The 64,058-nt window shown below is 44.7% G+C and overlaps 1 protein-coding gene across 4 annotated transcripts; it reads right to left on the bottom strand.

The window, feature by feature from the left end:
• Window positions 1-9,049: 9,049 nt before the first annotated feature.
• LOC134336544 (parvalbumin-like EF-hand-containing protein) lies at window positions 9,050-36,822 on the bottom strand. Of its 4 annotated transcripts, none has more exons than XM_063030815.1 (5): window positions 36,747-36,822; window positions 20,696-20,819; window positions 14,944-15,079; window positions 12,926-13,041; window positions 9,050-11,302 (listed from the first exon to the last, which is right to left on the bottom strand). In XM_063030815.1, exons 1-5 carry the CDS (start codon window positions 36,795-36,797, stop codon window positions 11,256-11,258), a joined length of 474 nt encoding a protein of 157 aa, XP_062886885.1. In that variant the 5' UTR covers window positions 36,798-36,822; the 3' UTR covers window positions 9,050-11,255. The 4 variants fall into 4 exon arrangements, with proteins under 4 accessions (XP_062886885.1, XP_062886888.1, XP_062886887.1 ...); XM_063030818.1 differs by lacking the exon at window positions 36,747-36,822 and adding an exon at window positions 34,734-34,747 and having other exon boundaries at window positions 9,051-11,302; XM_063030817.1 differs by lacking the exon at window positions 36,747-36,822 and adding an exon at window positions 29,830-29,842 and having other exon boundaries at window positions 9,051-11,302.
• Window positions 36,823-64,058: the final 27,236 nt, after the last annotated feature.

The following is a 64,058-nucleotide window of genomic DNA, read 5'->3' as shown; positions in this document are numbered from 1 at the left end:
AACGAGGGGTCACAGTTTCAGGATAAAGGGGAAGCCTTTTAGGACCGAGATGAGGAAAAACTTCTTCACACAGAGAGTGGTGAATCTGTGGAATTCTCTGCCACAGGAAACAGTTGAGGCCAGTTCATTGGCTATATTTAAGAGGGAGTTAGATATTGCCCTTGTGGCTGAAGGGATCGGGGGGTATGGAGAGAAGGCAGGTACAGGGTTCTGAGTTGGATGATCAGCCATGATCATACTGAATGGCGGTGCAGGCTCGAAGGGCTGAATGGCCTACTCCTGCACCTATTTTCTATGTTTCTATGACCTTTTGGGCTTCCTCCCACATTCCAAAGACGAACGGGTTGGGATTAATAAATTGTGAGCGTGCTGTGTTGCCGTCAGAAGCACGAAGACACTTGTGGGCTGCCCCCAGCACATCCTCGGACTGTGTTGGTCATTGACGCAAACGATGTACTTCACTGTGGCAAATAAAGGTAATCTTATCTTTAAGTAAGCAGAAGTTGTGTTATCTGGAGCTCTTGAGCAAACAACAAACCACTGAGAGCCTAGCAGGTTAAGCAGCATTTGCGGAGGGTAAATGTTGTCAATCATTTTTTGAGTCAAGACAGAAGTGAGGGGAGATTAAAAGTGAGGGGGGGGGTTTAGATGAAGGCGGCAGGTGAAGGGCAGAACCAGATGATGGAGCGACGATTGGCAGATTCAACCGGGTGAGGGGAGAAATAGGAAGGGTGATCCGAGGAAGAAGTCCGTGTGAGTGATGGGCAGTTTGGGTGTACCTGATCTTGGGAAAGGGTGGAAGAGATGGAAAAGGTGAAGAAAGGGATAAGGGAGCCTGGGTTTCGGAAAGGAACAGTGAAGAGAGGGATTGGTGGAACTGTACCATCCGCTGACTACACCACTGAGGTCAAGGTGGAGATGCGTCTCTACCAAAGAAGGTGTAAGACGTTCCCTCCCTCTGCTAGCTTACAGGTCACCCTTCGGTGAGGTGTAGCACCTGCTTAGCACCCCCCCCCCAAGATCAGGGTCACATGAAGCCATGGGGGCAGGTGGTGGGTGGTCGTGTGAGCAGCCGGTGCTGATCACAAGTCCTGGTGACACGACCACTGATGCCAGGCAGACAATCTCTGTAGGGTATTGATAATGGCTGGAGTCGCCCATCTCCTAAAGACTCTGCCCCCAAAAAAAAAGGTGATGTCAAACCACTTCTGGAGAAACATTTGCCAAAAACAATCATGGTCAAAGACCGTGATCACCCTTGTCATATGACACGGCTGCTGCTGCTGATGATGATGATACCATTGGGCTGAAGATTATCCAGGTGGGAATACAAGATGGCATTCTTCTAGTTTGGATTCAGCCCTGCCCTGGCGGTAGAGAAGGCTGAGGAGATCATTGAAGGAATGGGTGGGGAAATTGAAATGGTATGCAACAGGATGCCGAAGATGGCTGTACTGGACAGGCCGCAGGTGCTCTGCAAAGTAATCTAGAAGGAGTGGCTGGGTTGGTGCCAGAACGTGAGGTGACACTTGTTATGATTACTGGGTGTAAATCGGCAAGTACTGTGCTGCAAAATAGCTTAGAGCGACTATAGGGCTATAGGTAGTCTGCCATGCTAACAAGTACCTTTGGAAAAGGACATCCAATTAAAGGACTGTACTCCTTTGATTAGACACCCCAAAGGTCTTCCAGCTATGACCTCTACTGTTTTTATATGGCGGATGGGTATTAAAGAGGTGAAAATTCGTTGGAAAACTCCCCTAAATGATTTCGTGGGAGGCAGCTGTTAACAGACTTCAGCTCCATTTGCCAATAAGCAAGGATCATCGGTAGAAAATACGCAATTGAAATTGTTTATTTATTATTTAGAGATACACTGTGGAACAGGTCCTTCTGGTCCACCAAGCTGCGCTGCCCCACCCCCCCATTTACCCCCAGCCTCATCAGAGGACAATTTACAATCACCAATTAACCTATAACCCGTACGTCTTTGGACTGTGGGAGGAGGCCCACGCGCTCGTGGGGAGAACGTACAGAGGATGCCGGAATTGAACTCCGAACTTCGATGGCCCGAGACGTAATGGCGTTGCGCTAACCGCTACGGCACCGTGGAGCCCCCGTGCTGAACGCCAGCCTGCTGCTCAACATGTACGGGTTTGCTGGAGAGGAAAGACGGGTTAGTGCCACTTCTGTAGAGTTGTAGATCACTACAGAACAGGAACAGGCTTTAGGCCCATCTAGTCCGTGCTGACCTGATCTGCTTAGTTCCATCTACCTGCACCTGGGTCAAAGTCAAAGTAAAATTCATTATCAGAGTATGTGTATGATAGATCACAAAACACCACAGTACAGGCCCTACAGCCCAACATGTTGTGCTGACCTACTCCAAGATCAATCTAACCCTTCCCTCCTACATAGCCCTCCATTTTTCATTTTCCATCCATGTCTAAGAGTCTCTTAAATGGCCCTCATGTATCTGCCATTGTATATGTTTCCTATAAGAAGAAGAAGAAAGCCCTTCTTAACTCCCAGTGGAGTCATCAGGACACCATCATGACGGCCTTTTTTTTTTAGCAGGCTTTCTTATTTTTACGAGGCCGAGTTGCTAGCTTGACACTCAACCCAGCATGGATGGAAAGCGAGCAAGGGAGCCGGCTGGATTCGAACTCAGGAGCCTTCGCTCTGAAGTCCGGCGCTGATGCCACTACGCCACCAGCTGGCTCATATGTTACCTATACTATCTTGTCTATGTCACACGTATTAGATTCATTTTCTTGCAGGACTTTACAGGAAAATAAAGAAACATAATAGAATTTATGGAAAAAAATATACATAAATACTAACAGCCAAAGTACAAAAGAAGACTAATTGTGCAAATAGAAAATAGATAGTACTAAGAACATGAGTTATGAAGTCCTTGAAAGTGAGTGTGTGGTATCCATCCAAAGCCCTTTCATCATGGACCTATCCTTTCTGATATAACTGCATTACCTGTACTTATAATGTTTCGACTGTATCTCTTCACCAGGACTCCTGTTGAAGAGTTTTGGCCCAAAACGTCGACTGTACTATTTTCCTAGATGCTGCCTGTTTTACTGAGTTCCTCCAGCATTTTGATACCATTGTACCTGCCTGTTCCACTTCCTCTGGCAGCTCATTCCATACACACATCACCCTCCAGGTCTGCATGGAAAAAGTTGCCCCTCAGGTCACTTGCAATCCTTCCCCCTTTCAGTCCAATGAGTCAATGTGTTATTTTTTTTCTTTTCCTCTCCGTGCCTTGTTGGGCACATCGGGCAGCAACCTCACCACTTTCTTAGCGTTTGTCTTTTTTTACGAGGCCGAGTTGGTAGTTTGACGCTCAACCCAGCACAGATGGAAAGCGTGCAGGGACCCTGCCAGATTCGAACCCATGACCACTTGCCCCAAAGTCTGGGGCGGAAGCCTCTACACCAACAGCTGGCTTGTGTTGTGGTTGCTGGGTGTAGTTGGACAGTGGAAGTGAATACCGAAATATATACAACCCTTCCACTTCCTAAATTTTTGCCTTGCGTCTGTGTGCTCTCTGCTCTCGCACCTGTAGCTGGTTGCGATGTCACGTTGTGCTGCAGGAGCTATTTTGGATTTTAATTGGGCACTAAACCCCAGACTTGGCATGAGTTAAAATGTCAAACTAGGGCTGGTCCCCAGCTCAGAGGGAGTATCAACGAATACAGGTCACATATTTCCATTGCCTCGTAATGGCCTCAAAATGAAAACACCCACAGCCATAGCATCTGGACAACATCCAGGCTTGGATTTGATGTGTAACAAGTAATGTTGGTAGGCATTTGTGTGGCCTGTGTGCCTATTCCCAGCGAACTGGAACCTAATGATTTTGCCAAGCGTCCAACAGCAACCCGTCATCAACATGTTGACCCCCTACTCCTCTAACCTCCCCTTAACCACTTACTGGAATTTTAGCTGCATCAGGCAGATGCAAGTCAAAGTCAAAGTAAATCAATTATCAAATATTCTCACCTGTGTCGTGAATTGAAGCCGAGAGGGAGCTGGCACATCGAAAACTACCCGAGCGGCTGTCGGAGGGCTCCAAGCTCGGTGATCGATCACTCTCGATGGTGAGAGAAAGTTTGCTGCCAGTGCTCGAGTTGGGAACTCGAAATACAAAACAACGCTTCAGACTGACTGTAACATCGAAATAGCGACTGTTGTCTCTGCTCTTGCTGTGGAAGGAATGACATCTGTCTCTCCCTTGTTAGTGAGAGAGAGAGAGAGAGCCTATGGGATGTCGAAGTGTTGGAGTGAACAGTTAGTTTTCGATGGACTGTGAACCATTGTCTCTTTATGGGGGTCTTGCTGTTGCTTGCAAGGAGGGTGGTGGGAATGCTGATGCTTTCTGCCTGGGGAAGGGGAGGGTTTGTGCTTCTTGTGTGTGGGAGGGGGCAGGGGGCTTTGGGGTTCTTATATTTTTTCTATCATTTGTTTTTTGGAATTTTTCTTCTGCTCGGTGGATGACTGGAGAGTAAGAGTTTCAAGTTGTATATTGTGTACATTCTATGATATTAAATGGAATTATTGAACCATTGAAATATGTATATACCAATCTTTTAACTACTTTAAGATCGATCTAATCTTTCCCTCCTACGTAGCCCTCCATTTTGCTATCATCCACGTGTCTATCTAAATGTTTTGTAAGTGCCCTATGTTATCAATGTATATATTCCAAATGCTACGTTGAGGTTCATTTTTTTGCAGTCGTTTGCAGGAAGAAAAAGGAATGCAATGAAATTTTTGAAAAACTATAGAGAAGCAAAGACGGACAAACAACCAATGTGCAGAAGATGACAAGTTGTACAAATAAAAAAAAATAAAATGGACAGCACGAGTTGTAGAGTGCTTGAAAATGAGTCTGTAGGTTGTGGAATCATAGCCATAGAGTACTACAGCACAGAAACCCCGCTCATCCATGTACCTATCCAAATCAAACCCCCATCCACCACATGCGTGGCAGTTCGTTCCACCCTCTCACCACCCTCCTACTGAAGAGTTGCCCCTCATGTTCACCTTTCACCCTTAACCCATGACCTTTAGTTCTAGTCTCATCTACCCTCAATGGAAAAAGGCAGTAGCGGGGAGCAGAGTGGTGGGAAGGAGAAGGTACTCCAGCCAACTCATTGGGACATAGGGTAGATGAGAGCAAGTAAACGAGCAAGCCTATCTGTACCTCTCACAATTTTGTATACCTCTATCAAATCTCTTCTCGTCCTCCTCCACTCCAGGGAATGAAGTCCTCACCTGTTCAGCCTTTCCCTATGTCTCAGTTCCTCAAGACCTGGCAACATCCTTGAAAATTTTCCCTTCACCCTTTCAGTATCATAGATATCCTTCCTTTAGCTAGGTGACCAGAATAGCACACAATACTCCTTTGAGGCCTCACCTACATCTTGTACTACTTCAACATCACGTCCCAGCTCCTGTGCTGATTTATGAAGGCAGATGTGCCAAAAGCTCTCGTTATGATTTGGCTGGTTGGGCACAACATTGTGGGCTGAAGGTCCTGTTCGTGCTCTGTACTGTTTTATGTTCACTATAGCCCACCCCCTGCAACCCCCCAGACCCCTTGGCTGTGAAAAAGCTTACTGAGGGAGCCTTTACACTTACAGTTAACTGGAGTATCTCCTCCTCCTCCCCAGCTCCAGATCGCACTGTAAACTTTGGTAGCCTTCCTCGCTGTTCACTTCTGCCCCCAGATCCCTTTGGTTCTGCAAATGCTCACTGAGGGAGCCCTTGCACAAATCTGTCACTGATAACTGAACCTAAAGAGTTGACTGGAGTACCTTCTCCTTCCCCCACACTCTGCCCCCCTCTACTGCCCACACACCTCTAAGCCAACGCCTGCCCTTAATGCCCACCCCACCGTCTGCTACCCATAAATACTCACCTGAGAGGTGGCCCCACGAAATTAAAGAGTCCCTTGGTGTGATCTTCCAGTAGGGGTTCGACAAGTGCTAGCACCTTCTTTCATTGCCAATCTGCCCTCACAACTCCAGCCCTAAATACCCGGCTCAACTAATTGATTGGAGCCAAGGATCTCCTGGGCTTTCCTGGTTGGCCTCCTGCCCTACAGCACTAGCACCTTTCAGCCCTGCCAAAGCATTGAGACTATTGGACTCAATCTAGGGCAGGGGTTCCCAACCTGGGGTCCATGCACCCTTGGCTTAATGGTATTGGTCCATAGCATTAAAAGGCTTGGGAACTCCTGATGTAGAGGAATTCAGTGGTTTGAGAAGCATTGGTGGGAGGGAAAGGAATTGTCTACGTCACTTGTGACTCTAGAAAGGATTCTGATGGGAGCTGGATGCTTCAAGAATGCATTAAGGACTAGTTGAGAGGTTACAGGGTGTGACAGAAGAATGAACTATATAGCCCCTGTTTATTTGCAGGATTGATTGAATCTGAAACGTACAGCAAAGGAAAAGCTGTTTGTTTCATGTCTGTGCTGACATTTCGAGACTAATTTCACCTCAGCTCAGCACATTCTGGGCACAAGGATGAATTCGTTATTTTCTTATGATCATCTACACCAGATTGAACCAGTGGGCATAACTTCACTCAACTTCACTCACCCTATCACAGGACTCTTCCCACAACTTATGGACTCACTTTGAATAACTCTTCATCTCATATTCTCAATATTTAGATAGATAGATAGATAGACGTACTTTATTGATCCTGAGGGAAATTGGGTTTCGTTACAGCTGCACCAACCAATCCTTATTGCTTGTTTATTTATTATTATTTTTTCTTTCTTTTTGTACTTGCGCAGTTTGGTGTCTTTTGCACATCGGCTGTTGTCCGTCTTACTGGGTGTGGTCTTTCATTAATTCTATTGTGTTTCTTGTATTTGCTGTGAATGCCCACAAGAAAATGAATCACAGGATTGTATATGGTGAGATATATGTACTTCGATAATTAATTTAAACTTTGAATGTAGCAATACATTTTCCAGCGACTATTATTGATCTCGTATCTGATCATTGATGTCACAAAAAGGTGTGAAAGATAATTTGTTTGCAAGCAACGTACTTTTCACTGGGAGCAAATTTAAGTAGGCAAAACCATCTCATTATTTAGGATAAATAGAGCAACTTACCTATTTTTAAAGCAACTTTCCTTTTAGATCTCAAGACCAGAATATATAGGAGTAGAATGAGGCCATTTGGCCCATCAAGGATGGGTTTTGATGACAGGACATCATTTAACAGGATGGGCTCCGGTCAGCACGGACTGATTGGGCCAAAGGACCTGTATTCATGCTGTATTGGTAGAAGTGAACACTGCATTGTCTTTGTGGAGACAAGATAATGTCTTCAAGTCTCCCATGGTGGGTGGCACTATCAGGGTGTTAAACAAGTCTTGGAGATCAGAACTGGGCATCTCTGGGTACTCCACGGGACCTGTAACCACGTTCACTCTGGTGGAGCATCATCCAGATACGGATTTACATTCCCATTTCTAATCATCAGTGGGTTTAAAACCTGGAACTCCCTACCAAGCAGCTCTGTCTGTATTCAACTATAGAGTACTTTCCATAAAAATATGTAGTTCAAAGTGATAAACAGTGTGATAAAAGTACAAACATGAATATAATATTAAAAAAAAATTAACCATGAAAATAAAAGACAAAAAGGTGTTAGTTAAAAGCAAGGTTAAATAAATATGTTTTGAGTTGGCGTTTCGAAGTGTCAACTGCATCTTATAGTTTTGGTATTGAGTTCCACAGTTTAGGAGCATTGTTCAAAAAAGCTGACCTGCCTTTTGAGGGAAATTGTTTAAATTTACGAGACCAGTGGTACAAACCCAAGCTACATTCAGGTTGGAGGAAGAACACTTCCATTTTCTGTCATGGCTACCTCCAACCTGATAGAATGAACAGCGATTTCTGTAACTTCTCTTAATTCCTCCCCCTCCCTTTTTCCATAAGCAGTTTGTACGTTCTCCCCACCACCATGTGGGTTTCCTCCGGGTGCTCTGGTTCCCTCCCACAGTCCAAAGATGTACGGGTCAGGGTTAGTGAGTTGTGGGCACACCACGCTGGCGTTGGAAGCATGGCGATACTTGTGGGCTGTCCCCAACACATATTCGGACGGTGTTGGCTGTTGACACAAATGGCACATTTCACTGTGTGTTTCGATGTACATGTGACCCATTGCCAAAAGGACTACATACTTCAAGAAGGTAGATCAACACCAGCAGCTCGAGCAACTAGTGACAGGCATCCAAGGCCAGCCTCGCCAGCGATGAAAATGATGACTGGAACAATAAGTAAAGTGGCGGAGGATTGAGAGGACAAGTGGGATCTGAATAGCCGACATTAATTAACATCTTTTGGAAGGCGTCCCTTCAGTAAAAGAAAACAGTAACTCCACAGTTGTGAATAGATTACATATAACACGGTTTCCTTTGCGTCCTAAATTGTTTTGTAACTACAGGTGGTTGCATTCCTAAGAAATCTCATGTTGTAGAAAGTCATGTTATATCAGAACAGGCTGTTAATGTTTTAAACCGTGGTGATCTGCAGTGCTCAGCGCTCCCGGTGCGGCCTCCTCTGTGTAGATGGCCACCCATTTCAATGCGGCTTCCCATTCCTACTCTGACCTGTCGGTCCTTGTCCTCCTCTACTGTCGCGATGAGTCCACTCTCAGGTTGGAGGAGCAGAACGTCATATCCTCCCATCTGATAGCATGAACAGTGATTTCGCTAACTTCTGGCAAATTCTCCCCCTCCCCATTCCATTTTTTCTATTCCCCATTTTGGCTCCCCTCTTGCCTCTTCGCCCCACCTGCCTATCACCTCCCTCTGGTGCCCCTCTTCCTTCCATTTCTCCCGTGGTCCGCTCTCCTTTCCTATCGGATTCATTCTTCTTCAGCCCTTTACCACTCCCAGTTATCACCTCCCGGTTTCTTTCCTCACCCCCCACCCCCTCACTGCTGCTCCCCCACTTTCCCCCTCACCAGGTATCACACCCATTACCTGCCAGCCTGCACTCTTTCCCCTCCCCGCCTTCTTTCTCCAGCTTCTTTCTCCCTTCCTTTCATGTCCCGATGGAACGTCCTGGCCAGAAACATCGACTGCTTGTTACTGTTCGATGCTGCCTGACCTGCTCAGTCCCTCCTGCGTCTCTGATGTGTTACTCTGGATTTCCAGCATCTACAGAATCTCTTCAACTTAGAGAGGTTTCCTGATCATGACTGCACTCTAACCAATGTAGCCAGTGGAATGCAGTGACCCCTAATCCATTAATTACATTATAATCCATTTGTGCTGTTAAATAAAGATAGTGCCAGAGTTTTTGAGGATCTGAGCAACTTCTTCCAGTTCATCATGAAACAATTGAATTCCTTCTTTTCTCATGTCTCTGTAATGCCCTGAGCATTACATCTCTTCTTTTTCTTTTCAAGGCAGGGGTCCTGTTGGAATCTATGATCTACAAACTATTGTTCTTCCTGGATGGTGTGTTCTTGTGCTCAGAACTCGCTGATTGGCCAGGCGTTTTGATATCTCCAGGAGCGGCCTGGAAGACGAGCGTCTTCAGGGTGTGGCCCTGTGGACAACCCTATTCCTCGCTGACGTCACCGACTGAAGCCTTGCGGGAGATTGAAACATCCAGACAGCAGGCAGTGTGCCTGGCTGCTGGAAGGCCCCTGCACTCGAGCCACCTCTCTCTCTCCCTCCCTCGATGATGAGTGAGTGTCTGCTAGCCCTCGAGTCAGAGGAACTCAAATAAGCAAAACTGCGGATTGAAACATTGGAACAGCGAGCTGCTCGTCTCCCTCTTGTCTGCTGCAGGAGTGATATGTCTCTCTCCCTCACTAGTGAGATGGAGAGAGCTTGTTTAAGACGTCGAGCTGTTGAGATGAGCATCTAGAGTTCTTGATGGACTCTAGATTATGGTTTCTGGGGGGCTGCTTGCTTGGTGAGTGGAGGGGGTCAATACTTTTGTTGGAGCAAGTGGGAAGTGGGATGGGTTGATTCTTTTGCTGCTCTTTTTGCATGGGAGGGGGTTTTAATGTTTTCCACCATTTAGTCTTTGGGAGTTTTCTTCTGTTTCGTGGATGTCTGTGAAGAGTAAGAATTTCAGGTTGTATACTATATACATTCTTTGATATTAAATTGAAACATTGCTATGGAGACATGCTACAGCTAAACTGCTTCTGAGTCATGGATTCCCAACCTTTTTTATGCCATGGACCCCTACCATTAACCAAGAGGTCTGTGGGCCCCAGGTTGGGAACTCCTGCTCCGAGCGTTTATGTCCCTCTCACCAAGACTTCACTTGACACCTGCACCAAACAACACTGCTTTATTCAAACACAAGATAAAGAGGTGTCTTCGAAAGTCGTCGCCACAAGTTGTCGATGCAAGAATTCGATGCGTGATGGGCTCTTTCAAAGGTGGCAGGACTATTGGAGGTTGTATTGAGGAGGTTGTCCTCCTCCTACCTCGGACACACAAGCCCACAGGTGTACCTTGGAGGAGATGGCAGAGCAGAAAACTAGTGGTAATGCAGTACTATGGTCTATGTATTCACAAAGCACATTCCAGTGGCTTCACTGCCACTCAATCATATTCCAACTGCCTGCATTGCTGTACAGTTTTAAATCCCCAGTTAACCAACTTCTGAACGAATAATCACTTCCCTGGGTTTTCCAACTTAAAGATTAACTGCAGACCATGGTATAGGGTGGCTGTATTGATGAGACCCAAATGTAGCTTTCGCCCTCTTTCAAACTGTGGAAGCTGTAGTTATTTATTTGTCAAGGCCAATGCAGTTCGAACTCCACCATGGACGGTCCCAAACCCTGTGGCGAAGGGAGGAGAGCTGACTAAGAGCTTAGCAACCCCATCCCATAAAAACCTAGAGCTACAGAAACACCAACAGAAACTCCGAAGTCCTCATTCCCAGGAGAGGAAGGGTCTTCGCCTGGAAAACATACGGAGTTGGTAGTGAAGGTGGAAGTCACAGGGTCAATCGACCTGCGGCCCGGGACAGAGTACTCTAGCAAGCTGTTGTCAGTGGCCTGCGGCCCGGTAGGGGTGACAGGTGTAAGGAGAAGAATGCAGTTTGCGATCAGCTGAATTAGTCTCATCTTTAGCTATTTCCGGGGTGAAAGGGGTTGTGAGTAGAATGCAGAAGCCCCTGGATTCGCAGCTTGGTTCAGCCTCACACGATCCTTGTGGGAATTCTGACTGCCTTACTTCTTCCTTTGTGTCTTTTCTTCTTTAATCATAGCTTGAAACTCTGCAAGAGGAAAAAAAGAGCAGAAATCTTTCCTTGTTCGGATAGTTCTTTGGCATTCAATTACAGCTGACGGCACTTAATAAGCTAACTAATTAAAAATTGAAACAGGACTGGTAACCAATGGACTCAGATTCAGGGACACTACAACTCTTGTTCTCAATATTATTTATTACTCATCTACCAGGCTCTTGAACCAACGGGGATAACCTCACTCAACTTTACTCAAATATTCCCACAACCTGTGGACTCACTTTCAAGGACTCTTCATCTCATGTTCTTGATATTTATTGCTTATTTATTATTATTATTATTATTTTTCTTTCTGTATTTGCACAGTTTGTTGTCTCTTGCAGGTGGGGTGGTCTTTCATTGATTCTGTTATGGTTATTATTCTATAGATTTATTGGGTATACCTGCAACAAAATGAATCTCAGGGTTGTAAATGGTGACGTTTATGTGCTTGGATAATAATTTTACTTCAAACTTTGTACCTGCTATTATTTTGTTTTTATTTTTGTATTGGCACAACTTGTTATCTTTTGCATACTGGTTTTGTTTGTTCATCTTTGTTGTGTACAGTTTTTCATTGATTCTATTGCGTTTCTTTGTATTTATTGCAAATGCCCGCAAGGAAATGAATCTCAGGGTTGTATATGGTGACTGCGATAAAATAAATTTACTTTGAACTTTGAACAAACAATGCCGGAAATGCTCAGCAGGCCAGGCATCATCTGTGAAGAATGGAACAGAGTTAGTGTTTTGTGTTGATAATTGAAACTGAGAAAACGAGAAATGAAACAGATTTTAATTTGCAGGGAAGGAGAGAACAAAGGGGATGTTTACGATAGGATGAAGACAGAATCTAAATGACATTAGCAGTTAAATGAACTGAGCAGTCTGAAGCCCGTAGTTTGTAGGTGAGGGGTCAAATCTGAGGGAAGTTAATGAGGAGAATTAGATACAAAGAGTACCTGGAGCAAGGAGAAAGTGGCTTCCTTCTATGCTGTAAGAAAGTATGGATTTCTGTGCAATTCTTTGGATTTGCCTGTCATGGTGCATGCTGGCAATGTCAGAACTCAAGTGCGGAGCAAAGACAGACTCCAATGTAGAGACGGCGATCAGAATTTATTCACTAGAGTATTCCAACTGAGCATCAGTAGCTCAGCTGAGCAATGCCGCGAGATGTAGTATTCTCAAAACTAGGACCCTGCGATTAGCGCTAATCGGGCATCCACTTAAATAATACAAGGAGCACGGTAACCCTGAGCCTATCAAAATAAAGTTAATGAGCTTAAACAGAAAGCACCAGGAGACTGCATTACAAAGAGCAAGTCACAGGAGAAAAAGACAAGGAACTCTAAGTGATTAACGACTTCGTTAAACAGCAACTAACCAGTTCTGGTGCTCTAATATCCTTGGTGCCCATTGCTCTCCAGCTCCCCTCACAGGCCCAAAGAGCTCATTACATCACCTTTGGAGATGAGGAGAGATATTCCAAGATCTTCATAAACTCTGCTCAGACTTATACCCTGAAGAAACACTTCACTTCCTGCACTTCTCCAAAGATCTCCACCCAAGCCAGTTCACATTGTAGGTACTGAACATGCAAGCTGTACGCCCTACCTTTGAAGTCAATTCTTCCATCTCCATCCACGTCTGCTGCCTGGAGCATGGCATCTGCCTCCTCATCGGACAGAGGGACAACGGGAACATTGGAGGGACTGATGGAGAGGATGTACCTGCAGAACAAGGTAGAGTGAGCTGTGACACTAACCATTCCTCACAACTGGGAGACAACAAGAGACAGTTGTTGACACAATACTATCTCAAGACATATCAAACTCCTTTTCAACCAATGAACATAGAAATACTAATGTGACTTTTTCCAGCGGCTAAGCTGTAAAATACCACATGTTGTAGTGAATGAAATACACAAACAAGTTAATGGAAAATAACTGGCAAATAACCAGGGATGGTCACAAAGTATTTTATAATCTAAGGAGAGCTTTGGGATTCACAAACAACATATTTCACTGTATGCACCAGGGCTAACCTAATATCCCTCATGCCCACTTTCCTGTCCTTCCCACAATCTTTGATGATCTCACCAATCAGAAAGCTATCTGAGCCATGAATATACCCAAGGTCTCCATGAAAACAGTTCCACAGACTTAGAACCTCCTGGAGAGAAGAAATAATTGCTCTTCTCAGTTTTAAATGAGTGTTCCTTTATTCTGACGGCATGAGCTTTGGTCTGGACCCTCCTGTAAGGATAAACGTCCTCTCACCACTTAGCTTGTCTAATCCCGGAAGAGTCTTATTTATTTCAATAAGATCACTTCTTCTTCTAAATTCCAACTCACCCGTTTAGTCTTTCCTCATAGAGCAAACTCTTCATATTTGGGATCATCCTAGTGAACGTTCTCTGAAATGCCTTCACTAAAATAATATCATCCCTAAGATTTCTTTCTGAAAATATAACCGTCATACACCTGCCACTTCCTCAAGATGACACTTTGATCTGTCTGCTACAACAGGCAGGACCTCCTGGTGGCCAACCGTTTTAATTCCACTTCCCGTTCTGACACCGGCATGCCTGTCCACAGCCTCCTCCACTGCCTATTTGAGGCTAGCCACAGATTAGAGAAACAGCACCTCATATTCCACCTTGGTAATTTCCATCCTGACGGAATGAACATCGATTTCTCTAACTTCCAGTAGCCAGCCCTCTTCTGTATTTTCCCCTTATCCTACCAGTTCCCAACAGCCATCCCACTCTCCTCCCCTGCCCTGACTTACCCTCTCAATCTGCCCATCATCCACACATTCCTCCCTCTGGTCCCCCTCTTCACCTCCTTCCTCTTTATTCCATGGTCCACCATCCTCTCCTATCAGATTCCTTCTTCTTCAGCCTTTGTCACTTCCACCTATCATTTCCCAGCTTTTTACATCACTTCCACTCTCCCCCCACCTGAATCCACCTATAACCTTTCACTTCTTTCTCCACCCCTTCCCTCTCACCTTCTTATGCTGGCTATCTCCCTTGTATCTTTCCAGTCCCGCTGAAGGGTCTTGATTCCCTCCATCGATACTGCCTGACCCACTAAGTATTTCATACTTGGCTCCAGCTTTCCAGTACCTACAGTCTCTTGTGTCTCCATTTTGGGTTGGTGAGCTTGTTTCTGTCTCTCTCCACAGATGCTGCCCTGCCTGCTGAGTATTTGCACCACGGACAGCGTCGCGGTTAGCACAATGCTACTACAGTCTGGGGCGTCGGAGTTCAGAGTACAATTCCGGCATCATCTGCAAGGGGTCTGTACGTCCTCCTCGTTGAATGTGTGGGTTTTACCTGGGTGCCCCGGTATCCTCCCAGAGTGCAAAGATGTACCAGTTAGTCGGTTAATTGGTCATTGAGATTGTCCCATGGTTAGGTTAGGGTTAAATTTGGGTTGTTGTGTGGATGCTGGGGCAGTGTGGCTCAAAGGGCTGGAAGGGCCTTTTTCCACACTGTATCGCTACAAAAAGTAAATAAAATCTATTTTTATTATTGCTTACAACATCTGCAATATCTTCCGTTTGGGTTCTGCTCTGCAGGTTTGAAGTTTTGTAGCATTAGGAAAAAAAACTTGCAAAGATCTTACTTTATTTCATTCCACTCAATGTAACCACTCTTATCCCTGTCCAGCTGTTCAAATGCTTTCCGGATGATCTCCTCCTGTTGCTCGGATTTCTTGAATGTTGCCATATACTCAAAGAATTTGTGGTAATTAAATGGACCTGGTGGAATAAGGAAGGTTGTGAGTTGAAGAACCAAATGATCTGTGGTCAACAACCTGGGGGGGGGGGGCAGCAGAGTAGCATAGTCGTTAGCGAAATGCTATTACAGTGCCAGGAGCCCGGGTTCAATTCCTGCCACTGTCTTAAAGAGTTTGGATGTTCTCCCCATAACTGCCTGGGTTTCCTCCAGGTTCTTGGGTTTCCTCCCATGTTCTAGAAAGACTTAGATTCAAAGATTCCGAAGTACATTTATTGTCAAAGTATGTATGCAGTATAAAACCCTGAGATTCATCTTCCCACACACAGTCACAAAACAAAGAAAATCGTGGAATCTGTCCAAGGAAAATATCAAACACCCAACACACACACAAAAAAGGAACAAATCGTGCAAACGGCAAAAAAAAAACGAGCGAAAAATCACACATAATATAAAACATGAAACCATGGAATCCTTGAAACAGTCTAGGAGTGTTCAGTTTAGTTCAGTTCAGCTCAATTTAGCATTGTGTTGTCGGTTGTCTGCAGGTGCTGAGAGTTAGGGCCAGTAAGTTGTGGGCATTCTATGTTGTCTCCAGAAACGTGGCAACACTTGCAGCTGCCCAGTACAATTCTTGCTTTTATTGGACGCAAACTATGCATTTCACTGTATGTTTTGGTCTACATGTGACAAATAAAGCTAATCTTTCTGTAAGGAACATTAGAACAACAGGAACTGACGTGGGAGTAGGTCATTTAGTCCCATAGGCCAGATCTGTGGGCGACCTTTTACCTCAACACCGCATACCCCAATTCCTTCAATGTCTTAGAAACCTAGCACTCATTGTCATGAATATACCCAGCATCAGAACCTCCACAGGCCAAAGATTCACTGCCTTCTAGGGGAACACATTTCTCTCATCCCTGACTTAATTACTGCCTGCTTATTTTGAGATGACGACCCATCGTCCTAGAAGCTCAAACCTCATCCCTCCATTTTCAAATAGATCATTACTAATTTTGTGTGTGTTTATGTGTGTGTGTGTGTGTGTGTGTGTGTGAGATTATACTTGTATATATGTGTAGGTACCTTGACAGAGCTTGTGAGATCTTAATACTTCTTTCCAATCTCCCTCTCCAGGCAGAGAGAGCTCCAACTGTTTTTATGCCAGATTTTCTAATTATGGCTCGGGCTGGACTTTCTCCCCCCCACCTCCTCCAACATCTGCTCTGCAAAATCGTCCGCCTCCTTCCTATTCACCCTGGCAACCGGCACTTCCTGATACCACTTATTCCTCTTATCAGGACCTGTATGTTTCCTTTAGTAAATCTGGAAGCTGCTTCCCCCGCTCTGCTGTTGCCTCTCTCTACGTCGTGTGCGTTATCTGGTTGGGTTGGCCTTGAAGTGGAGCAGCCACAGCTGCAGATGACCATGAACACACACTCAGCGGCAACTTTATAAAGTCCCGGAGGGACCTAATAAAGTGGCCACAGAGTGCACAGTATGTATTTTGATAATAAATTTACTTTGAATTTTGAACCAGTTGTTCTTACGAATTTAGTGCCAAATTTGAGTAGGGCTTGGTTAACCGCCAGAACTAAACTCATGATGCATTGAGGATAGGTAAAATCCAATGTCTTGGCCTAAGAGTGATATTATGACAGTGATCTACTCTGAATATGTTTGATTTTAGTTCAACGGCTTGGACTAATTACACTGGACAACAAAGATTTTGCTTCCTGAATACTTTTGAGTGTATCATATGGATTTTGGGCTGCTGATCATGAAAATCGCCATGAAATTTCCCTATCACGCACCATTTTGTAAAAATCACCTAGATTTGTAATTTCAATTCATAATTCAAGTCAATTAAAATGTTGCCCAAACTGTGAGCTGAAACCACGAAGTGAAACATGTCCTGACGAAGGGTCTCAGCCTGAAACGTCGACTGTACCTCTTCCTAGAGATGCTGCCTGGCCTGCTGCGTTCACCAGCAACTTTGATGTGTGTTGTTAAGTGAAACATGTCATTTTCTGCATTCCCATTGTCTAGGTGGAGAGGCTCAGTCACTTTAAATTCCTTAGCATTATGATAACAGAGGATCGTTCTTGGGACAAGAACTATCACAAAGAAGGCACAACATTGCCTCAACTTGCTTAGAAGTTTGTGCAGATTCTGCATGCAGTCTAAAACTTTGACAAACTCTATAGATGTGCAGTGGAGAGCACCCTGACTGGTTGCATCACAGCCTGGTATGGATACCAAATACCAAGAAATGAAGAAGCCTGCAGAAGGTGGTAGACGCAGCCCATTCTATCACAGGCAAACCACTGAGCACATCTACAAGAAGAGCTAACGCAAGAAAGCAGCATCCATCGTCAAGGACCCCCACCATTAAAGGCATGCTCTCTTCTCGATGCTGCCAGTTGGGGGAAGGTACAGGAGCTGTCCAACACCACCAGACTCAAGAACGGTTATTACCCCTCGGCATCAGGTTCCTGAACTGGCATGGATAGCTTCATTATCCTCAACTCTGATCTGATTTCGCAATCTACGGACTCACCTTCAAGGACTGTACAACTCACAAGACCTTAAAGACCTTCAGATGTAGGAGCAGGATTAGGCAATTCGGCCCATTGATTGTGCTCCACTATTTCATCATTTTTCCTCTCAGCCCCAATTTCCTGTCTTCTCCCATATCCCTTCATGTCCTGACCAATCAAGTGTAATGCTCAGATCTATCGGCTCTTGTTTGTCTGCCCGCCAGACCGTGTCTCACGTTTTGCGTAGTTGCTGTGTAATGCACCCTGGTTCAAACTCGCACATCAAATATCAGACAGCACACAATGTACGATTTACAGATTACAATTTATAGATCTTACTGGAACTATGTAATTAATTGAGATACAATATAAAAGGAAAGTAAAAGGTGCCAAACTTATCAGAGTTCAACCACTTCGTGCACAACCGTTGGAGCTCAGTTAACGGGGTCTTCGTTCCACCATTCGATCCCCTCCGTCCCCCTCGACCTGCCACCTGGGACCAACCACGGTGGTCGACCAGAGTGCGTCCAGCACGTCCTTCCTCTTTGGTTCTCCTCCCGAAAACCCGCCAAACCACACGGTTCCCAGCCGTATGAGACAGAGTATCACCCACAAAAAGAACAACATGGACACTCATTGGTTCGTTCTCTCCCTTATCAATAATATAACCCAAACAAGCAGGGAGAGAGAGAACTCCTTACTTCGCAGTTATTATTACAGAAAAGCCATTTTATATAATATACAAAGAAGCCATCTTAGACACCTCAGCAGCCAGTATAACCAAGACCCAGTTACACAAGAATCTAGAGCCTTAAATATACATAAAGACTTGGTCTCCACACCTGCCGATGGTAATGAATTCCACAGATTTATCACTCTCTGGCTAAAGAAATTTCTCCTCATCTCTGTTTTACAATGAAGCCCTTCTATTCTGAGGCCATATCCTCTGGTCTCAGACATGGCCACCATAGGAAACATCTTAACATCCTCCCCACATTCACTCTTTCACCATTCAATAGGTTTCAATGAGGTTACCCCTCATTTTTCTGAATTCCAGTGAATACAGGTCTAGAGCCATCAAACACTCTTCATATGACAAGCCATTCAATCCTGGAATCATTTGTGTGAACCTCCTTAGATCTCTCTCCCATTTCAGCGCAGCCTTTCTAAGATAAGGGGCCCAAAACTGCTCACAATACTCCAAGTGAGGCCTCACCAGTGCTTTGTAGAATCTCAACATTACATCCTTGCTTTTATATTCTAGTGTTCTTGAAATGAATGCTAACATTGCATTTGCCTTCCTCACCACAGACTCAACCTGCAAATTAACTTTCAGGGAATCCTGCACAAGGACTCCCAAGTCCTCTTGTGCTTTAGTTTTTTGTATTTTATCTCCATTTAGAAAATAGTCAACCCTTTCATTTCTTCTACCGAAGTGCATGACCATACACTTCCTGACACTGTATTCCAGCCGCCATTTCTTTACCGAATCTCCTAATCTGTCCAAGTCCTTCTGTAGCCCCTCTACGTCCTCAAAACTACCTGCCCCTCCACCTATCTTTGTATCGTGCTCTCAGTATTTTTTTTATTTGTCAGTCTTTGTGTATTAATGTAGTTTTTCATAAATCCCATTGCATTTCTTTATGTTGCTGTAAATGCCTGCAAGAAAACAAATCTCAGGGTAGTAGATGTACTTATAATAAGTTTATTTTGACTTTCATGAATTTATAATGTAAAATTCCAGATCTATACTCAGTGGCTACTTTATTAGTTACACCTGTACACCTCCTCATTAATGCAAATATCTAATCAGTCAATCATGTGGCAGCAACTCAATGCATTAAAGCATGCAGACATGGTCAAGAGGTTCAGTTGTTGTTCTGACAAAACACCAGAATGGGGAAGAAATGTGATCTAAGTGACTTTGACCGTGGAATGATTGTTGGTACCAGACGGGTGGTTAGAGTACTTCAGAAACTGATTGATCGCCTGGGATTTTCACGCACACCAGTCTTTAGAGTTTACAGAGAATGGTGTGTAAAACAGAAGTGAGTGGCAGTTCTGTGGGTGAAAATGCCTTGAGAGGTCGGAGGAGAATGACCAGCTGGGTCAAGGTGACAGGAAAGGGATAAATAACCAGGTGTTGCAACAGTGCTGTGCAGAAGAGCTTCTCTGAATACAAACCATGTTGAACTTGGTTGTGGTTGGAGCTGGCTGTGGACGACAGGAGGAATGGAGACAGGCTAACCGCTATTGACATCAATGGATCTGGGGTTGAGAGGGTGAACAGCTTCAAGTTCCTCGGCATCCACATCACAGAGGATCTCACGTGGTCTGTACGTACCGGCTGTGTGGTGAAAAAAGCACAACAGTGCCTCTTTCACCTCAGACGGTTGTAAGAAGTTTGGTGTGGGCCCCCAAATCCTTTCTACAGGGGCACAGTTGAGAGCATCCTGACTGGCTGCATCACTGCCTGGTATGGGAACTGTACCTCCCTTAATCGCAGGACTCTGCGGAGAGTGGTGCGGACAGCCCAGCGCATCTATAGATGTGAACTTCCCACTATTCAGGACATTTACAAAGACAGGTGTGTAAAAAGGGCCCAAAGGATCACTGGGGACCCAAGTCACCCCAACCACAAACTGTTCCAGCTGCTACCATCCAGGAAACGGTACCGCAGCATAAAAGCCAGGACCAACAGGCTCCGGGACAGCTTCTTCCACCAGGCCATCAGACTGATTAATTCATGCTGATACAATTCTATTTCTATGTTATATTGACTGTCCTGTTGTACATACTATTTATTATAAATTGCACATTGCACATTTAGACATAAAGATTTTTACTCCTCATCTATATGAAGGATGTAAGTAATAAAGTCAATTTAATTTAAATTCAGTTCAAACCCTGAAGTGGATGGACTACAGCAGCAGAAGATCTCATTCACTCAGTGGCCATTTTATTAAGTACAGGATGTCACCCTGAGAGTATGATATTTAAATGTCATTATTCCAGGTGATAAGAGGGATGGTAGCCTCTCATTTCCAACTATCAGCAGTTTACATATATTGCAAAGACTGTGGTTGTCAGTCCTACCTCCGAGTCTCAGTTCCTTGGGCATGCGAGCAATGTCATGGTCTGTCAGACTCGAGCTCATGGCTTGGGCAACTTGCTTCACTTGGGCACTGAACACCGCAGGATCCATCTGTTCTGATCTGACCTGTTGGAGGGAAAATGAGGGACAAATGTTCACCCAAAATGCTGGAGGAACTCAGCAGGTGAGTCAGCACCTGTGGAGGGTGTTCATTACCGTCGGCGATTGGCGGCAAGACCCTTCATCAGGACTGAAAAGGAAGGGGGATGAACCCAGAATAAGAAGACGGGGGGAAGGGAAGGAGTGCAAGCTGGAGGGTGATAGGTGAAGCTAAGTGAGGGGGAAGGTGGGTGGTTGGAGAAAGCGGGGACGAACTGAGAAGCTGGGAAGTGATAGGTGGAAAAGGTGAAGGACTGAAGATAGGGTGGACCATTGAAGATAGGAAAGGAGAACAGGCGCCAGAGGGAGGTGGTGGGCAGGTGAGGAGAGGAGAAGGGGTAAGAGGGGAGCCAGAATGGGGGATGGAAAAAGATAGAAGGGGGAGAGGGAGAGAAATTACCGGAAGGAGAAACCAATGTTCATGCCATCCATTTGGAGGCTACCCAGACAGAATATGTGGTGTTGCTCCTCCACCCTGAGAATGGCCTCACTGTGGCCGTAGAGGAGGCCGTGGACCGACAAGGGAGAGTAGCTCAGTCAAACTTTAAACACAAGAGAGCCAGCGCAGCCCATGTGAGCGGAGAACAGGTTTCTGGTAAGTTATTTAAAGATTAAAGATGAAAGATTAGCTTTATATGTCACAAGTGCATTGAGGCATACAGTGAAATGCATTGTTTGTGTCCGAGGTTTGTGCTGGAGGCAGCCCCGGTACCTTTGCACTTCCAGTGCTCGCATAGCATATCAGAATCAGAATCAGGTTTATTATCACTGATATATGTTGTCAAATTTATTTCAATACATAACAATACTATAAATTACAATAAGAAATATATACAATATATTAAATTAGTAGTGCAAAAAAGAGTGTTGATCCAGGTTTGGTTGCACTAACTTAGTTTTCGGTGACGTTTCAAGTTGTAGCCAGTGTAGCCAGTGTAGCCACCTCACAGTTTCAGCCACCCAGGCTCAATCCTGACCTCCGGTGCTGTCTACGTGGAGTCTGCACGTTTTCCCTGCGATAGACTGGTCAGTGCATTGCCTAATGTATTTCACCTCTAGTGTGTAGGTTGGTGGTAGCATCTGGGGGTAGCTGACGGGAATGTGGGGGAGGGAGAACAACAGCGACATCATAGAGACGTAGTACAGGGCGGGAGCAAGCCTTTCAGCCCATCTAGTTCGTGCCGAACTGTTATTCTGCTGAGTCCCGTGGATCCGCACCTGGGCCATAGCCCTCCAATTCTGCCCCTAACTCCACTCCTGCCAGTCCTTTCCAGGCACCGACTATTCTGTATTAAAGAAAATATACCTCTGACCTCCCTCCCAAGCTTCCCTCCACTCAGTTTACCAAATTTCCCTCGGGATTAATAAAGTATATCTATCTATCTATTAAACAGATGTCTGCTGGCATTGTCCGTTGCCAACAAAGGCAGAAATGGCTAATACAAGGGAGCATCATTTTAAGGTGATTGGAGGAAAGTATAGGAGAGGTGTCAAAGGTAGGTTTTTTTACACACAGAGGGGTGGGTGCTGCCAGATCATGTGCCTAATGAGGCAGATGCACTAGACCCCATATAAAAGACACTTAGATAAGCACATGAAGAAACAAATGGTAGGGAAGATTTAGATTGATGTTAGAGTATGTTAACCAGGCACACAACATCATGACTGAAGGGCCTGTACTGTGCTGTAGTGTTCTATGTTCTATGTACAAGGGGTCAGAAGTTAGGGGAGAACGAGGTTCTGGAGCCACATATACATGAGATGAAATGCACTTCTTCCCTAAGGGTCCTCAGAGAACTAGAAAGACTTTACAATGATGCTCACCATTACCGAGACCAGCTTTTCACCTGAGTAGATTGTATTTCATTTCAATTTCCCAAGTTGGAATTTGAACTCATTACTCCTGGCTTCTGGTTTTTAGTCCAGGAAACTAACCACTATTTGTCTAGTTGGGGCAGAGATCTGGGTATATTGTGCAGCACAGTCTCACTGGGCCAGAAGGGACTGTTACCGTTTTGTATCTAAAATTTCTAAATAAAATAAAAATTCGGAATCAGGATGACACGTGACTTCAAGAGGAACCTGCAGGTGGCGCTATCCCCATATTGTTGCTGCCCTTTGTCCTTGTTTGAAGAGGTCGGCGATTTGGGAGCTGCAGTCAAGCTAGCCAAGAGGAGTGGTCCAGTAGGTGGTGCAGTGTGTGCCAGTGGTGGAGGGAATAGGGCAGTGGTTGGGGCTGGGGAGTCTGGGAGGTCTGGTCATACTATACTTGGAACATTGTGAGCAGCTTTGGACCACTTATGTAAGAAAGAATGGGCTGGCTTCGGAAAGGGTCCAGAGGAGGTTCATGAAAATGATCCTGGGAATGAAAGGGTTAACATACAAGGATCGTTTGATGGCTCTGGGAATGTGCTTGCTGAAGTTCAGAAGACTGGGAGTGGGTGGGTGTGATCTTATTGAAATCTATCAAATATTGAAAGGCCTAGATAGAGTGGATGCTAGAAGGATATCTCCTTTGGTGGCGGAGTCTAGAACCAGATGGCACAGCCTCAGAATGGAAGGATATCCTGCTAGGACACAGATGAAGATGAAGTTCTTTAGCCAGTGGGTAGTGCATTTGTGGAACTTGTAACAGTCCACTGTGGAAGACAAGTCATTGGGTATATTTAAAGCAGAGGTTGATAGGTTCTTGATAGGGTGTCAAGGTTATGGGGAGAAGGCAGGAGAATGGGGTTGAGAGGAGTAATAAATCAGCCATGATGGAATGGCAGAGCAGACTCAATGGGCCAAATGGTTTAATTCTGCTTCTACGCCTCATGGTCAATCAAGTGGTCCGCTTGGCACTGAGCTTTATGAGACTTGTTGACTCCGCAGTCATTTGGAACTGGAATTACTTTTCAATCAGCATTTTGTAAAGGCTCATGTTAGCATGTGATCACATCTGGACTTCGAGTGAATCTTGATGGAACTGTCTTTGAGACAGATTCCCTCCCTAAAGGTGGTCACAGATCTCATTACTTCAGTTTTACAGAGGAAATCTTCCTCGCCTTTTTTTATTTAGTTTTGCTCCACTGCAATCACCATTCCTCGAAAGCAGGATTTCCCAACCATTTTTAAGCCATGGAATAAGACCATTACGTGAGGGGTCTGTAGACCCCAGCTTGGGAACCCTTGTTTGAAATGTTCTCCTGTTTGCTCCAAGCTTTGAGCAACCTCTCCTGTACATGCAATCCATCTCCTGTATCATGGTTTGACCACATTGTGATATGCCTCTATAACTGAGAAGCTCAGGGTTGGGCACTCTATCCTGTTCAATCCAAAGCTCGGTGCATCTTTATTGGTGGACCTTTTCCCCTTGGACCAGAGAGGATATTGGATTGACTTGTACAAAGTGATGAAGGGTTTAGATGGAAGGAAAAGTCTACAGAAAGTGGTGGATATACCTCAGTCCATCACAGGCAAAACTCTCCCCACCACACAGCACATTCACAAGGAGCACTGCCACAAGAAAGCAGCATCCATCAAGGACCCCCACCATCGAGGCCATGCTCTTTTCTGGCTACTACCATCAGGCAGGAGGTACAGGAGCCTTAGTTCCCACACCACCAGGATCGGGTGCAATTATTACCCTTCAACCATCAGGCTCCTGAACTGGTGTTAATAAGTAAACTCACCTCAAGATTTTTTGATGTAATTTTCAGTACACAAGTGTAAAGGAGAATGAAAAATTGTTACTCCAGATCTGATGCAGCACAAAAACCAGTAAGATAAAGAAAACAATAAATGTAAATATATAAGATAGTTTATATACAATGAGACAGGGAAGTTATGGTAGGGTACAGGGAAGTTATGGTAGGGTACAGGAACCATGGTGTATAAAGGCTGTAATAAATCTAGTCAAGAAGAAAAGAAAAGCTTACAAAAGGTTCAGAGAGCTAGGTAATGTTAGAGATCTAGAAGATTATAAAGCTAACAGGAAGGTGTCATGGTCCGGTCCGTGAAGTCTGCATTCCGGTTCACGGTCTGTCGATTCCTTATACCGGGTTTTCCCGTTTTCCCTTGTTCCATTGGGTGCCTTAATTGAGGCACCTGATTCTCATTGTGGGCTGGCACATAAATACCTCTCAAACCAAGGATTCCTGGGTTGGACTGTTCCCTTCCCCTTCCTTCTGAGATCTTGTCAGTATCCTCGCTAAGGTCAACTACTGGAGTGAGACTGGAGCCTTGCAATGCCAAGATAAGGAACTACCTATTGTTGAGTTTGGAACTTTCTCTTTGTGTCCATGTGTTTAGTGTCTGTGTCCTGTGTATGAGTCCTGGTCATATGTCCTGTTCCCAAGGATGTGTCCTGACTCTGTGTTCTGTGCTTCAGTCCAAGGCTCTGTGTTCCGAGACCAAGTCCAGGTGCCGTGTTCCAGCCCTGTCCAAGTCTGAGCTTTGTGTCCTTGCCCAGCCCAGGAGTTCCTTGCCCAGCCCAGTGCTGGAGATTCCTCGTCCTGTGCTAGATCGTCCCCATCCAAATCCTCGGCAGTCATCCCGGCCCTGCGCTCCTAGGAAGGGTCCTGGCCCTGCGCTCCTAGGAGGAGTCCTGACTCTGTACCCAAGAGCCAAGCCAAACTTAGTCCAAGAGCCTTGTCCTGCCCTGGAGTTCCTCGTCCTGCCCTGTAGCCATGTCCTGTCCTAGCCTAGATACTAGTCCCAAGTCCTTGCCTAGACCCGGGTTCCGGTTCCGAGTCGAGACCCAGGTTCCGATCCCAACCAAGACCCAGGTTCCGGGTCCTTGTCCAGATTCTGGTTCCGGAGTTCTGAGATCCTAGTCCAGGCTCCTTGTTCCTGGTTCCACGTCTGGGTCCTGTGCTTCTAGCCCAAGTCCTAGCCCAGGCCCTGAATCCTAGTCTCGTCCAGGGCCTGTGTCAATGTCCAGCATTGTTTCTTCCTGACTCACCTTGCTATCTCGATAATCCTAGTCCTGTTCCTTGTACTTCAGTGTCTGTGCCTTGCTTTTGGGTCTGCCTTCAGTGCCCCCTTGTAACAGAAGGAGCTTAAGAACGAAATTAGGAGAGCCAGAAGGGGCCATGAGATGGCCTTGGTGGGCAGGATTAAGGAAAACCCCAAGGCATTCTACATGTACGTGAAGAGCAAGAGGATAAGACGTGAAAGAATAGGATCTATCAAGTGTGGCAGTGGGAAAGTGTGTATGGAACCAGAGGAAGTAGCAGAGGTACTTAATGAATACTTCAGTATTCACTATGGAAAAGGATTTTGGTGATTGTAGTGATGACTTGCAGCAGACTGAAAAGCTTGTAGATATTAAGAAAGAGGACGTGCTGGAGCTTTTGGAAAGCATCAGGTTGGATAAGCCGCCGGGACCGGTTGAGATGTACCCCAGGCTACTGTGGGAGGTGAGGGAGGAGATTGCTGAGTCTCTGATGATGATCTTTGCATCATCAATGGGGACGGGAGAGGTTCCGGAGGATTGGAGGGTTGCGGATGTTGTTCCTTCTTTCAAGAAAGGGAGTAGAGATAGCCCAGGAAATTATAGACCAGTGAGTCTTACTTCAGTGGTTGGTAAGATGATGGAGAAGATCCTGAGAGGCAGGTTTATGAACATTTGTAGAGACATAATATGATTAGGAATAGTCAGCATGGCTTTGCCAAGGGCAGGTCGTGCCTTACAAGCCTGAATGAATTTTTTGAGGATGTGACTAAACACATTGATGAAGGAAGAGTAGTAGATGTAGTGTATATGGATTTCAGCAAGGCATTTAATAAGGTACCCCATGCAAGGCTTATTGAGAAAGTAAGGAGGCATGGGATCCAAGGGGACATTGCTTTGTGGATCCAGAAACGGCTTGCCTACAGATGGCAAAGAGTGGTTGTAGACAGGTCATATTCTGCATGGAGGTCGGTGACCAGTGGTGTGCCTCAGGGATCTGTTCTGGAACCCTTACTCTTCGTGATTTTTATAAATAACCTGGATGAGGAAGTGGAGGGATGTGTTAGTAAGTTTTCTGATGACACAAAGGTTGAGGTGTTGTGGATAGTATGGGGGGTTGTCAGAGGTTACAGTGGGACATTGATAGGATGCAAAACTGGGCTGAGAAGTGGCAGATGGAGTTCAACCCAGATAAGTGTGAGGTGGTTCATTTTGGTAGGTCAAATATGATGGCAGAATATAGTATTAATGGTAAGATTCTTGGCAATATGGAGGATCAGAGGAATCTTTGGGTCCGAGTCCATAGGACGCTCAAAGCAGCTGCGCAGGTTGACTCTGTGGTTAAGAAGGCATATGGTGTATTGGCCTTCATTAATTGTGGAATTGAATTCAGGAGCTGAGAGGTAATGTTGCAGCTATATAGGACCCTGGTCAGACCCTACTTGGAGTACTATGCTCAGTTCTGGTCACCTCATTACAGGAAGGATGTGGAAGCCATTGAAAGGGTACAGAGGATGTTGCCTGGATTGGGGAGCATGCCTTATAAGAATAGGTTGAGTGAACTCGGCCTTTTCTCCTTGGAGTGACGGAGGATGAGAGGTGACCTGATAGAGGTGTTTAAGATGATGAGAGGCATTGATTGTGTGGATAGTCAGAGGCTTTTTCCCAGGGCGGAAATGGTTGCCACAAAAGGACACAGGTTTAAGGTGCTGGGGGAGTAGGTACAGAGGAGATGTCAGGGGTAAATTTTTTTACGCAGAGGGTGGTGAGCGTGTGGAATGGGCTGCCAGCAACGGTGGTGGAGGTGGATACGATAGGGTCTTTTAAGAGACTTTTAGATAGGTACATGGAGCTTAGTAAAATAGAGGGCTATGGGTAAGCCTAGTAATTTCTAGGGTAGGGACATGTTTGGCGCAACTTTGTGGGCCAAAGGGCCTGTATTGTGCTGTAGGTTTTCTATGTTTCTACATAGATTGATTGTATCTTCATAAAGTGACGCTAGGCACAGGAGTGTCTGTAAATAAAGAGACCTTTATGATGGAAATAATAAGTAGTGGTTGTGGGGGTGTTGACCAGCCTCACTGCTTGGGGAAATTAACTATTTTTGAGTCTGGTGATCCTGGCCTTAATAGTACAAAGCCTCTTCCCTGTGGTACCTGAAATTTGAACTGATTCCACAGCCTGCAGTCTCACTTTGAAATTCATGTTCTCAGCTTTAATTATTTGTTTGTTTATTTATTCACTGATTGATTTGCATAACTTGTCTTTTATACATTTTTATTAGCTTTTCATAAATTCTATTTCTTTATTTCCATATGAATGTCTGCAAGAAAATGAATCTCAGGGTTGTACATGGTGACATATACATACTTTAATAATAAATTTACTTTGACTTTGAAGCCATTCTTATTAGCAGGTCTGGGGTTTGTATGTGAGGAAAGATACTCTTGGTGGACTCAGGGTTCGTTTGTGAGAAAAGATATTCTTGGTGGGCCCAGGGTTTGTCTGTGAGGAAAGATATTTTTATGTGGTCATTTATCATTAAGAACTCATACCTATGAAGCAGGTGTGAAAATAATCAAATGTGTAGTTTTTAAAGAGAATTTGAAAAGTAGTTATTTGCAGGGAATGTCGGTTGTGTAGAAAGATACTCATGGGACCACTCCATAATGATCAAATTTAGCCCCTATGGTAAACATAAAATATTCTGCAGATGCTGGAAACCCACAGCAGCACACACAAAATGCTGGAGGAATTCAGCAGGCCAGGCAGCATCCATGGAGAGGAATAAACAGTCGATGTTTCAGGCTGAGACCTTTCAACAGGACTGGAAAGGAAGGTGGGAAGACAGGAAGGAGTACAAGCTGGAAGGTGATAGATGAAGGCACGTGAAGGGGAAGGTAGGTCGGTAGGGAGAGGGGAATGAAGTGCGAAACTGGGAGGTGGTGGGTGGAAAAGGTGACTGAAGAAGATGGAATCTGGTAGGAGAGGAGAGTGGACTATGGGAGAAAGGGAAGGAGGAGAGGATCCAGAGGGAGGTGAGGAGAAGAGAAGAGGTCAGGGGGAAGCCAGAGTGGTTAATGGAAGAAGAGGAAACGGGAAGGGGGAAATATATAGAAATATTTTTCATGGGCTGAATGAACTCCTGTATACAACAAAACTGTGGCGCAGCAATTTCTTTTCAACTTGCACTGTGGGACATGGGACGAGAACCTCTCGGTCAGAAGAAGGGTGAAGAACAGAGCGGGAATACATGCCAGTGTCTTTGGTGCCTGGGTACAGTCCAGAATACTGCGACACCGGAACAAAACACCGAGAGTCCACACTCAACAAAGGAGACAAGGAAAAGGAACGGGGTTCCTGCAAATACGGACAAGTTGAGGGTTCCCGGCGACACCAGGGACTGGGAGCCTCGACCCGAGGGGGACCCATAACAAAGCGCCAAACAGCTGCAATAACAAAAACTTGTACTGGTGTAGCGCCTTTAACGTAGCAACCTGTCCCTAAGTGCTTCCCAACTGTGCTAACAAACAGAATGAGCGTAAATGGGATGAGCGTAGATAAGTACAAAGCTCGTCTTGGGTGTGGTATATCAAGTGGTCGGTTTCGGTACCATTGAAGCTGTCCTGACTGGTTGTATCATGGTCTGGTGCGGCAATTCAAATGCACAGAAACAAATGCAGAGAGCAGTTGGACTCTGCCCAACACATTGCTGGCACACCCCTTCCCACCATCGGTAGTATCTGCAGGAGGTGTTGCCTCAGGAAGGTAAAATCTGGCGTCAAAGATCCCCACCCTCCCAGTTGTGCCAACTTCCTGCTGCTACAGAAGCCTGAAGACCCACACCACCACCTTCAAGAACAGCTACTTCACTTCATCCTTTTGGTTTTTGAACCAACGGCAGAACACCAATCACTACAGTTTAGCAAAACTATGACCACTTCGAACTTAAACAGACTTTTATTTGGTTCTAATTGTGTTCTTTCTAGTAAAAATCATCTGTCGTTTATATTTTGTTTTTTTCCTGTGAATGCTGCTTACCTTGTATCTGTGATGCTGCTGCAAATATGTTTTTCATTGCAGCTGTGCAAACATAGACTTGCACAGATGACAATAAACTTGTCTTGCTGTAGACTTTTATAGCTCCATCTAAAATTTGACATTAGGTTACACAAGGCAATGTAAGATTCGCAAATTTGAAGTTCAAGTTTATTGTCATCTGACTATGCACGTATACAACCAAACGAAACAAAGTTTGTCTGGGCAACAGTGCACCCACAATACATATATCACCCACAGCACATAAAAGAAAATACTACCATTAATGAGTTAATAAAATATAACTCAAAATGCATGCAGCCCAGGCAAACAGAAATGGCTCACTGTTCTAGGGACGAGACCTCGGTGGTGGCAGGGTATTCATTAGTCTCACAGCCCGAGGGAAGAGGCTGTTACCCAGTCTGGCAGTCCTAGTCCTGATGCTCCTGTACCACCTCCTCGATGGTAGTGGGTCAGGAGATTGTGGGATGGGTGGTAGGGATCCTCAACAATGCTTCAGGCCCTTTGCCTGCAGTGCTCCCGGTAAATGTCACAAATAGTGGGGAGGGAGATCCTGGTGATCCCCTTGGTAGGGGAAGGGATCAGCATTGGGGTGTAGGAGAATAGGGGCGAGCTTATAGTTCAAAACCCCCAGGACACATGGATTTAGGGGAACGATTCGAAAGGGACCAAAGGGGAAACATTTACACCCAGATGAATGCTGTGCCAGACAAAGTGACTGAGGCAGGTAAATGTGTGCAATGTGTGTGACAAGTGTACTTTGTGTGTACATCGACAAGGGTTGATGCCCAGATCCTTCTGCAGTGGGCAGTCACCGTTCTGTGGCAATTGATCATCGTGCAGTTGAGTGGTGGTCACATTGTCTACTCAGGGATTTCACTCATCGCCGTGGTCTACCCCAACCCCTCCAAGCACAAACCCTACGGACGCACTGGGAGGGCTTTACAATATCATCAGCTCTCTACAAAACAATCACCTGGATGGTCTCCTCATAATCGCAGGAAACTTCAGTCACGTTATTTATTGTGTTTCTTTATGTTCTTTGCTATTGTGTTTTTTTTTTGCGGCTTCAGAGATGGAGTAACAATTACTAGTCCAGGGAGCTAGGGCTTTACTCTTTGGAGAGAAGGAGGATGAGAGGAGACATGATAGAGGTGTACAAGATAATAAGAGGAATAGATAGAGTGGATAGCCAGTGCCTCTTCCCCAGGGCACCACTGCTCGATACAAGAGGACATGGCTTTAAGGTAAGGGGTGGGAAGTTCAAGGGGGATATTAGAGGAAGGTGTTTTACTCAGAGAGTGGTTGGTGCGTGGAATGCACTGCCTGAGTCAGTGGTGGAGGCAGATACACTAGTGAAGTTTAAGAGACTACTAAACAGGTATATGGAGGAATTTAATGTGGGGGGTTATATGGGAGGCAGGGTTTGAGGGTCGGCACAACATTGTGGGCCGAAGGGCCTGTACTGTGCTGTACTATTCTATTCTATTCTATTTTGTTCTCCTTTACACTCACGTACTGAAGAATGACAATAAAAAATCCTGAATCCTGAAATAGTATCATTTAAGAGGCACTTGGGTAGCTACGTGAAAGAGTGAGTGAGGCTTGGAGGGATATAGGGCTAATGCAAGATTCTGGGACTGGCTGGGTCAGCAGGGACTGGTTGGGCCAAAGGGCCTGTACCTGTGCTGTATTGCTCTATGGCTCTACGATCTATGCCATGTCCTTGCACTAAAACCCAGGCCAAAAATAAAGATGTTGACATCATATTTCTGTCAGCACTGCCCCTTGTAACCAGGCAGAATGGAGCTGATTGGGTAGTTCCCCTGTCAATCAACATGGTGTGCTCCTCCCAACAGTCATTAAACTCAGGTCAGTGTGTTGGCAGAGCTCTGAACTAAAGCCAGAGAGGATGAATTATAGGTTGCCGGATTGGGTGATCTGTACTGTTGTGATGATTTTGGTCTGTACATCTGTAAGCTGAGCTATTGACAAAGTGACTAGTTAGTTGATAAAGTATTAGACTTCTATTGAGCTGGAGGGAGTATTACTGTTCACTGTACAGAGGCTGATTCTTGGCTTATTATATAATAATCAATCCACGGCTTTGTTCAAATTGCTTGTTCAGCCAGGAGCCACTTAATCACTTGGGAGTACTCAATATTAAAGATATACACTTTTGTTAAAAAGACATAGGCCGGGGTTAGATAAAACACTGGGAATAAATGGGAAGAAACAGTAAGCTGGTGCCCAAAACAGGCCTTACCAGTAGGAGCAGCGCTGTGGCATAGCGGTTACCATAACGCTTTACAGCGCCAGCGACTGTAAGATCGGGGTTCAAATCCCACTGCTATATGCAAGGTGTTTGTACATTTCCCTGCGTGACTGCGTAGGTTTCCTTCGGGTGTTACGGTTTCCTCCCACATTCCAAAGATACACAGGTTGGGTCTGGTAAGTGTGATGCAACACTTGTGGGCTACCCACCGTACATCCTCGATGGGTTGGTCGCATTTCGATGTTCATGACAAATAGAGCTAATTGGTATCTTTAAGTGGATGTTCTGGGTCAGTTTGTGCTGGACCCAGAACACTTACTGGGCCCGCACCCTGAGGTGCCCAACAGCACTACCCTTCTCCAGAAACGGAGGGACAAATGGCGTGAAGGTGCACACCTACAGGGGATCTGGTGAGGTTAGGCAGGCAACCAGGAGAGGGTAAGCCTCGGGCAGAGTATGGTGTTGGCTTAGCCCAGATTTCCCTCATGGCTAAAGTTTTCAAATTGATTGAAATAGTCACAAACTATGGAATTGATTGAAATACATTTTGTGAATAAAATGTTCAGTAACTCAAAATAAATGAATACAATTATTTATTAGTGCCAATAAATAAATAAAAACATTAAAATTAAGAAGTTTGAATCAAACTTTTACCTGCAATTATATTAACAACAAGGCTGGCTATGCTTTCAAATGAATATCTATCATTGTGAATTGAGGGGCCAGGTGTGAACTGCATTCAGAACCTCTCCACAGTGCAAGTTCAGTGGTGAGTCAAGTGGTGGAGTGGAAAGTTAAAACATGTCAGCCACCTGACATCATGCGGCTTTAGATGGGTGTAAACAGAACCTCTGCTTGTTCGTCAGACTGGTTTGACCCACTATTTCCTTTTGTTTTGCCCAACAGTTTACCGTTTGGTTCAACTCTAAAACAAAGATTCCAAACTCACCAAACATTGGACACACTAAAAATGAAAAATGAACAAGCACAAGACTTCTTTCAGATGCACAGTCGAGACCTTCACTGTGTGGTAAGGAAACTGCACAGCGGCGGGAATCGAACCACAGCCGTAGATGCTGTAAGGTGTTATGCTGACCATACCCTCACCGTTCCACGCGCATTTAAAACTGAAGTATGCAGAAGTTCCTTCTTCCTGAGGGTGACACATCTCTGGATTTTCTCTGCCCCAGACAGTTGGGAAACACTAAATCATTGGATATATTTAGAGTGGAGGTAAATACAACCTTGAAGGATTGACAGCTCTGGAGACCTGGCACATTAGAGAAAGCCTGGAGACCTGGGGTAGATCCAGGATCCTTTTAAGTATCGGAGCACGAATGGGGGTCCATGTGGTTCCCTTGCTGATTCTTGTGACAACCCTGTCACTCAGGTACAATGCTGGTTATACTGAACCCATTTAATTTTATCTCCTGAATTGAAGTCAACAAAAAACAGTATCACTGGGCTTCTTACCCACCTCCCCCTCAAAGGTAGGACCAAGAAGTCTCTTACCCCTTCCTGCGGTCCAGAGGAGAAATATGAATACAGTTGTAAGAAATGTTACCTGGGTTTCATCACCTAAATTACAGAGGAAGGTTGAACAAGTTGGGTCTTTATTCTTTGGAGTGTAGAAGGTTGAGGGGGGACTGGATAGAGATATTTAAAATTATGAGGGGGACAGATAGAGTTAACGTGAATAGGCTTTTTCCATTTAGAGTGGGGGAGATTCAAACAAGAGGACATGAGTTGAGAGTTAAAGGGCAAAAGTTTAGGGGTAACATGAGGGGGAACTTCTTTACTCAGAGAGTGGTAGCTGTGTGGAACGAGCTTCCAGCAGAAGTGGTTGAGGCAGGTTCGATGTTGTCATTTAAAGTTAAATTGGACAGCTATATGGACAGGAAAGGAATGGAAGGTTATGGGCTGAGTGCAGGTCGGTGGGATTGGGTGAGAGTAAGAGTCTGGCATGGACTAGAAGGGCCGAGATGGCCTGTTTCTGTGCTGTAATTGTTATATGGTTAAATGTGAGAGCTCTAGAATAAAATATTGCTGCTAGTGTAGTGCATTCTCAGTACTATTTATTAACTTATTTATTTATTAATTATTATTATTTAGCTGGCCAGGGCTGTAGTGGCATGCTCGCCGGACTTCAAGGCAAGTGTGCTGGGTTCAAATCCGGCTGGTTCCTTGCACGCTTTCCCTGTGTACTGGGTTGAGCATCGAGCCAGAAACTCAGTCTCGCAAAGAACAGACAAATGCTAAAAACAAGACCAGGTTGTTGACCGAAGCACAACGAGGTGCAGAAAGCATTGTTTGTTTCTTTGTGCATTTGCACATGTCACCTAAAACGTTGCCGGACTCCCGTAGATGCACATCATGACCAGATGTGGGAACACTAATGCCCAGGGACAGAAAAGCCCTCCCCATCTCTGAGGACATCCAAAAGGAGCACTGGGGGAAGAAAGCAGGATCCATCATTATGGACCATCAGCATCTAATCCATGCTCTCTTCTCACTGCAGCCATTGGGAAGAAGGTACTGGAGCCTTATGTCCCACACCACCAGGTTCAGGAACCGTTATTACCCTTCAACCAGCATGGATAACTTCACTCACCTCAGCTCTGAACTGATTCCACAACCTATGAACTCACTTTCAAGGACTTCTGATAACCCACGTTCTCAATATTATTTATTTATATTCACACAGCTTGTCTTCTTTTGCAGATTGGTTGTTTGTCAGCCTTTGTGTGTAGTTTTTCATTGATTCCATTGTATTTCTTTGTTCTACTGTGAATGCCCACAAGAAAATGAATCTCAGGGCTGTATATGGTGACATATCTGTACTCTGATAATAAATTTACTTTGAGCTTTGAATTTAGAGTTGTGGTTGCAAAGTAAATGCAATGTTGTGCAAGTTCTAGTAGATCTTGTAATATTATCTGCATCAGGTCCACCTATTTTAGGAGTAATTTGCCTTAATCTTGGATGCTGTAAAGTGCAGCTGCCCATGTTTCCTAACGTTGCACTCCTGGGAGAGTTCGTTTTACTGAGGGCCACTCTGCTGATTCAGAATACATGACAGCGAGCCAAGCCAAAAAAAACTTAAATGTTCCCAGTAGAATAAGTACTTAAACATAACGAACGAAGCTAACAGCCACATTTGTTTGAGAGTGGGTCATTCACTCTGGATTCAGTTTATGGTATTTTAAAATCAGAAAAGGAGTTTAATTGCCTTTGTAAATGTAAGCAAAAAGGAGTCTCAGTCATTCCTAAGTACCTTCCTTTCATCAACAGAATTCTACTTTGTGACTCTGTAAAACCCATAAGATATCAGAGCTGAATCAGGCCACTCGGCCCATCGTGTCTGCTTATCCATTCCGTCATGGCTAATTTATTATCCCTCTCAACCCTATTCTCCCGACTTCTCCCCATAACCTTTGACGCTCTTACTAATTAAGAAACTATCCACTTCAGCTTTAAATATACCCAATGATTTGGTTTCCGCAGCTGTCTGCAGCAATAGTCACCAAACTGTGGCTGAAGAAATTCCTCCTGATCTCTCTTTTAAAAGGAAGTACTTCTACTCTGGGGCTGTGTCCCCTGTTCTAGACCCCCCACCACTGCCTACTATTGGAAACAAACTCTTCACATCTCCACCCTTCTATTCCAGGGTATCCTAACCTTTTTTATACCTTGGACTAATACCATTTAGCAAGGACCTCAGGTTGGGAGGCGGTGCCCTCTAATCCCAGATTCCCTGAATATGGAAACATCCTCTCCACGTCCACCCCATCTAGGCCTTTCAATATTTGATATGTTTCAGTGAAATCGCCCTTCATTCTTCTGAACACCAGCGAGAACATGGCAAAAGCCATTAAATGCTCCTTGTACATTAACCCTTTCATTCCTGGTATCATTCTCGTGAACCCTCTCCAAAGCGCAGCACGTTCTTTCTAAGATAAGGGGCTCAAAACTGCTCTCAATACTCCGAGTGCAGTCTGACCAATACTTTATAAATGCTCAGGATTGCATCCTTCCCTTTATATTCAGTTGTTATTGTTATTATAACAACTATTGTTATTATTAGTATAAATGCGTAATTAGGAATGTACTGAATTCCACAAACGTCAAACATAACAAAACTAAATCAATGAATACCGAAGCAGGTTATTGTTAGCACAATGGCAAATATTTCTTTGTCTTACTTTAATATAGTTGTGAGCTAGTTAATAATCCTGGGTTATGATGGCATCAAATAATGCAAATAGAAATGACTAGAAACACCTTAAATAGTACACTAAAAACAGTCTGAGGAAATTAAACTTAGAAGCCATTTATAACCATGGATGTTTCAGTATACTTAAATCCTTATAGTTAACACATGACTTTGTATTTAGTTCAATATCTGAAGCTTTGCCATTAAAATAGATCAATTACAAATCTTAAGAGAGAACTCACCAGAAGCAAACGTTCCTAAACCCTTGTAGCCAGGCTATCTAATGGTCTGTCCCTGTGTTTGTTGTTCTTTGGGCTTATATATCATTTTCACTGGCTATTTAAAACAAACTATATGTCAGACACAGAATTACTTTATTCTTCTGAGAGCTGCCATGTGCGGCTAACTTACCTCGTCCCCACACTGAAATGTAAGTACCTTCTGGTTAATAGACACTTCCATTTCCAACTGTCTGCGTGCCAGAATTTGGGAGAGGAACCAGTCTTAAAAGTTCAGCTGTATGTGCTGATGGGAAGGATTAAGGAAAACAAGTATCTGTCAGAGCTTGTTCTGCATCCCTTCATCTCCAAGGACATCTGTTGGCTGTGACCTGTGGTCAGCAATAACTTTCTGTTTACGTTATATATTTAGAAGTATAGCATGGAGTAGATCCTTCTGGCTCCTTGAGCCACACTGCCACCAACCCACATATTGAACACTAGCCTAATCACAGGACAATTTACAATGACTAATTAACCTACTAAGCAGTATGTGCCCACTTCACTGACGCTGCTACTGTGTGGTAACCGGAATCTCCGGAGCAGAAGGCCCCGAGTCCTCGGCTTTGCTTGTTTCGGCAGCCGGGGCGAGGTCGAAGGCGCTCAGCAGAGGATGGCGCTCGTGAGGCTGTATCGGAGGGGCTGGTTGGAGGCTCGAAGTTTTTGGATAGATGGACTCAGTGTCAGCTGTGGTCGGCTGCTTCCAAGGCATCGGCAAGTTGATGGTGCCTGGAGGTTTATGGCAGGGAGTTTCTCCCTTTTGCCGCCTGCTATCGGGGACTCGGGAGTCAATCGGGACTTCAGACTTTTTTTTACCGTGCCTATAGTCTGCTCTTCATCAAATTATGGTATTGCTTTGCACTGCTGTAACTATATGTTATAATAATATGGTTCTGTTAGTGTTAGTCTTTGGTTTGTCCTGTTTTCTGTGCTATCAATCTGGAGGAACATTGTATCATTTCTTAATGCATGTATGCATTTCTAAATGACAATAAAAGAGGACTGAGTGTTTCATAATCTAATCTTTAGATTGTGGGAGGAAACTGGAGCACCCGGAAGGAAACCCACACATTCCACACGGAAGGTGCACAAACTTCTTACAGAGGATGCCGGAATTGAACTCTGAACTCCGACATCCCAAGCTGTAATAGCTAACCGTAGTGTTACTGTCACACCCAACTTGTTACAAAGCACACTCTGCCTGTCTCCAGGTACAGAGGAGCGAGTCTGTCACACTGTTATCACGATGATCAAACTGGACCAGCCTCCACGAAGGTAAACTTAAACACAAGAGGTTCTGCAGATGCTGGAACGCTGGAAAAATGCAGGAGAAACTGGTCTGATCAGGTCAGGTCACAGCTACGGAGAGGCATAAAGAGACATTTCAGATAGAGATCATCAGGACCAAAGAAGGTTACGGTAGCTTCCTTCATGTGAAACATCAGTCTTTAAGCTCAATTGCCTCTCTTGGGATGTATGTAATAGATCTTCTCGTGCTAATATAAATAAAATCAGGGCGTTCTCTCCGATGTCTCAGTTAATATTTACCCTTAATAAGCATGACTGTAATGCAATCCCTGAAAGCATACCATGTATAAATTGGTGCCACATTTCCTTCATTACAAATGTCTTAATGTGAGATGACTTCGTAGTATAAAGTAAACTTACAGAATGTTCTGCTTTAAGTGTTGAGTGGGTCAGGAGGGCACATTATTGTCAAGAATGCTGATTAAATTGCCAGATCCTTATGCCAGTTTATCCACTAAATAAAATCAAACCAGACTGATTTCTGTGTGACATGCTATGGAAATACTTCACATATTCAGTGCCTATAAAAAGTATTCACCCCCTCCCACCCCAGAAATTTTCATCTTTTATTGTTTTTACAACATTGAATCACAATTTGGCTTTTTTGATACTGATCACCAGAAAAGGCTCTTTTGTGTCAAAGTGAAAACAAATTTCTACAAATTGGTCTAAATTTATTACAATTATTAAACACAAAATAATTGATTGCATAAGTATTCACCCTCTTCAAGTTAGTATTTAGTAGATGCTCCTTTGGTAGCAATTACAGCCTTGAGTCTGTGTGGATAGCTCTCTATCAGCTTTGCACATCTGGACACTATAAGCTTTCCCCATTCTTCTGTACAAAACTGCTCAAGTTCTGTCAGATTGCATGGGGATCGTGAGTGAACAGCCACAAATTCTCGACTGGATTGAGGTCTGGACTCTGACTTGGCCACTCCAAGACATTAACTTTGTTGTTTTAAGCCGTTCCTGTGTAGCTTTGGCTTTATACTTGGGGTCATTATCTTTTTGGAAAACAAGTCTTCCCCCAAGGTACAGTGAAGCATCCCCACAGCATGATGCAGCCACCACCATGCTTCACAGTAGGGATGGTGTGTTTTTTTGATGATGTACAGCATTTGGCTTATACCAAACATAACATGAAAGCCCAATTTTGGTTTCATCAGACCGTAGAACCTTCTTCCAGCTGACTTCAGAGTCTCCCACATGCCTTCTGGCAAACTCTAGATGAGATTTTCTGTGAGCATTTTTTCAACAGTGTCTTTCTCTTTGCCACTCTCCCATAAGGCTGCAACTGGTGAAGCACCTGGAAAACGGTTGTTGCGTGTGCAGTCTCTCCCATCTCAGCCACTGAAGCTTGTAACTCCTCCAGAGCTGTCAAAGGTCTCTTGGTGGCCTCCCTCACTAGTCCCCTTCTTGCACAATCACTCAGTTTTTGAGGACAGCCTTCTCTAGGCAGATTAACAGCTCTGCCATTTTTTTTCCATTTTTTGATGATCGACTTAACTGTGCTCCGAGGGATATTCAGTGACTTGGGAATTTTCTTGTATCCATCTCTTGATTCGTGTTTTTAAATAACCTTTTCACAGAGTTGCTTGGAGTGTTTTTTTGTCTTCATGGTGTAGTTTTTGCCAGGATTCTGACTCACCAACAGTTGGACCTTCCAGCTACTAGTGTATTTTTACTACAATCAATTCAAACACCTTGACTGCACACAGGTGATCTCCATTTAACTAATTACGTGACTTCTAAAACCAATTGCTGCACCAGTGGTGATTTGGTGTGTCATATTAAAGGGGAGGGGAATACTCATGCAATCAATTATTTTTGTTTTATATTTGTAATTAATTTAGACCACTCTGTAGAAATCTGTTTTCACTTTGACATGAAAGAGTCTTCTTCTGTTGATCAGTGTCAAAAAAAGCCAAATTACATCCACTGTGATTCAATGTTGTAAAACAATAAAACATGAAAACTTCCCAGCGAGGGGTGAATATTTTTTCTTGGCACTGTATATAGGTGGCACTGTGGCATAGCGGTTATTGCAATCGCCTTGCGGTGCCGGGGATCACTGATTGGAGTTCAATTCCCACCGCTGTCTGTAAGGAGTCTGAAAGTTCTCCCTATGGTCACGTGGGTTTCCTCCAGGTGTTCCAGTTTCCTCCCACATCACAAAAACCTACAGGTTAGGGTTAGTAAATTGTAAGTGTGCTATGTTGCTGCTAGAAATATAGCAACACTTGCGGGCTGCCCCCAGCACAACCCTCGGACTGTGTTGGCTGTTGATGCACGATGATGTATTTCTCTGCACGTACTGATGTTTCGATGTACATGTGATAAATGAAGCTCATCCTTAATCTTTATCTTTACCCTTTTCTGATTCTTAGATAGTATGAGAATCAAGGAATGCAGGCAGATGGTGCTGAGGTAAAAGGTCATCCGTGATCTCTTTGAACAATGTCTACGTGTCCGTGTCTGCTGGAGGCTGGAGGCCAAAGGAGGTTGTCTGTCTTGGTGTTAGAGGACCGAGTACGTGCGTGGGCGGGAGGGAGGAATGGGGTTTGCTTTGCTGTTGTTGTTTTGTTGCTTGTTGTGTTCTGTGTTGTCTTGCCGAGCATTGTGGGCATGCTCTGTTGGCGTTGGAATGGGTGGCGACACCCCTGCACATCCTCAATGTGTTGGTTGTTAACGCAAACGATGCATTTCACTGTATACTTCCATGTACGCAAAACAAATAAAATTAAATCATGAATCTTGAACTTTGAACAATGGACCTGGTACAGTCTATGGAGATGAATAAATTACTTCCATTTCATTTGGTTCTCTTTCATGTAGCCGTATTTCTTAAAATCTCACAACGTCGAAGGCGCTTGGCAGAGGATGGCGCTCAGGAGGCTGTATCGGAGAGGCTGGTCGGAAGCTCGAAGTTTTCGGACGGACGGACTCAGTGTCGGCTGTGGTCGGCTGCTTCCAAGGCATTGGCAAGTTGACGGTGCCTGGAGGGTTATGGCAGGGAGTCTCTCCCTTTTGCCGCCTGCTGTCGGGGACTTGGGAGTCGATCGACTCGGGGACTTTGAGACTTTATTTTTACTGTGCCCATGGTCTGTTCTTCATCAGATTATGGTATTGCTTTGCACTGCTGTAACTATATATTATAATTATGTGGTTCTGTCAGTGTTAGTCTTTGGTTTGTTCTGTTTTCTGTGATATCACTCCAGAGAAACATTGTATAATTTCTTAATGCATGTATGCATTTCTAAATGACAATAAAAGAGGACTGAGTGTTCTCATAATCTAATCTAAAGGTACCAATGTAGCTTTTTTATGCATCTTATTTGTGCATTGCGGTGAGAGGCCGCGGCGAGGATGGTAAGATCCCAGGTGCTGGAGCATCCAAGACTAGAATTGAGACGTGATTTTGAGACCGAGACAAGAACAGGGTCCCTGACCAGAGGCTAGACAAGAACCTGACGAGACTCGATGAGAATCCAAACGAGACAGAAATCCTAAACACAATCGCAGACTGAACCAAAGTTGAGCTGGTGATTGAGAACTGAACCTGCATTCATGTGCTCTTTAAATATCCAAAATGTTGGCGTCAAAACATGGCCAGCAATTAAGCGGAGCGGGCTAGAGCCCTTAAAGGGACCTCACCAGCTAGCCTTACTCTGGAGAATCAGAGCGTCTAAACCCCGGAGGGTGGCGCAGCCGGGTGCGTACTGTAACATGTGCGTATCGTTTGACTGCAGATTTTCGATGATGGAGTCATTGATTCAAACACCAATGAACAGGGCCTTTGGTCCAACAGCTCCACGCTGACCAATATTTGCACCCAAGCTAGTACTGGCACATATCCCTCTAAAGCAGGGGTTGTTAATCTGGCTTCTGAGGATAGATTCCAGGGGCTCCGTGAACTTGGATAGGAAAAAAAATTACGGCTTCATTTTCACTAACTTCAAACTGAAATTTAGCATTACCTTCAATTATGAATGTAGGGAACAAACCACAGTAGTATTAGCCGAACCTGTGACTTTGTCACCAATAGAAATCACAGATATTTTTCATATCACATTACGGATGTTACAAATAGCTCAAAATATCGTTTATGACATGCTCAGCACTACTTCGAAATTATGGTAGTTCGTCGTCGTGGCTATCCCTCGAGGTTGAGGATGATGGGTCTTCGTTCTGAAGAAGTGGCCCACAGAGCGAAGACACCTGTGCGTGTATTTGTTTAACGTGTACTTGATGTTGCACTCCAAGAAGCACACGATACTTCACAAATCAACCAATTGATTCCAATGGCATGGAAACCACGACGACTGGAGCTGATGGATTTGTTGCAGCCTTCATCTGCCTTCACAGCCGTTGAGTTCGAAGTAACTTTGTCCGCCTGTTCCACCGTTGAGGTCTTGGTTGGATTGTTCTTTGTCAGGGACCTCACCATCGACCTTACCGCCATGGGTGACCCTACCAGGAGCATAGCTCCAGACGGCATCGCTCTCGGGATCACAGGACCACACAAGCTTCTCCACCGCGACAAGGTGACAATCCACGGAGAAGTATGGTAGTTGATTAGATCTGCCGCTAGATCGAATGTGATCACAGTTCTTCCTGTCTGCAGACGCTCGTGTGACGTAGCTGGACAACTAAAAATTTAAAATAAAATTTAATTTTAACTTGCCTATATTTCAAATGTATTGTCTTACTACTTAAGCTTTAATAAAGAAACTTGTTTTTATATATTTTGATAACTGTATTTCAATATAATTGGTTTCTTTTGTAATGCTATGTATTTTGTTTTTATATTTAAATACATTATTCTGAGAAGGGGGCTGATCTGCCAAAGGGGTCCATGGCATAAAAGATTGAAGACCCCCCCCATTCTTAAGCTTGCCTATCCATGTACCTGTCCAAGAGTTTTTCAAATGTTGTCAATATGCCTGCCTCAATATAGCTGGCAGCTCCTTCTATATACTGACCACCCTCTAGGTGGAAAAGCTGTCCCTCAGGTTCCTATTAAATCCCTCTCAGCCCACCCTAAAACCGTACCCTCTAGTCGTTGATTTCCCAAACCTGGGAAACAGACGGCACATGTTCGCCCTATCCACGCCCCTCGTGATTTCATACACCCTTCAACCTGGTTCTGAATGTGTTGCTGACTTCTGTTGTTTGCACGATTTATGTTTTCTCCCTCTTTCTCTTGGTACCGGTCTTTTATTTATTTACATACTTTTAAAATTAGTTCTTTCGGGTTTCTTGCTCTGTGGCTGCCTGTAAGCAAACGTATCTCAAGGTTGTATAATTTATACATTCTTTGATAATAAATGCACTTTGAATCTTTGATTCTCCGAATCTCCTGTGCTCCATTGAAAAAAGACCCAAACTGCTCAACGTAATGAGTCTCTCCATAATGCAGTGTCAAATCCCAGCAAGATCCTCGTAAATCTTCTCTGTACTTTCCCTTGATTAATGGCGCCTTTCCTACAGCAGGGTGAGCAGAACTGAACACGATATTCCAAATGCGGCCTGCTCAACCTCCCTCCCTATCACGGCCCACTGAGAACCACTAATTTCCTCCTAAATCTCCTCTGCACTCTTTCCAGCTTAATCACATCTGTCCTACAACGGGGTGACCTATACTGAACACAGTACTCCAATGTAGCCTCACTGACATCATGTAACATCCCGACCTCTATACCCTGTGCCCTAAATGATGAAGGCCAGCATGCCAAAAGCATTCTTTGCCACTGAAAGATTATTACTCTCAGTCAGTGTTCACCATATTATAATGAACGTGGAAGTCAGAAGTTCATTAGTGCATCCCCGTGTTTACAAATTTCTCCTTTCTTAAGATGAGAACATGGGGGGGGGGGTAAAAAAAGCCCAAACTTATAACGCAGGGCAATAGAAAACCTCAAAATCAAACACCCCAAACCTACAATATTGTTCACTTCTGGACTTGAAGAAAGCTCTCCACAAAGATTTAGCAATTTCTTTAGTGAAAGGTCTCCCTGCTGCAAGCTGCTAGCTCCCTGGGTCTCTGACACCCGGCAGCTGTGACTCTGGGTGGACTGCCAAGTACATGAAAGTATTCTCTGAGACAGCAAAGCTGGAAGCAAAAGGCACTATGTTTAATTAATATATTAAATATCACACAAGATTCTAGATAAAGATTGGAATGTGCATATATGATTAAAGCAGATATATTAGAGATTATTAGCTAAGAAATGAAAATGTCATTTTGAAACATTTATACGAATAATTTGTAGAGTCATAGAGCTAAATCAAATCCTTCAGTCCATCTGATCCATGCCAAACTGTTATTTTGCCTAGTCCCATTGAAACGCACCTTTAAAGTGCATATAAATAAAACCAGTTCTTTAAGAACAGGACAGCTGGTTAAATAAAACTTTGAAGCACATTTAGAATTCATATTGCTAAGATACAATTTTCAGATATACACACAGTGGCCACTTTATTAGGTACACCTGTACACTTGCTTGTTAATGCAAATATCTAAACTGCCCACCATGTGGAAGGAGGTCAAAAGCAGGCAGACATGGTCAAGAGGTTCAGTTGTTGTTCAGATCAAATATCAGAATAGGAAAGAAATGTGATCTAAGCGACCTTGACCGTGGAACGTTTGTTGGTGCCAGACGGGGTGGTTTGAGTATCTCAGGAACTGCTGATCTCCTGGGATTTTCACTCACAACAGTCTCTAGAGTTTACAGAGAATGGTACGAGAAACAAAAAAACAGTCAGTGAGCAGAGGTTTTGTGGGTGAAAATGCCTTGTTAATGAGAGAGAGCAGAGGAGAATGGCCGGACCGGTTCTAGCTGACAGGAAGCTGATCGGTAACTCAGATAACTGCCCAATACAACAGTGGTGTGCAGAAGAGCATCTCTGAACACATGGCATGTCGAACCTCAGTGGATGGGCTACAGCAGCTGAAGATCACACCGAGCTCCACTCCTGTACCTAATAAAGTCGCCATTGAGTGGATTTCAGTGACACGATTGTAAAAGTAACTGAAATTCATGTCAATTCCATTGATTTCATATGTACAGCCCATGAAGGAATCCTGAATTAATGTACTTGCAGCAACTTCAATATTTCTGCAATGATTTGCATATTTGCAACGTCTCAAGGCTGATTCCAGTTTCACAGACCTATCAAAGCCAAAAGGATTTCACCGAGACAGAAGTGTCTGGGTCATTATCTTCTGCTGAACGTTCAACATCCCAAGCAGCAGGGGGAGTCTGGTGCCAGGTCTGGCAGCTCAGTCCTGAGGCAGCACTGCATTGAAGATGAAAGAATAGCTTTATTTGTTACCCGTACATCGAAGCACGCAGCCAAGTGCGCGGTTTGCGTCAACGTGTGACACGGCCCGAGGACGTGCAGGTGGCAGCCCACAAGTGTTGCCGTGCTTCCAGTGCCAAAGTAGCATGCCCGCGATTTACTAACCCTAACCCGTACGCCTTTGGGATGTGGGAGAAAGTCGGATCTCCTGGGTGAAACCTCCACTGCATGGGGAGAATACGTAAACTCCAGACAGATTGTGGTAGGAAAGGAATGCTGATTGCTGGTGCTGTAAAGTGTTATGTTAGTCGCTATATTACTGTGCCCCCCTGCTTTGGGCTCTATACTCGGTGCACTACACTCAGGCAGCCATCTTCCTGGGTACTACATGAAAGTTGATGATTATTTCACCTCAATGGACAGAGTGAGGTAACAGGAAATATCAACAGCACAGCCATTACCTGGGGTTTCAGGAGTCAGCAGGTCTAAATTTGTGTACACAGAGGATTCTGCAGTGGCTGGAAATCCGGCACAACACACACAAAATGCTGCAGGAACTCACCGGGTCAGGCAGCATCCATGGAGGGGAATAAAGAGCTGAAAAAGAAGGGGGCGGAAGCCAGAGCAAGATGGAGTACAAGCTGGCAGGTGATAGGTGAATCCAGGTGAGGGGGAAGGTGGATGGGTGGGGGAGGAGGGATGAATGAGAAGCTGGCAGGTGATAGGTGAATCCAGGTGAGGGGGAAGGTGAGCTGGTGGGGGAGGAGGGATGAATGAGAAGCTGGCAGGTGATAGGTGAATCCAGGTGAGGGGGAAGGTGGGTGGGTGGGGGAGGAGGGACCACTTCTGGAGGTGCAAGATGCCGACTTCTACAAAGAAGGGATCCGTATGCTCCATGACCGCTGGACTAAGTGTGTAAATGTAGGAAAAATAAATGTGCTAGTTTTTCTAAAATTGACTCCTTCTACTTTAGGCCACGAACTTACCAATCACCCCTCGTACACCACTGTGCAAATGGGTGTCGGACTGCCTAACCAACAGGCCTCAGGTAGTCAGGATACCTAACTGCTCCTGTCTCCCCATTATCCTTAATATGTGTGCCCCCCCACCCAGCAGGGCTGTGTGCTGAGCCCACTGGTATACACTCTGCTCACACATGAGTGCATTGCCAAAGATCCGAGCAATCACATTCATAAACATTGCCGGTGAACGCAGCAGGCCAGGCAGCATCTATAGGAAGAGGTACAGTCGACGTTTCAAGCAGAAATCTCTTACTATCTTAAACACAAAATAATCTGCAGATGCTGGGGAAGAGGAGATTTAAACTTCTTCAGAGTAGGCATACCTCGAAGATATGTCCATACATGACCTCCTCTACTGTCATGATGAGGCTAAACTCAGGTTGGAGGAGCAACACCTCATATACCGTCTAGGTAGTCTCCAGCCCCTTGGTATGAACATCGAATTCTCCAACTTCCGGTAATTCCCTCCCCCTCCCTTCCTCTATCCCTATGTCACTCTGCCCCCTCCCCCAGCTGCCTATCACCTCCCTCATGGTTCCGCCTTCTTCTACTACCCATTGTGTTTTCCCCTATTCCTTCTTCACCTTTTCTGCCTATCACCTCCCTGCTTCCCCTCCCCCACCCCTTTATCTTTCCCCTTACTGGTTTTTCACCTGGAACCTACCAGCCTTCTCCTTCCCACCTCCCCCCACCTTCTTTATAGGGCCTCTGCCCCTTCCCTCTACAGTCCTGACGAAGGGTTCCGGTCCGAAACGTCAACTGATCGTTTCCACAGATGCTGCCCGACCTGCTGAGTTCCTCTAGTGTGTTACATAGAAACATAGAAAATAGGTGCAGGAGTAGGCCATTCGGCCCTTCGAGCCTGCACCGCCATTTATTATGATCATGGCTGATCATCCAACTCAGAACCCAGCCTTCCCTCCATACCCCCTGACCCCTGTAGCCACAAGGGCCATATCTAACTTCCTTTTAAACATAGCTAATGAACTGGCCTCAACAGTTTGCTGTGGCAGAGAATTCCACAGATTCACCACTCTCTGTGTGAAGAAGTTTTTCCTAACCTCGGTCCTAAAAGGCTTCCCCTCTATCCTCAAACTGTGACCCCTCGTTCTAGACCTCCCCAACATCGGGAACAATCTTCCTGCATCTAGCCTGTCCAATCCCTTTAGGATCTTATACGTTTCAATCAGATCCCCCCTCAATCTTCTAAATTCCAACGAGTACAAGCCCAGTTCATCCAGTCTTTCTTCATATGAAAGACCTGCCATCCCAGGAATCAATCTGGTGAACCTTCTTTGTACTCCCTCTATGGCAAAGATGTCTTTCCTCAGATTAGGGGACCAAAACTGCACACAATACTCCAGGTGTGGTCTCACCAAGGCCTTGTACAACTGCAGTAGTACCTCCCTGCTCCTGTACTCGAATCCTCTCGCTATAAATGCCAGCATACCGTTCGCCTTTTTCACCGCCTGCTGTACCTGCATGCCCACTTTCAATGACTGGTGTATAATGACACCCAGGTCTCGTTGCACCTCCCCTTTTCCTAATCGGCCACCATTCAGATAATAATCTGTTTTCCTATTTTTGCCACCAAAGTGGATAACTTCACATTTATCCACATTAAATTGCATCTGCCATGAGTTTGCCCACTCACCCAACCTATCCAAGTCACCCTGCATCCTCTTAGCATCCTCCTCACTGCTAACACTGCCACCCAGCTTCGTGTCATCCGCAAACTTGGAGATGCTGCATTTAATTCCCTCATCCAAGTCATTAATATATATTGTAAACAACTGGGGTCCCAGCACTGAGCCTTGCGGTACCCCACTAGTCACCGCCTGCCATTCTGAAAAGGTCCCGTTTATTCCCACTCTTTGCTTCCTGTCTGCTAACCAATTCTCCACCCACACCAATACCTTACCCCCAATACCGTGTGCTTTAAGTTTGCACACTAATCTCCTATGTGGGACCTTGTCAAAAGCCTTTTGAAAATCCAAATATACCACATCCACTGGTTCTCCCCTATCCACTCTACTAGTTACATCCTCAAAAAATTCTATGAGATTCGTCAGACATGATTTTCCTTTCACAAATCCATGCTGACTTTGTCCGATCATTTCACCGCTTTCCAAATGTGCTGTTATCACATCCTTGATAACTGACTCCAGCAGTTTCCCCACCACCGACGTTAGGCTAACCGGCCTATAATTCCCCGGTTTCTCTCTCCCTCCTTTTTTAAAAAGTGGGGTTACATTAGCCACCCTCCAATCCTCAGGAACTAGTCCAGAATCTAACGAGTTTTGAAAAATTATCACTAATGCATCCACTATTTCTTGGGCCACTTCCTTAAGCACTCTGGGATGCAGACCATCTGGCCCTGGGGATTTATCTGCCTTCAATCCCTTCAATTTACCTAACACCACTTCCCTACTAACATGTATTTCGCTCAGTTCCTCCATCTCACTGGACCCTCTGTCCCTTACTATTTCTGGAAGATTATTTATGTCCTCCTTAGTGAAGACAGAACCAAAGTAATTATTCAATTGGTCTGCCATGTCCTTGCTCCCCATAATCAATTCACCTGTTTCTGTTTGCAGGGGACCTACATTTGTCTTTATCAGTCTTTTCCTTTTTACATATCTATAAAAGCTTTTACAGTCCGTTTTTATGTTCTCTGCCAGTTTTCTCTCATAATCTTTTTTCCCCTTCCTAATTAAGCCCTTTGTCCTCCTCTGCTGAACTCTGAATTTCTCCCAGTCCTCAGGTGAGCCACTTTGTCTGGCTAATTTGTATGCTACTTCTTTGGAATTGATACTATCCCTAATTTCTCTTGTCAGCCACGGGTGCACTACCTTCCTTGATTTATTCTTTTGCCAAACTGGGATGAACAATTGTTGTAGTTCATCCATGCAACCTTTAAATGCCTGCCATTGCATATCCACCGTCAATCCTTGAAGTGTCATTTGCCAGTCTATCTTAGCTAATTCATGTCTCATACCTTCAAAGTTACCCCTCTTTAAGTTCAGAACCTTTGTTTCTGAATTAACTACGTCACTCTCCATGTTAATGAAGAATTCCACCATATTATGGTCACTCTTACCCAAGGGGCCTCTCACGACAAGATCGCTAATTAACCCTTCCTCATTGCTCAAAACCCAGTCCAGAATAGCCTGCTCTCTAGTCGGTTCCTCGACATGTTGGTTCAAAAAACCATCCCGCATACATTCCAAGAAATCCTCTTCCTCAGCACCTTTACCAATTTGGTTCACCCAGTCTACATGTAGATTGAAGTCACCCATTATAACTGCTGTTCCTTTATTGCACACATTTCTAATTTCCTGTTTAATACCATCTCCGACCTCACTACTACTGTTAGGTGGCCTGTACACAACTCCCACCAGCGTCTTCTGCCCCTTAGTGTTACGCAGCTCTACCCATATCGATTCCACATCTTCCCGGCTTATGTCCTTCCTTTCTATTGCGTTAATCTCTTTTTTAACCAGCAACGCCACCCCACCTCCCCTTCCTTCGTGTCTATCCCTCCTGAATATTGAATATCCCTGAACGTTGAGCTCCCATCCCTGGTCACCCTGGAGCCATGTCTCTGTGATCCCAACTATATCATAATCATTAATAACAATCTGCACTTTCAATTCATCCACCTTATTACGAATGCTCCTTGCATTGACACATAAAGCCTTCAGGCACTCTTTTACAACTCTCTTAGCCCTTTTTAATGCTTGCCCTGGATTTGTCGGCCTGCCACTTTTACTTTTCCCCTTTGTACTTTTTGCTTCTACGCTCACTTTACACCCCTCTGTCTCTCTGCACTGGTTCCCATCCCTCTGTTGTGAACTAACCTCCTCACACCTAGCCGCTTTAATTTGATTCCCACCCCCCAACCATTCTAGTTTAAAGTCACCTCAGTAGCCCCCGCTAATCTCCCTGCCAGGATATTGGTCCCCCGAGGATTTAAGTGTAACCCGTCCTTTTTGTACAGGTCACACCTGCGCCAAAAGAGGTCCCAATGATCCAAAAACTTGAATCCCTGCCCCCTGCTCCAATCCCTCAGCCACGCATTTATCCTCCACCTCATCGCATTCCTACTCTCACTGTCGCGTGGCACAGGCAGTAATCCCGAGATTACTACCTTTGCGGTCCTTTTTCTCAACTCCCTTCCTAGCTCCCTATATTCTTCTTTCAGGACCTCATCCCTTTTCCTACCTATGTCATTGGTACCTATATGTACCAGGACCTCTGGCTCTTCACCCTCCCACTTCAGGATATCTTGGACACGATCAGAAATATCCCGGACCCTGGCACCAGGGAGGCAAACTACCATCCGAGTCTCTGGACTGCGTCCACAGAATCGCCTATCTGACCCCCTTACTATCGAGTCCCCTATCACAACTGCCCTCCTCTTCCTTGCCCTACCCTTCTGAGCTACAGGGCCAGACTCTGTGCCGGAGGCAGGGCCACTGTCGCTTCCCCCGGGTAAGCTGTCCCCCCCAACAGTACTCAAACAGGAGTACCTGTTGTTAAGGGGCACAGCCGCCGGGGTACTCCCCATCACCTTCCTTTTCCCCTTCCCCCTCCTAACCGTGACCCACTTGTCTGCCTCCCGTGGCCCCGGCGTGACCACCTGCCTTCCACTCCTCTCTATCACCTCCTCACTCTCCCTGACCAGACGAAGGTCATCGAGCTGCAGCTCCAGTTCCGTAACGCGGTCCCTTAGGAGCTGCATCTCGATGCACTTGGCGCAGATGTAGACGTCCGGGAGGCTTGGAGACTCCAGGGCCTCCCACATCCGACACCGAGAACAGCAAACTGCCCTCACAGTCATAATGCCCCTCTCCTCAAATAGCAACAGAAAATGAATGTCAAACCTTCCTCGCCTCACCCGCTTCCGCCTAAGCCCGGTGAGCCGAAGCCCTTAAGTCTTCACTCTGCTCCCGGCTCACTCCGCCGCCCGCAAACTACGCTGCCCGCTCTATGAGGCTGTGTTGTGAGTGATCTCTTACTATCTCTTCTTTCAGTTAGTCCTGACGAAGGGTCTCAGCTCGAAACGTCGACTGTACCTCTCCCTAGAGATGCTGCCTGGCCTGCTGCGTTCACCAGCAATTTTTATGTGTGTTGCTTGAAATTCCAGCATCTGCAGATTTCCTCGTGTTTGAGTAATCACATTGTCAAGTTTTCCAGTGACTCAACATTGGTGGGGCTTATTACCAACATAGATGTAATGGCCTTCGGGAAGATGGTGGAAGATCTTGAGGCCCATTACCAGGCAAATAACGATCTCCTCAAGGTTAACAAGACACAGGAGATGGTTATTGACTGCAGGAGAAGTCAGACCACGCACACCCCCTTTACATCAGCGGCACGTCAGTGGAAACTGTGAGCAGTTTCAAACTCCTGAGAGGGCACATCTCACACAACCTCTCATGGTCCCAGGACATATCCTACATAGTCAAGAAACCTCACCAATGCCTCTACTTTCTGAGGAGGCTGAAGAGAGCTGGACTTTGCACATCTATGCTCACATCATTCTACAGATGCGCAATACAGAGCATCCTAACATGTGCATCACTGCTTGGTACAGAAACTGCACTGCAGCAGACAGGAAGACTCTACACGGGTAGTCAGTACTGCCCAATGCATCACCGACACTGGCCTACTCGGTGAATTCTGTGGATTTTACAGATACCTAGGATCATTTTTAAAGTGATTAGCTACAAAGACTTTGAAAAATTCCCTTCAGTTCCTTTTAGAACACAGAACATAGAACAGTACAGCATAGTACAGGCCCTTTGTTCACAATGTTGTAGTGACCTTTTAACCTACTCCAAGATCAATCAAGCTCTTCCCTCCCTCATAGCTCTCTATTTTTCTATCATCCATGTACCTTTCTAACTGTATTGTAAATGTCTTGAATGAATCTGTCTTTATCACCATGCCAGCAGTATGTTCTATGCACTCCCCACTCTCCGTGTAAAAAATACTTTCCTCTAACATTCCCTCTATACTTTCCTCTGATGACCTTAAAATTATCCCCTTACATTTTAGCAATTTCCACCCTGGGGAAAAGGCGCTGGCTGTCCACTCTAACTGTGCCTCTTATCATCTTATACACCTCTATCAAGTCATCTCTCATTCTCCTTTGCTCCAAAGTGAAAACCTTCAGCTCACTCAACCTGTCCTCTTAAGGTATGTTCTCTAAATGAGGCAGCATCCTGGTAAGTCTCCTCTGCACCATCTCTAAAGCTTCCACACCCCTCCTACAATGAGGCAACCGGAACTGAAGAGAAAACCCCAAGTGTGGTCTAACCAGAATATTCTAAAACTGTAAACACAAAATAATCTGCAGATGCTGGGGTCAAAGCAACACTCACAACACGCTGGAGGAACTCAGCAGGTCGGGCAGCATCAGTGGAAAAGATCGGTCGACGTTTTGGGCTGGAACCCTTCGTCAGGACACGTCGAACCATCCCGGCCCGAAACGTCGACCGGTCTTTTCCACGGATGCTGCCTGACCTGCTGAGTTTCTCCAGCGTGTTGTGAGTGTTTCTAAAACTGTAATAGTATCTCACAGCTCTTGAACTCAGTCCTCCACAAATGAAGGCCCACAAACCATATGCATTCTTAACCATTCTATCAACTTGTGTGGAAACTTTGAGGGATCCATATACGTGAACCCCAAGATCCCTCTGTTCCTCCACATTGTTAAGAATCCTACTATTAACCCTGTATTCAGCCTTCAAGTTCAACCTCCAAAGTGAATCACTTCGCACTTCTCTGGATTGAATTCTATCTGCCCAGCTCTCCAGCCTTTCGGTGTTCCGATGTAAATTACAACAACGTTGTACGTTACCCACAATACATCCAGTTTTCATGTCACCTGCCAGCACTTTCAATCCTGATTGCTAAATTGCATTTAATATTCTTATGGGAAGAACTGATCAAATAAAAGTTAAATAGTTTATATTTTCATAATGATGTGCTCTTTTGCTTTATTGCCATATTAAATGGTCATCCAACATCGGAACTAACAGAACATTGGTGAGTGAAACCAGACCCACTGTCAACTGAGTGAAATTCACTCTTAAAAAATTATGTCAGCCATCAGGACAATCTAGGCACTAACAGTTTGCAGCATGAATTAATGATATGTTGGAAGTTTGCCATTCTACATTTCCACATAAATAGAAGAATTTTACCACGACCTGGTGTTGTGAAATATGCACAGACCTTTGACATTTCTCTATAAAATACAGTGAAATACTGTACACTCACTGGCCAATTTATTAGTTGATTACCATACCTGATACAGTGGCCGCTGAGTGTATGTTCATGATCTTCTGTTGCGGTAACCCATCCAGTTCAAAGTTTGATGTGCTGTGCATTCAGAGATGATCTCCTGGACCTGAAGAGGACACAGGTGAAGACGCGGAAGGTCTGTCAGCAAGAAGGACAAGTGCAGCCCGGAGACTGCGGTCACTAAGAAGCGATGTTGGTATCTCATCATCAATCAGTGTAATGCTTGGTTATTTGAATTACTGTTAGCTTAAACCAGTCTGGCCATTCTCCTCTGACCTCTCTCATTAACAAGGTGTTTTCACCCACAGAGCTATCGCTTACTCTATCTTTCTTTGTTTTTTTTTGCACCATTCTCTGTAAACTCTAGACACTGTTGTGCATGAAAATCCCAGGAGATGAAGCAGTTTCTGAAATACTCAAACCACCCCATCTGGCACCAACGATCATTCCCCAGTCAAAGTCAGTTAGATCACATTTCCTCTCCATTCTGATGTTTGGTCTGAACAACAACTGAGCCTCTTGACCATGTCTGCATGCTTTTATGCATTCAGTTGCTGCCACGTGATTGGCTGTTTAGATAGTACATTAACAATCAGATGTACAGGGGTAACTAATAAAGTGGAATCTGAGGGTAAGTCCTTTAGTCAATTCTGATTAAATCCTTTATGTTCCTGCCAGATTTCATTACGTCTGTGAATTATCAAGCCTTACAGTGTTACAATACGTTAGATATGGTGTGCAATTCTGAAAATTTACATATGCTATAAAATAAATCAAAAGTTGGAGTTATAAAGTGCATCAACATATCAAAAGAATGTTGGACTATATGACTCTCTTTCAACATAAGCTTGGTTGTTTATTTCAATTTTATACTTCATTTTTCTCTCCAGATGTCTCAGCGGCTGAGTTACAATCAATGTATGTGGTAAAGTATTTGAAGGATAGTTCATTCGATCTAAAACATGATGGAGTGAACGGAGCTGATTTGGTTCAGTCCTGTAATGCCAGTAGACCAGATGTCAGGTGCAGTAATTGCTCTTCGCCAAGTGAAATACTGTTGATAATGAATGGAAACTGTATTTAAGTGGTTGACGTGGTTTGAGATTTGTGACTTTTTAGGATGATAATTTTCATTGCGTGGTGTAATCAGTTACAACAGTAAGCATTGCCACTCTCCTTACTCACTCTAACCTCAGAAGAGGAATTTCTTCAATCAGAGAATGATGAATCTGTGGAATTCATTGCCCAAAAGAAATATAATGGCTAAGACAATGAGTATATTTAAAGCAGAGGTTCTTGATTAGTAAGGGTGTCAAAGGTTATGGGGAGAAGGCCGTAAGACCATAAGATATAAGAGCAGAATTGGGCCATTTGGCCCATCAAGTCTGCTCCATCATTTCCCTTCAGCCCTCATCTCCTGCCTTCTCCCCGTATGCCTTCATGCCCTGGCTAATCAAGAATCTATCAACCCTTTGCCTTAAATATACCCAATGACTTGGCTTCCACAGCTGCCTGTGTTCAAAAAATTCCATAGATTCACCACTCTCTTGCTAAAGAAATTCCGCCTCATCTCTATTCTAAATGGTCATCCCTCTATTCTGAGGCTGTGTTCTCTGGCAGGAGAATGGGGTTGAGAGGGACAATAAATCAGCCCCAATCAAATGGTGGACCAGACTTGATGGGATGAATGGCCTAATTCTGCTTCTATGTCTTATGGTTTCTCTCCGACCCTTTGAACCAGCACTCCACCAAGCCCACGAGCAAGGGGAATGCAGGTGTGCTTTGGGACATTGACCTTTACTTTTCAGAGGATGAACATCAACTCAGAACTTCTCTTGAAGCTGGAGGAACCTTGCCATTAGGTTTGGTCTTCATGATCAATTTGCTTTGTACAATTACCCAGCGGCATAAAGATCATGGAACACAACACCACACTACAGGCCCTTTTGGCTACAACATTGTACCAACTTTTTAACCTACTGTAAGATCAAGCTAACCCCTCCCTCCTACATAAGCCTCCATTTAAAGTAGATGATCCAAGAGGACCACAACCTTGTCATTAGGTGTGGAGGCTTGCGGGTTTCAACCTGGAGAGCTATGTTAACTGGAGTCAGGGCTTTATGCTTTGGCTTTTGGTAGGGTCACCCATGCCAAACAGGTCAAAGGGTAGAGGCTGGACTAACTGTGACTCACTGGTCCTCCAGGTTTGGGAGTTCAGCTCTGGCTGGAAAAACAAAATTGTTACAGAAACAGCAATGAAGAATCCTTCTACATCTGAGTGCGATGGTATTCCTGAGCCTCCATCTGGGACTTGCGTGACTGACAGTAGTGAAAGCCGAGAGGAAGTGACTGACATGACAAAGGAAGCTGTGAATACCGCCAGAGATGGAGGATCTTCGTTACTGCCCTGTATGACAGTGGGGTAACGGGCAGTTGGTAAAAAGAAGAGAGAGGTGCTTAGGTCATGGACCACGACAGCACCACCAATTGATCATCAGGCCACTCATTCCAAAATAGTCACTAATCTAACTCCCTTGGGAGACCTTCCCTACACTGTTTCCAATTCCCTTCCCAGCCCACTCTAACCTCCTCCCCAAAGAACACAGGATTGTCCCTGTTGTCCCATTGTTTCAGTGACAAAGCCTTTCCCACACAGAAATCACTTCTGACCTTGACTTGGTTCTTTCTACCCCATCCACTCCCTTCCATCTTGTATCCACCACTCCTCTGATACTCGCCACCTTTTTCATCTTCACCTCTGCCCCACATCGCGAGGAAGATCTCAACTTCTTGTACTGTCACCAGCCCCCTCCACCACTGTTCTTATTCCTGATGAAAGGCATTGGCCTGAAACGTCAGCTGTTTATTCCTCTCCCTAGATGCTGCCTGACTTGCTGAGTTCCTCCGGCATTTTGTGTGTGTTACTCTGGATATTCCAGCACCTGCAGAATCTCTTGTGTTTGCTATTTTCATTCCCCTTGCTGAACTTGTTAAACTGATCATTGTCTCCTTTTACTTCAATCCCTTTGTTCATATCAAAGGATTAACCATCTATACTTCTCAATGCCTCAGTAAAGCAGCCACTATAATCAAAAGTATGACCCCAGATATTCTCATTTCACCCCTTTCCCATTGGGCATAAGACAAAAAAGCCTGAAAGCATGTATCACAAGGCTCAAGGAAAGCTTCTAGCCTACTGTTATTAGACTCTTGAACAGACCTCTTGTATGGTAAGATGGATTCTTAGCTTCACAATCTACCTTGTCATGATCTTGCACTTTATTGTTCATTGTCACCGCAGCCTCTCTGTAGTTGTTACACTTTATTCTGCATTGTTATTGTTTTACCTTGTTCTAGCTCAATGTGCTGGATAAAGTCGTGTATGAACAGTATGCACGACAAGCTTTTCACTGTATCTTCGTACATGAGATACCAATCATCACCGTTATCATTACATGCCATGTTATGTGACATAGGAGATCAAGGTCTCATGACCATGATTACTCCTGGCAAATTTTTCTACAGAAGTGCTTTGTCATTGCCTTCTTCTGGGCAGTGTCTTTACAAGGCGGGTGACCCCAGCCACCATCAGTACTATTAGGAGATTGTCTGCCTGGCCTCAGTCGTTAAATAACCAGGACTTGTGATATTCACCAGCTACTCGTATGACCATCCACGACCAGCTCCTGTGGCTTCACATGACCCTGATCGAGGGGCTAAGCAGGTGCTACACCTTGCCCATGGGTGACCTGCAGGCAACTGGAGAGAAGCAGCATCTTACACCTCCTTTGGTAGAGACATAGCTCCATCCTGCCACCCAAGTGATACCAATATTGGTATCAATATGGGAATCTGCACTAGCATAAGTTCTCACTTCTCACTTTCTCTGAGGTCTACATGGAACAATCCTTTCTTCAATCCTACTCACGATCCCCCCACCACCCCGACTCTTTCTCCAGTACATTGACAGCTGTCCTCGTGCTGCCTTCTGCACGCAAAAACAATTTGAGAGTGTAAGCATATTTTCTACCAATTTCCATCTCGTACAGTAAAGTAACCATGAGGGCAAAGCATATCTTTAACTCAATAGCAAATGAAAGTTGTTGGACATCCGAATTCATTGTGAACACCCATCTTGTCCAGGGACACGCTCAGGGAGAAAGGAATACAAAGTACTTCCTTCCCATAACATGTTCACGCTACGAATTGATTAAGTTTCATTAGGAAATTGCTGAAAGGAAAACTATATATTCTGTATGCTAAAAGACCAATTTAACTTATTGTAGCTAATCATCCCATAACTGCTCGAAGTTCTATTCTTCCTCAATATTTGTTTTTAATTCCACAAAAATAGACATTCTTTTCAGAGGTGTGCTAGCAAACACCTGTGCTTCGAGCCCTGGAAGATATAGTTTCTTCCACTGTGGAAGTATTGCTTCGGAACAATTTAAAAGCATGTACGACAACACGAGGAAATCATTCTGATATGTCTATCCACGGCCTCCTCTACTGTAAAGATGAAGCCACACTCAGTTTGGAGGAACAACACCTTATATTCTGTCTGGGTAGCCTCCAACCTGATGGCATGAACATTGACTTCTCTAACTTCCGTTAATGCCCCAACTCCCGGTCGTACCCCGTTATTTATTTATATGCACACATTCTTTCTCTCTCTCTCTCCTTTTTCTCCCTCTGTCCCTCTCACTATGCCCCTTGCCCATCCCCTGGGTTCCCCCCCCCTTCTTTCTCCCTGGGCCTCCTGTCCCATGATCCTCTCGTATCCCTTTTGCCAATCACCTGTCCAGCTCTTGGCTCCATCCCTCCCCCTCCTGTCTTCTCCTGTCATTTTGGACCTCCCCCTCCCCCTCCCACTTTCAAATCTCTTACTAGCTCTTCTTTCAGTTAGTCCTGATGAAGGGTCTCGGCCCAAAACGTCGACTGTACCTCTTCCTAGAGACGCTGCCTGGCCTGCTGCGTTCACCAGCAACTTTGATGTGTGTTGCTTAAAAGCATGTACTGCTGCTTCCTTACCCAAAGGCAGGCCGAATTTAATCCTCCCACTGATGGGTTCCCGAACTATAAGAACAATGTTTGCATATAAGTGACGATGTTTATTATCAGTCCAATTCTGTAAAACCAACTACTTATTGAACTCTGCTGTGGATGGTCCCAAGATGGTTGCAAGACAAGAAGGGGGAATGGGACTAGCAACCCCATCCTGTAAAAACCCAGAGCTACTGAAACGCCAACCGAAGCTCCAAAGACCTCAACCCCGGGAGGGGAATGATCTTTGAGTAGATGGACAACTTGAACGGCAGAAGGATTGGCCCCAGGACAGAGGACCCTGGCAAGCTGCTGTCACTGGCTTGTGCCTCAGAAAGGCTGATGGGCTTAAGTAAGTAACTTCTTATTGCTTTGGTGAGGAGCAGCAATGAAAATTTATTCTTATTGAATGCAAGGAATGTAGACGGCTGCTGACCAAATTTGTGTGGCTTGAAGCAGGTTACAACAAATTTTAGTTATACGTTGGCAATGAAATTAAGAATTAATTGCAAGAATTGAACAGAAGAGGAGTCGAGGAGGTGTGTGGATTCAGTGAAGACTGGACAGAGCGAGAGTTGATTTCACTCATCCTCTGCAATGGTCATCTCCATGGCACTGAGGCCATGAAGACTGCCCCGCTAAATGATAAGCAAGGCTTTGGGCCTACTCCAGGCTGCCTCGGAGTTCGGATCTGAGGACTCAGTTTGGTTTGGAATGCTGTTGTTCGCTTGAATAGTTTGCGTGATTTTTATTTTAATTTTAATTTTTCTCTCTTGCGCATCCAGTGTTGTCTTTTATTTTTATTCTTCTTTTTAATTGGGTTCTTTTGAGTTTCTTGCTTTGTGGCTACCTGTGAGCAAGCAAATCTCAAGGTCATATAACTGAAACATTCTTTGCTAATAAATGGATCTTGAATGGTGCTGCATACACAACTGTTCACTTGTTTGGGTTTTTGCAACAGGAGATACCATGAAGTCGGGGGAAACACACACCAGTCGTCATTGAGGGATTCGTAGTAGAAAGGTTGAGCAGTTTCTGATGCGCTATCAATTACTCCAAAAGACTGGAAGTAGAGTAAATACTGAAAGGCTTTTATTAACAGTAAAATGGACCCACGTCCATGCTGAGTATCTGTCCTGGACTGAGGGAGGAGCAGTGCCACAATTGCCTTTATTCAGGGGTCTGTGAGCGGAGCCGCAGGAGCAGTCAGCAGAGGGGCCTGTCCAGACAGGTAACCCAGTTACAACATATATACATGATTTACCACCGTTTCAGGTTCCTGGGTGTCGACATCTCTGAAGGTCTACCCTGGGTCTGACATATTGAAGCAATCAGAAAGGAGGCACGTCAGCAGTTATATTTCTTTCGGAGCTTGAGCAGATTTGACACGTCACCAAAGTCTAGCAAATGTCTACAGATGTACCATGAAGAGCCTTCTGACTGGTTGCATCACCGCTTGGTCTGGAGGGGCTGCTGCACAGGATTAGAAAAAAGCTGTAGGGCGGTACAGAGTTAGCCAGCTCCATCATAGGCCCGAGCCTCCTGATCAACCAGGACATCTTCAAAAGGAGATGTCTCAAAAAGGTGGCGTCCATCATTAGGACACCCCATTACCCAGGACTTGGCTGTCTTGTTATTACTACCATCAAAGATGAGGTTCAGGAGTCTGAAGACGCACACACTCACTGTTTTAGGAATAGCTTCTTCCCTTCCACCATCATATTCCTGAATGGACAGTACTTCATGAACACTACTTCATGTTTTCCCGCTTGGGAAAAGAGAAGATGGCGGCGCGACACAGCTCGCAGCGGCCACTCCGGTGGTGATGTCTGTTATTTGTCAAGTAGGGTGCTGTGGCACAATCCTGATTTGATGGAGACGGATGTGAGAGCATGGAGGAACATCTGGTGAAACTTCTGAAATGCCTGCTTCACTGCTGCTGCTACTATGTGACCCAGAATCTCCGGAGGAGAAGGCCCCGAGTCCTCGGCTTTGTTTGTTGCTTGGCGGCCGGGGCAGGGTCGAAGCGCTCAGCAGAGGATGGTCCTCGGAGAGGCTGTGTTGGAGGCTCGAAGTTTTCAGACGGACTCACAGTCCGCTGCGGTCGGGTGCTTCCAATGGTGCTGCATTGGCAAGTTGGCGGCTCTTGGAGGTTCATGGCAGGGAGAGTTCCTCCCTTCTGCCGCCTGCGTAGGATGATGAGTCTATCGGGACTTTGAGACTTTTTTTTTCCATGCCCATGGTCTTCTCTCTATCAAATTATGGTACTGCTTTGCACTGTTGTAACTATATGTTATAATTATGTGGTTTTGTCAGTTTTAGTCTTGGTTTGTCCTGTGTTTTCTTGTGATATAATTCTGGAGAAGCGTTGTATCATTTTTTAATGCATGCATTTCTAAATGACAATAAATGAGGACTGAGTGTCCTCATAATCTAATCTAATCTTTTAGTACTGCTTATCAAAACTAATTTTTAAAAATGTATACAGTATTTCTTTCTGTAATTTATAGTATCTTTATGTATTGCAAAGTACTGCTGCCACAAAGCAACAAATTTCACAACATATGTCTCTGATGTTAAACCTCATTCTCATTCAGATTTGGAGGCACATGATAGTTGAGTGAATAATCTAGTTCCGAATAAGTTGTCAGTCATTCTGTATTTATGCTGCTCACTTCTCCAGCTGTTCCTTTTGCTGAATATCTACCACACTTTTGCTTTTATTCCATTCACTATTTATGAATTTGTTTTTACAATTGTTTACAGGATCTCTGAAGTTCCAGTACGGATTGCCCAACCCTAACTGCCTTTCAGGAGTTGGTGGCAACAGGCTGGGAGCACTGCAGTCCTTCCAGTGAACGTACTCCCACAGCACTCGAGTAGGAAGTTTCAACACCAGTGAAAGGAAGGTGATTTCTTTTCAAGTCAGGATGGTGTGTTGCCTGGAGCTTTGCCACTTACATCTGCATTTTATTAGCTGATATGTAAATAATTGTCTTCTATGGCTTTTTCAGGAAAAACCAGAGAGAGGTAGTAGATGGTTGCCTCTCTGAGGGAGAGCTTCCTTGCTCAGAGTGTGGAACGCAGGGGTGGTGGATGTGGGTTCAATCGCAACATTTAGGGGAGGTTTGGATAAGTACGTGGGTATGGTGCAGGTGTGGGTCAGTGGGATTAGACAATAATATTTCAGTGTGGACTGGATGGATTGAAGATCCAGCTTCTGTGCCGTGGTACTCCACGACTCTAAGGTTCTGTGACTCTACAGTAAGGATCCTCTGAACTTGTGAAATGTTATAAAATCTATCTACAATTTATAACGATTTTACCTCTTTGCACTCTACTGCTGCTGCAAACCAACAAATTTCATATCATTTATGTCAGTGATAATAAATTTGATTCTGGTCCTGAAAACCTTTCCCACAGGATAGTTAGAGTCATGTATTTTTGATAGGCATAACAATCCAGTATTCAGTGTTAGTTCAGCCAATGCACTTGGTGCAAAACAAGAACTTCGGGCTTTGATTTTGTGGTGTATGAAGAGTCTGCAGGTTTGCTGGTTGCTAAAGCAAATAATAGGGGTGGGGCTACCACCAACACCTCTTATACTGAAGACAATCAACTCTCAGTTATTGGCAACTATTGGTATTAATGTTCATCCCCATGGCACACACTATCCTTAAGGGTGGACCATGCAACCAGAAGATATAGGAGCTGAATTAGGCCATTCAGCCCAATGAGTCTGCTGCACCATTCAATCACGGCTGATTTTTGTTTTAACCCCTTTTTCTTGTGTCCTCCCTGTAACCCTTAATCCCTTAACCCTTAATCAACTTCCATTTTAAATATACCCAGTGACTTGGTCTCCCCAGCTCTCTGTGGCAATGATTTCTACAGATTCACCACCCTTTGGCTTAAGAATTTTCTCCCCCTCTCTGTTCTAAAGAGATGTCCTTCTATTTGAAGGCTGTGACCTCTGGTCACAGACTCTCCGACTATTCTCTCCACATCTACTCTATCTAGGCCTTTCAATATTTGATGGATTTCAATAAGATCCCCACTCATTCTTCTAAACTCCAGTGAGTACAGGTCAGAGCCATCAAACGCTCCCCATACACTAACTCTTTCATTCCCAGGATCATTTTCATGAACCTCCTCAGAACCCTCTCGTAATGCCAACACATTGCAAAACATCCTAAAGAAATTCCTCCTCATCTCTATTCTAAAGGGACCTCCCTTTATTCTGAGGCTGTGTCCTCGGACCCAAAACTCTCCTACAAATGGAAACATCCTTTCCACATCCTCTTTATCCAGGCCATTCAGTATGTGGTAGGTTTCAATGAGATCCCCACCCCATTCTTCTGAACACCACAGCTTCCCCTTTCATACCCCTACAAACGATAAACTATGTATAGCATATTGTCGGCTAATTATTATATATACAAGTTATACTATTTATGTATGTAACAGTTATATATGTAACTAAACATAAAGTCACACAATCTGTTCCTCTTCACAATACGCTCATTGCAACATCTGTGGTATCCATCCAGGCACGAGTAATTTCACTGGATCAATTCTTCAAATAGACTTCACGCACATTTGTTCTCAACTCCTGTTCGGCAATTATCACCTCAAAACTATGCATCACTCTGAGAACTTTTTATTTCATGTTCTAAACACCAATCATTAACATAAAACTGAACAGGGACTAATAATTCTTAACAACTGTAACAGGTTATATCTGGTAGATTATTTGATAATCTCAACATTTGGATGCTATTACAGCTACAGAAAATATATCAAACACTCAGTGGGACTAGAATACAAAAGCAAGGATGTAAGCTGAGGCTTTATAAGGCATTGATCAATCAGCATCTGGAGTATTGTGAGCGGTTTTGGGCCACTTATCTAAGATAGGATCTGCTGGCATTGGAGAGAGAAGCTCACGAGAATGAACCAGGATTGAAAGGGTTAGCATATGGGGAGTGTTTGATGGCCCTGGGCCTGTACTTGCTGGTGTTTAGAAGAATTGGCGGGGAGGGTGGTTTTCATTGAAACCTATCGAATATTGAAAGGCCTAGATAGAGTGGATGTGGAGAGGATGTTTCCTATAGTGGGGGAGTCTAGGACCAGGGGGCCCAGCCTCAGAATAGAGCAGCATCCATCTGGAACAGAGAGGAGGAGGAATTTCTTTAGCCAGAGGGTAGTGAGTTTATGGAATTCATTGCCACAAAGCCAAGTTATTTGGTATATTGAAAACGGAGGCTAATAGGCTCTGGATTAACCAGGGTGTCAAAGGTTACATGGAGAAGGCGGCAGAATGGATTTGAGAGGGATAATAAACCAGCCATGATGGAATGGTGGAGCAGCCTTGATGAGCTGGATGTCTGTCTGTCTGTATCTTGTTTTACGGCGGTTGGCATCCAACTTAATGGTGCATTACCGCCACCCTC

The sequence above is a fragment of the Mobula hypostoma genome, chromosome 22, assembly GCF_963921235.1.
Source record: "Mobula hypostoma chromosome 22, sMobHyp1.1, whole genome shotgun sequence".
Classification (NCBI taxonomy): domain Eukaryota; kingdom Metazoa; phylum Chordata; class Chondrichthyes; order Myliobatiformes; family Myliobatidae; genus Mobula; species Mobula hypostoma.
This window is presented reverse-complemented; position numbering and strand designations above follow the sequence as displayed.

Excerpts from the sequence above, each read along its gene's own strand:
- LOC134336544 (XM_063030815.1), bottom strand. The coding sequence starts at position 36,797 with ATGGAAGTGTCTATTAACCAGAAGGTACTTACATTTCAGTGTGGGGAC. Across the intron at positions 15,080-20,695 it reads CAAGGAACTGAGACTCGGAG|GTCCATTTAATTACCACAAA; the intron begins GTAGGACTGACA and ends TTATTCCACCAG. Across the intron at positions 13,042-14,943 it reads ATTGAGTGGAATGAAATAAA|GTACATCCTCTCCATCAGTC; the intron begins GTAAGATCTTTG and ends CTTGTTCTGCAG.